The sequence below is a fragment of the Budorcas taxicolor genome, chromosome 11 (genome assembly GCF_023091745.1).
Source record: "Budorcas taxicolor isolate Tak-1 chromosome 11, Takin1.1, whole genome shotgun sequence".
NCBI classification, from domain to species: Eukaryota; Metazoa; Chordata; class Mammalia; order Artiodactyla; family Bovidae; genus Budorcas; species Budorcas taxicolor.
The window spans coordinates 153124700-153196788 of NC_068920.1; the positions used below are offsets into that span (position 1 = coordinate 153124700).

At 43.0% G+C, this 72089-nt stretch overlaps 6 protein-coding genes across 6 annotated transcripts; all 6 read left to right on the plus strand.

Moving 5' to 3' along the window:
* The first annotated feature begins 11782 nt into the window (after positions 1–11782).
* LOC128056346 (olfactory receptor 1L6-like) lies at positions 11783–12712 on the plus strand. The gene has a single exon (XM_052649103.1). It carries the CDS (start codon positions 11783–11785, stop codon positions 12710–12712), a length of 930 nt encoding a protein of 309 aa, XP_052505063.1.
* A 3806-nt stretch (positions 12713–16518) lies between these two features.
* On the plus strand, positions 16519–19367 carry LOC128055745 (olfactory receptor 1361-like). The gene is made up of 2 exons (XM_052648280.1): positions 16519–16577; positions 18431–19367. The coding sequence occupies exons 1-2, from the start codon at positions 16519–16521 to the stop codon at positions 19365–19367; spliced, it is 996 nt and encodes a 331-aa protein (XP_052504240.1).
* An 8476-nt stretch (positions 19368–27843) lies between these two features.
* Positions 27844–28785, plus strand: LOC128056410 (olfactory receptor 1361-like). The gene has a single exon (XM_052649173.1). It carries the CDS (start codon positions 27844–27846, stop codon positions 28783–28785), a length of 942 nt encoding a protein of 313 aa, XP_052505133.1.
* Positions 28786–35631: 6846 nt separating this feature from the next.
* On the plus strand, positions 35632–54299 carry LOC128055746 (olfactory receptor 1G1-like). The gene is made up of 4 exons (XM_052648281.1): positions 35632–35691; positions 37351–38283; positions 52570–52620; positions 54273–54299. Exons 1-4 carry the CDS (start codon positions 35632–35634, stop codon positions 54297–54299), a joined length of 1071 nt encoding a protein of 356 aa, XP_052504241.1.
* Positions 54300–56567: 2268 nt separating this feature from the next.
* On the plus strand, positions 56568–57530 carry LOC128056771 (olfactory receptor 5C1). The gene has a single exon (XM_052649578.1). The coding sequence runs from the start codon at positions 56568–56570 to the stop codon at positions 57528–57530; it is 963 nt and encodes a 320-aa protein (XP_052505538.1).
* A 6876-nt stretch (positions 57531–64406) lies between these two features.
* On the plus strand, positions 64407–65357 carry LOC128056608 (olfactory receptor 1K1). Its single transcript, XM_052649402.1, has one exon. It carries the CDS (start codon positions 64407–64409, stop codon positions 65355–65357), a length of 951 nt encoding a protein of 316 aa, XP_052505362.1.
* Positions 65358–72089: the final 6732 nt, after the last annotated feature.

The window sequence follows — 72089 nt, forward strand, 5'->3', positions numbered from 1 at the left end:
TGCTTTCTAAGGCCCACTTGACTTCACTTTCCAAGATGTCTGGCTCTAGATTAGTGATCACATCATCATGATTATCTTGGTCGTGAAGATCTTTTTTGTACAGTTCTTCTGTGTATTCTTGCCACCTATTCTTAATATCTTCTGCTTCTGTTAGGTCCAGACCATTTCTGTCCTTTTTGAGCCCATCTTTGCATGAAATGTTCCCTTGGTATCTCTAATTTTCTTGAAGAGATCTCTAGTCTTTGCCATTCTGTTCTTTTCCTCTATTTCTTTGCATTGATCACTGAGGAAGGCTTTCTTATCTCTTCTTGCTATTCTTTGGAACTCTGCATTCAGACGCTTATGTCTATCCTTTTCTCCTTTGCTTTTTGCCTCTCTCCTTTTCACAGCTATTTGTAAGGCCTCCCCAGACAACCATTTTGCTTTTTTGCATTTCTTTTCCATGGGGATGGTCTTGATCCCTGTCTCCTGTACAATGTCATGAACTTCATTCCATAGTTCATCAGGCACTCTATCTATCAGATGTAGGCCCTTAAATCTATTTCTCACTTCCACTGTATAATCATAAGGGATTTTATTTAGGTCATACCTGAATGGTCTAGCGATTTTCCCTACTTTCTTCAATTTAAGTCTGAATTTGGTAATAAGGAGCTCATGATCTGAGTCACAGTCAGCTCCTGGTCTTGTTTCTGTTGACTTTATAGAGCTTCTCCATCTTTGGCTGCAAAGAATATAATCAGTCTGATTTCGGTGTTGACCATCTGGTGATGTCCATTTGTAGAGTCTTCTCTGGTGTTGTTGGAAGAGGGTGTTTGCTATGACCAGTGCATTTTCTTGGCAAAACTCTCTTAGTCTTTGCCCTGCTTCTTTCTGCATTCCAAGGCCAAATTTGCCTGTTACTCCAGGTGTTTCTTGACTTCCTACTTTTGCATTCCAGTCCCCTATAATGAAAAGGACATCTTTTTTGGGTGTTAGTTCTAAAAGGTCTTGTAGGTCTTCATAGAACCATTCAACTTTAGCTTCTTCAGCGTTACTGGTTGGGGCATAGAGTTGGATAACTGTGATATTGAATGGTTTGCCTTGGAGACAAACAGAGATCATTCTGTTGTTTTTGAGATTGCATCCAAGTACTGCATTTTGGACTCTTGTTGACCATGATGGCTACTCCATTTCTTCTGAGGGATTCCTGCCCCCAGTAGTAGATATACTACTGTTCTGCCTGAACAGTATGAAAAGGCAGAAAGTGAAGAGGAACTAAAAAGCCTTTTGATGAAATGAAAGAGGAGAGCAAAAAAGTTGGCTTTAAGCTCAAGATTCAGAAAACGAAGATCATGGCATCTGGTCCCATCACTTCATGGCAAATAGATGGGGAACAGTAGAAACAGTGTCAGACTTTATTTTGGGGGCTCCAAAATCACTGCAGATGGTGACTGCAGCCATAAAATTAAAAGACGCTTACTCCTTGGAAGAAAAGTTATGACCAACCTAGATAGCATATTCAAAAGCAGAGACATTACTTTGCCAACAAAGGTCCATCTATTCAAGGCTATGGTTTTTCCTGTAGTCATGTATGGATGTGAGAGTTGGACCGTGAAGAATGCTGAGCGCCGAAGAACTGATGGTTTTGAACTGTGGTGTTGGAGAAGACTCCTGAGAGTCCCTTGGACTGCAAGGAGATCCAACCAGTCCATTCTGAAGGAGATCAGCCCTGGGATTTCTTTGGAAGGAATGATGCTAAAGCTGAAACTCCAGTACTTTGGCCACCTCATGTGAAGAGTTGACTCATTGGAAAAGACTCTGATGCTGGGAGAGATTGGGGGCAGGAGGAGAAGGGGACGACAGATGGTGAGATGGCTGGATGGCCTCACTGACTCAATAGATGTGAATCCGAGTGAACTCCAGGAGTTGGTGATGGACAGGGAGGCCTGGCATGCTGTGATTCATGTGGTCGCACAGAGTCGGACACGACTGAGCGACTGAACTGAACTGAAGATATAATCATTAGGTAGAAAGGTGTTAAGGAAAAAAAATGGATAGTCACAGTTTCAAATACCCACCATTGCTGCTGCTGCTGCTAAGTTGCTTCAGTCGTGTCCGACCCTGTGTGACCCCATAGACAGCAGCCCACCAGGTTCCCCCATCCCTGGGATTCTCCAGGCAAGAACACTGGAGTGGGTTGCCATTTCCTTCTCCAATGCACGAATGTGAAAAGCGAAAGTGAAGTCACTCAGTCATGTCCGACTCTTAGCAACCCCATGGACTGCAGCCTACCAGGCTCCTCTGTCCATGGGATTTTCCAGGCAAGAGTACTGGGGTGGGTTGCCATTGCCTTCTCCGATATCCACCACTGACTTCTTACTAATTATAAAAGAGAAACTTTGCATCTACATTGAAATATCTGCTGGTCTACCTTAACAAAGTAATCAAACTTGCTTGAACAATAGTGGACCTGACCCTCTATCCCTATGGATACAATGGAACCAGAGGTACACAATATCTCCCTTGTCGTATTCTGATCAAATGTTAAATATAAATCTAATCGTGCAAACAATTAGATAATGTTAAACATTCAGCAAAGCAACTGACCTGGACTCTGCAATGTCAGGAAAAGTGAACAAACCAAAAATAGAAAATGTAGGAGGGGGCATGTTTTCCCATTATTAAAAGAGACAAAAGAAATAAAACCATCAAATGCAACACATTTACCTTGATTGGGGACTAGACTGAAAAAATTGGACCTCAGGTTGGATATCATGTAGGATCTGTGTTTATTTTCTCTTATACAATTATTATTATGGGGTTTTGTGGAAGATGCCTGCTGAAGTGTTTAAAGGCGAAGGGCATGTTTTCTTCAACTTACTTTCAGATAGTTCACCAAAAAATAAATAGTAGAAATTTATAGAAAGGGATAAAACAAGTGTGGGCAAAATGTTAACAATCTGTGGACCTACGTGAAGGATAGATCAGAGTTCATTGCTATCTTCTCTCCATTTTTATGTGAATTTGAAATTTTTCAACCTAAAACTTTGGAAGGAAAAGTATAAGTTAGATCATGCTCTTCCACTGCTAAAACCTGTGCAATGACCCAAGGCTTCCTACTGCACTCAGAGAAATAGCCAAAGCCTTGTCACAGCCACCAGATCCTATGTGATCTGGCCCCTAGCTTTCTGCCTTCACATATTGTTGTTTGCTCTCTAATGTACTCCTGCATGGAAACACTGATCTCTGGTGTTCATTAAATAAACATGGATTGCTCCTACCTCAGGATCTTTGAATTGACCATTTTCACTGTCTGAAATGCTTTCCCTCAGACACTTGGACATAGCTACAGTTCTGTTTCTCTCCATGTTCAGGCTTTAATGAAATGACACTCAAAATCCATGACCTTTTCATCTTGAGTACACAAATAGCCCACATTTCCCAGCTTTTCTTATAGTTAAGTGTGGTCATGTAACTGAGCTCTAGTCAAAAGAATGTGGGTGGAAAGGATACACACCACTTTTCAGCCTGATCCATTCAAGTCTCCTCACCTGCAACCCTCTCTCTTAACCCAACTACTAGCTGAAGAGATGCCCCTGAGGAAATAGAGGGGGTAGAGCTGCAAGAAAGAGGAATCCTGGGACCCTGAAGGACTGCATGGAAGTCACATTCACATTGGACTTTGTATCAACAAGAAGTAAACTTTTATTGTGGAAATAAAAAATAAATAGGTGTAATTCCCTGATGGCTCAGTAGTAAAGAATTTGCCTGCCAATGCAGGAGACCCAGGTTCAATCCCTGGGTCAGGTAGATCCCCTGGAGAAGGAAATGGAAACCCACTGCACTATTCTTGCCTGGGAAATCTCATGGACAGAGAAGCCTGGTGGGCTACAATCCGTGGGGTTGCAAAAGGGCCGCACATGACTTAAACACAAAAATAAATAAATAAATAATAGTACATCCCTCAGTGTGCTATTGTAGAGACTGAAAGCAATGATGACTAGAGAGCAATCAGCACAAAACCTCAGAATGTACTCAATGCATATTATGTGTGGTAGTGAAAGATAAGTGTATGAAATTATGAGAAAATAATATCTGATAACCATTAAAAGTCCCTCAATTGGTAATGTCTTAATTGTTAAGAATTATGCAAAGTTGGCCAAAGAGTACTAAGTTTCAGTTAACAAAGTGAACTCACTCAGTCGTGTCTGATTCTTTGCGATCCTGTGGACTATAGCCTACCAGTCTCCTCCATCCATGGGATTCTCCAGGCAAGAATACTGGAGTGGGTTATTTCCTTCTACAGGGGATCTTCCTGACCCGGGGATCGAGCCTGGGTCTCCTGCATTGCAGGCAGATGCTTTACCCTCTGAGTCACCAGGGAAGCCCAAGTTTCAGTTATGTCAACAAATAAATTACTGACATCTAATGTAGAGCATGGTGACTAAAGTTAATGATACTGTCTTGCATACTTGAAATCTGCTAAGAAGGTAAATCTTAAGTGTTCTCACCACACACACATACACATAAACACACACAGACAAAAAAAGTAATAATATGAGGTGATGAATGTTAATTAGCTTGATTGTGGTGATCATTTCACAACATACACATATATCACAACATCAAATAGTACAACTTAAATATACAGTTTGTATTTGTCAAGTATAACTCAATAAAGCTAAAAAAAAAAAATGTGCATCTTAGATCAGTCTCCTAAGGCAATAGAAATAAAAGCAAGAATAAACAAATGAGACCTAATCAAACTTAAAGCCTTCTCACAGAATGTGCTGTGTGCTAAGTCAGCTTCAGTCGTGTCTATGTGACCCTATGGACCGTAGCCCACCAGGCTCCTCTGTCCATGGAAGTCTCCAGGCAAGAATACTGGAGTGGGCTGCCATTTCCTTCTCCAGGGGATCTTCCTGACCCAGGGATCAAACCAGCATCTCTTATGTCTCCTGCTTTGGCAGGCATATTCTTTACCACTAGCACCACCCGGGAGGCCCTCTCACAGAAATTAAGTCCTTGTCAGTCACATCTTTGGCATTTTCTCCCAGCTGCCATAAACAAAACGAAAGACAACCTATGGACTGGGAGAAAATGCCAATGATGTGATTGACAAGGGCTTAATTTCCAAAATGTACAAACATTTCATACAACTCAACAATAGCTACAACAACAAAAAACAACTCAATAAAAAAATGGGCAGAATTCCTAAACAGACCTTTCTTCAATGAAGACATATAGACACATATAGACACATGAAAAGATGCTCAATGTCGCTAATTACTAGAGAAATGCAAATTAAAACTATAATGAGATACCACTTCACAACAGTGAGATGGAGTCATCACAGATATTCACAGGTGTAGTTTCTGCATAACAAAGTAGAGGAAGTGTGGAATTTAGGAGCAAGACACGCTTGAATTTGAACTTAGCTGCAGTACTTCCAAACTATATGACTTTGGGCAAGTTATCTGGTGAGATTGAGTCTCATTTCCCTCATTTGTTAAAACAAGGGTACTCACCCGTGGTGGATTCATGTCAATGTACGGCAAAACCAATACAGTATTATAAAGTAAAATAAAGTAAAAATAAAAAGTTTAATAAATAAATAAATAACTTTTTTCCCCCAGTGTAAAAAAATAAATAAATAAAAAATAAAACAAGGGTACTGCACTTGAAGAGCTGTATATAAAATGCCACATAATTGTTTAATACGTGGTTATTACTATGTGAACAGATTCTCATTCTTGCACTTATGTAATTCTCCAGTCAACACTCTCTGGTACACAAGTACTAAAACACCCACGTTATAAATAACAAACCTAAAATTCAGAGAGGCTAAGAGTTTGCCCCAAATCACAACTAATTGGCTAACTAGAGCCCAGGAATCTGCACTCTCAAGATCCTTTCCACGGGACCACACATCATTTCTCCATCCCAGGGACGGCCCCAGGTCCAAGCCTTCTCTAGTTATCTGCCTCCACACCCTTCAAAATCATCATAATAATAAGCCATTAATTATCAAAGATTCGAAGAAACTTGTCACCCCAGAATCCTGAGTTTCCATAGTCTTTACTCTTCTCCCAAGCCTTCCTTCTTAATGAGCTCCCTGGGGGTGGTAGATTGGTAGATGGAATGACTGTGTGTCTCCTTGGGGTGAAGTTATGTAGAGGACAATCACCTCCTTTTGGGTCCCCACTCTTACTCATCATTGGAGTATATCTTCAGAGGCCAGTGATGGTAGCTAAGGAGGGGAGACAGCCTTGGGTCCCAGATGTCTGGGGCTACACTGAAAGATTACTTCTCTAAAGGGAGACAGAGAGGTGTCTGAGATGACAACCACACTCACAACAACTCTCAGGGTCTAGTGAGTCCCATCAGCTCCTGCATAAAGCCTGGAAATTTTATTTCCTCACTTGATATGGGAGCTCTACTGACCTCCCCACCTCCGTCTTCCTCCCCTAATCACCAAGGCCAATGAGACTGAAGAGAAAATGCCTGGACTCATTAACGGCCACCCCGAAGATCATCATCCCTTTTCTGAGTAAGTAGCCATTATATTCAACCTCGTCACTATACCTAAATTCTACCAATTCTCATGTATTAGAAACTGAGAGATCATCTTGCAAAATACCCTCTTTTCACAAGGACATAATATGAGGCTCAGCATGGCTGAGACTACAAACCAGTTCCAATGGTCTCCACACTTCTCTATTTCTCCTTCCCCATTTATATAAACACAAAAAGGATTTGTTCTTGGTGGGTAAGACCCCAAGGAAAGAAGCTCTGTACTTAAGGTGGGTTAGATGTAACTGCCCTGATGCTGTCAGGTAGAACCCAGCTACTGTTGGCCCAGCCTAGCCCCTGGTTGTCCCCAAAACCAGGGCTGCCGAGTTCAAGACTGCAGATGCTATGGCCTCTGAGCATCTTCAGAATAGCATGGGCCATAAGTTGACCCATGAGACTAGTAAGGGGATATTGAGCAGTGTAGTGTAGCAGTGTTAGTCGCTCAGTCGTGTCCGACTTTGCGACCCCACGAACTGTAGCCCACCAGGCTCCTCTGTCCATGGGATTCTCCAGGCAAGAATACTGGAGTGGATTGCCATTCCCTTCTCCAGAGGATCTTCCTGACCCAAGGCTTGAACCCAGGATTGAGGTATTGGGTGAATCACTCCTTTCTGAGCCTCAAGTTCTCCTTACATAAAGCGAGTATGTTGTTTTCAAATATGTCTTCCTAATATTTCTTGAAGTAATGCAGTGAATAAAACACTAGATAAAAGAATTTCTCCAATAAAAGAGGAAGACACCTAGAGTCTCTCCCATTCAGAATTCTGTTCAGCTTCTCAGCCCCTCCTGGCGTGGCCTCTGAGTCCCCCAAGAAAGCACAGTTCAGAAACCTATGAATTGCATAACTTCTTAAGATCATTTTCATCAGCAGCAACCTAAAATTTTACAAATATCCCTCGGAAATTTACAGTCTAAAAGGAAATACTTGGCCATCAGATGGAGAGCTTCAGCCATGCCAACCACTAGTTCAAAAAGGTGACTATAGATGGTGGAATGATGCCAAGTCCTACTGGGTAAGGTTTGGAAGAGACTGGGGAGAATTTCACCCAGAGAATAAGCCTGGGGACATGTTGCTATTTTCAAACATCAGAATGGCTATAGTGGTTCTTCGGAGCCCCTTGGTTGACATGAAGTGAAAATGTGCCGAGTGAATTATGAATCGGTGAAGCAAACTAGGAAGGAAAAGCATAGTTAACATCACTAGCAAAGAGTAAAGTCAGCTAACAGAGGATGCTGGTACTGCCAGGCTTAGTAGAATCCTTGGCTCTGGTATTTCAATCCAAGACATAGGTGTAATCCAGTTTTGTTTACAAAGGATCAAGGGACACAGTTTAGGAGGCGGTGGGCACTGTTTACTGGCAATGCTGCAGTTGGATAACCTGGCGTCTGTGTTCCTGATGGGTTCATGCTCCAAGAAGTAGAAGGAAGAGAAGTCCCCTGAGTTCAAGTTAAGACTTGATGCAGTATTCTTTTCCTATGATACAGTATTCATAGAGTTCAGATGCAAAAGCGTAAATTAACCACACACCTCAGTTCATATTGCCAACACTGGGCCCCTTTCTTATTTTATTTGCTTCCTCAATCACACATGAATTTACATACCAATGCCCCACTCCTCCTGCCCTCATCCATGGTGACATGCTTAATGTTTTGTTTTGTTTTGTTTTTTTGACATGCTTAATGTTTAACTTTGTGTATAAACAGACTTCCTGATTTGTTGCATTTTTAAATATTTTAAGCTATATCATGTGATATTTTGATATACATTATGAAATGACTATCAGTGTTGCATTTTTAATGTCTATAAACCATTGTGTGTTATAGATCTCATTTATTGTCTTACTTTTTCACTCAGATTATGTTTTCAAAGTATACCAGTGTTGCTATCAATACTTCTCATCAGTTGCTTCTCAACAGCTGCATTGGGGACTTCCTTAGTGGTACAGTGGTTAAGACTTCACCTTTCAATGCAGGGGACACAGGTTCGACCCCTGATGGAGGAACTAAGATCCCACATGCCCCGTGGCCTGGCCAATAAATAAAATTAAATAAACAGGTGCATTGTACCCCTCAGTACTCTTCTGTCACATTTGCCATCCCAGTGATGGACACCCAGATTGCCATGAGCTCCCCATGACCGTTAATGAGTGTACAAGAATATCTTCATCCATAAGCTTTTATCTGCCTGGATGGAAATTTCTCTGGGATATCCATGTAGGAGCAGGATTACTGTATCATGAAATGTTCTTGAAACTTTGGTATAATTTACCTTAAAACCATTTGGGGCTGAGGTTTTTTGAGAGGAAAATGGTTTTGATTACCATTTCTACTTTTTCAATGAATTAATACCCTGTTTCCCTGGAAAGACCAATTTAGTCCTAGGTATGCACCCTGTTGTTCTTTCCTCACCTTCTTAGCACTTACCTGCCTTCCAATGACCACTTCAATCTCCTCCCCCTAAACACACTAGCCCCCTTACCTTCTGCCTGGCTCCCTCTAGACTGCATCCACTATTTTTTAGCTGTACCCACTTTGGTACAGAATACTAAAAAGAAATATTAATAGTAGTATAAATAACATTTGCATAGAACCTTGTAGATTTCACTCAGTCATGTCTGACTCTTTGCAACCCCATGGACTATAGTCCACTGGGCTCCTCTGCCCATGGGACTTGAGTGTAGATCTCAAACACTTTTCAAATATGCCATCTTTTTTTTATAACAATATATTCCTTTTTATTATGGTAAGATATATGTAGCATAAAATGGCCATTTTAACCATTCTTAAGTGTGCAATTTAGTGGTATTCAGTACATTCATAATGTTGTACAACCTCACCACTATCAAATATGCCATTTTATTTGAACTGAATAATAAACTTCAAGAAATGATATTTATTTTTCCCATTTTTCGGGTGAGAAGATAGATGGAAACATCTAAATATTCCCAGGGGAAGTATAAAGTATCTGAACCAGAAGTGAAGTGAAGTGAAGTCACTCAGTCATGTCCGACTCTTTGCGACCCCATGGACTGTAGCCTGCCAGGCTCCTCCCTCCATGGGATTCTCCAGGCAAGAGTACTGGAGTGGGTTGCCATTTCCTTCTCCAGGGGATCTTCCCAACCCCGGGATCGAAGCCGGGTCCCCCGTATTCCAGGCAGATGCTTTAACCTCTGACCCACCAGCCTAGACATCTGAACCAGAACCAATTCCCAAATTACCAAATTTTCCCATCGACTCTCCTGATCCCTGGAGACTAGTCTCCAAGTTGCTAGTGTAAAACCCACAATCTTGCAAGGGGTGATCAGAGGTGATGTATCTGGTTCAACCTGTCAGGATTCATTATGCAGCTACGATTAGCCAAGTCCTATGCAAGTCACTTAAAACAATGGGGAGTGAAACAGACTTGGTAGTGAGTGAACCCTGCCTTGGTAGTGCTTTCATCATAAAACTCTCCAGGTGGTATCCATGTCCTAGTGGTCCCTTTCAATTTGAACCAAGCACTAAGCATCTCAGAGAGAAATGAAATGCTTCAGAAAACAATGCTACTCTATGCACCTACATGTTGGGGTATTAAAGGAGAAATTAAAAGTCTGAGTTCTCCTAAGCAGGGCAGTGACTTTTATTCAATATCACTAAGCATCAAAAATGTATCATTACTTTACAATATCGTATTGGTTTTGCCATACATCAACATGAATCCGCCACAGGTGTACACGTGTTCCCCATCCTGAACCCCCCTCCCTCCTCCCTCCCCGTACCATCCCTCTGGGTCGTCTCAGTGCACCAGCCCCAAGCATCCAGTATCATGCATCGAACCTGGACTGGTGAAATTAAAATAAATAAATTCATTTTTTTTAAACGTATCATTAGTACTTCTGTTTGCTTTTGACCCTTCAAAAGGATCAGAAAGATTCTGAGGACACAAGGCACACAGGACGTGCCATGCATGCACACTAAATCACCTCAGTCGTGTCCGACCCTTGGTGGCCCCACGGACTGTAGTCGGTCAGGCTCCTCTGGCTATGGGGATTCTCCAGGCAAGAATACTGGAGTGGGTTGCCACGCCCTCCTCCAGGGGATTTTCCCAATCCAAAGATCAAACCAACTCCTCTTACATCTCCTGCATTGACGGGCAGGTTCCTTACCGCTAGCACCACCTGGGAAGCCAACCGGATGTGGACTTCCTCTAATTCAAAATCTGCATCTCTAACTCTACCCCCCCACCTTTTTCTGGGAGTATTTGAGCACCACTTGTAGGCTTTCCGTTCTGCTGTTTTCTCTGAAGATAATCCTGTCCCTGGGAAGGGTGGACACAGGGAGTGCATGCTCTGTAACTCAGTGGTCCCAGTATCGATCCAGATGGCTGCTGGCTGCTTCAAACTCTATGTCCCAATCAGTTCTGGTCTTGCTCCCTTTTAACTGAGTTCCAACCTGGTAGATAGACAACTAGGGCATCGATTCCTGCCAGACTGGAGCCTTGGCACAGTGTCCCCTGTTCTTGCCTTTGGGGGACAGAAACGACCTATTCCTGAGGCTCAGCACCTTCCTAATCAGGTCACTGTTTTTTGCCAGAATGCTGCATCTCCTCACATTTCCGTGGCCCACACTACCACCCTTCGGATGCTTCTTGCCTATAAGAGCACTTGCCTCTTAGTTCCTCTATTTCTTCTTTGATGTCCATCCACCTGCCTAAATCACCAAATTCAATGTTGGTTAAATAGGCTCCCTCTGCCAGAAACATTCCTCCAATTTGCCATTCACCCTCAACAGACCCCCATGCTGATGAAACTGGGTGTCCATCACCAGAATCATCTGGCCAAGAGGCAGCTGAAGATTAGCATACTGATTAATAACTGAGGCCAGACACAGCAAAATGATATCTTAGATACAGCTTTGGAAATCAAGCAAACTGATCCTCCTGAACACTTTTTTTAGGCCTTTACCATTTACCCAAAGAAGATGGATATTACAAGTTTTATCTTTTGGACAAGGAACAGGAATTGAAGCATCCTGTTCAAGACGAGTCAGACACAAAGTTGGAATTGAAATCAAGGTGTGTCAAGACCACCATATAAAGTTATATCATATATGGTGGTCTACATGAACGACTCCCTTCATGGGGTGCACAAGCTGGGATAAATTATGCAACATCTCCTCTACCAGACTGAAGACCCCAAGCCACACAACACACACCTAATATTCTTTTATATTTTTTATTTGCAGGAGATCAATGATGAGGGAAAACCAGAGCCACATCACTGAATTCCTCCTTCTGGGACTGACCAGTGACCCCAAACAGCAGGTGTGGCTCTTTGCCAGCTTCCTGGCCATGTACCTGGTCAATATGGGAGGCAACTCGGTCATCATGGCAGCCATCCAGGGGGATGCCCACCTCCACACCGCCATGTACTTCTTCCTCTCCAACTTGTCCCTGGTGGACATCTGCTTTACAACTGTCATTGCACCACAAATGTTAGTGAACATGCTGACTCAGAGAAAGGCCATCCTCTTCGCCCAGTGTCTGGCCCAGATGTATTTCTTTGTGGCCTTTGGGACCACTGACAGCTTCCTTCTGGGTGCCATGGCCTTGGACCGCTACGTGGCCATCTGCCACCCACTACATTACACCACCACCATGAACCCCAGACGCTGCTTCCAGCTCGTGACAGCATCCTGGCTGGTGTCCCACCTCCACTCCCTCACCCACACCATCCTTATGGCCCGCCTCTCCTTCTGTGGGCCCAACACCATCCACCACTTCTTCTGTGACGTCCAGCCTCTGCTGACACTCTCCTGCTCTGACACCTCTGTCAATGAGCTCTTGGCCTTCACAGAGGGCTCCTTGGTGATCATGAGTCCCTTCATCTTCATTACTGTCTCTTATGTCTATATCACCCATGCTGTTCTGAGAGTCCCTTCTGGGAGAGGCAGGTACAAGGTCTTCTCCACCTGTGGGTCCCACCTCACAGTTGTGGCACTATTCTATGGAACTGTAATATCTGTGTACATCCGCCCCTCATCCACCTACTCAGTGACGAAGGACCGTGTGATCACTGTCATCTATACAGTAGTTATCCCCATGCTGAACCCTTTTATCTATAGCCTTAGGAACAAGGACATGAAACAGGCTATGAAAAAACTGATGAGGAAGACCGATTAGCATAACTTCTAGAGGTACACCTCAGCATTCATTCATTCAATATGAACTTATGAAACAGGGGCTTCCCTGGTGGTCAACAGTGGCCAAGACTCTGAACTCCCAAAGCAGGGGACCCAGGTTCGATCCCTGGTCAGAGAACTAGATCCCACATGCCATAACTAAGACCTTGTGCAGCCAAATATAAATAAATAAATACTTTTAAAAAAGAATTTATGAAACACCTGCTCTGTGCTAGGAATTGTATTCAGTTGCAAAATGGCAAAATATGAAAATATTGCAAGGATAAATCAATGGTAGCTGCTGTCTTCAAAATTAAGCACAGCTCAGTAAGGGAAAGGAGACACCGGCAATACAAGATTATTATACTTTTGGTAAAAACAAGTAAGGCATGAGTATTGGTGACCCACTCTACTACACACACAGTTTCCTTCTTTTTCTTTCATGGTCTCAAGCTCTTGTGTGACAGGACATGACCAGGACTGGGCAATACGTGTCCTGATGGAAAGCAAGGAGAAACTTCCTGAGTCAGGTGTTTTAAATGTTAGTTACACAGGCCAACTCACAGATCTTCTCTTATCTCTTTGAAACAGTCCCTCAGAGCTACCTAAGAGGATGCCTCCCAGGCTTAAGTTCTCAGTACCCTAGCTAGTGGTGAAGAATCCATCTGCCAATACAGGAGATGCAAGAGATGTGGGTTCAACCCCTAGGTCAGGAAAATCTCCTGGAGAAGGAAATGGCAACCCACTCCAGTATTTTGTCCAGAAAATTCCACAGACGGAGGAGCCTGGTGGGTTACAGTCCACAGGGTCGCAAAGAATAGGACACAGCTGAGCAACTGAGCACACACATACACATTTCTGCCCAATAAGCATAATTCTCAACTTTTGGGTTGTGCTTCTTCCTTTTTTCAGTAAACAGCACAAGCCATGCTTATACAGGCTTCTCCTAGCCAATGATTAAGCATGCCAGGGGTACGAAGGCAGGCTTATCTCCAAGAATTACAGGGCTCTTCTGGTGGATAATTTTGATTCTAGGACACCCTCCCCACCACTCAACCCTGCACTGGCCTAGTCAAAACCGTCTTGGCGCTTTGCTGCAGTCTGAGACTCTTCCTATCCCATCCTTTTTTATCCTCTCTTTTCTTCCACAGGTCTCAAGGCTTGAAAGCTCTCTCTGATTTCTCCTGCCACCTCCTCAACAAACATTTCACACACCAAATCCCACCTTGGCATCTGCTTCTCAGAAGACCCAAACCAAGGCATTAACCAATACCTTGCAAACAATTCTGCTTGTATCTACAAGTAGGTACCCTATGGAGAGTTGAACAGGCACACCAGGAGATTGTACAAGAATTCATGAGTGCAGACATTCCAAATGGAATAAATTGATGTTCTGACCTCATTTATTGTGCTTTTCCTGTCTCACCTATGAAACAATCTAACAACTTAATATGAAAGAAACAAGGAGGAAAATTCCAGTTCTCTAGCCTTTTCTGCTAAAATAATAAAGGTTAGGCTGTCACTAAAATATCAGTAGTAGAACAAAGGAATGATAAATGATTGTTTTTGTGGAGTTGTTCTCTTTAGAGGATGATAGTCTTAACGTTTCTCCAATTTCCCTGCAGAAAAGTTTTTTAAGAAAAAGTGAACAGAAAATGTCATTTTTTTTCCTCATTTTTTAATGATAAAAAGAGGAGTTCTATTTGAGATGAAGAACCTTTTGGGGATAAATGCCAAAAACCTGGCAACAAACTCCAATGTCCATTAAGACTGGAGTGGAGGGACTTCCCTGGTGTCCAGTGGTTAAGGGTCCGTGCTTCCACTGCAGGAGGCACATGTTTGATCCCTGGTCTGGTAACTAAGATTCCACATGTCACATGGCTTGGCCAAAAAAAGAAAAAAAGATCAAAATGGATAATATAGTACAATCACACAATAGAATTAGAGTCCACACTCCCTCAGCTGCAGTTCTAAAATTCAACTGAATCACTGTGCCGTACAGCAGAAATTAACACAACATTATAAATCAACTTTACTTCAATTTAAAAAAAAAGAATGAACTGTAGCTACAAGCACTAATATAAATGAGAAAGTACTAATATAAACAGTTCAGAAAGAAAGAAGTGAAAGAAGCAAAGTGATTCCAGTCATGCGAAAGACAAAAATAGGGAAACAATACACAATTTATGCATATGCGCAGAGTTGCTGCTATGTGTGTGTGTGTGTGTGTTTGTGTGTCTACGTTCAGTACTGTCTGACTCTTTGCCATCCCATGGACTGTAGCCCACCAAGCTCCTCTGTCCATGGAATTTTCCAGTCAAGGACACTGGAGCAGGTTGCCATTTTCTACTCTAGCATAGCAAAACTATAAGAAAACTATTCCTATATAGTTTATAAACTCTTTTTCATATATGATGTATTTCACAATTTTAAAAATATAAAGAAAATCCTGTATACAGAAGTGTCTCTATTACTTAGCAGATTTTTACAAATGAGCTTTATCTCTACCCTTTGGAGTCACAGGGAACAACCTGTTCTATGTATTGAACTGTAGAAATTTGAAGACAATGATTGTGTGGCCCACACTTCATCAGATCTCTTCAGTTTCATTTGTTATTGTTTATTTTCTGGGACATGATAGGTGTTCTTTATAGGATTTGGGTTAGAGCATGTGAACTCCACACTAGGTTAGGGTTTGGGGCAATGCAGTCCTCTCCCTTCTGTGTCCAGGGGAAGGGCATCAAGTAGAGTGCTATCAGTATCCCCAGGCCTGGTCAGTCTGACACTGCCAAGACTCAGGACTCCAGGGCCGCAAGGGGACAGCTGAGAGGCTGGACTTTTGCCCCATCTTGTCTCTAACTAAGAGATCAGGGAGTGAGTCCCAGGAGATACTCCATATGAAAAGCCCACAGCTCTGCCTAGCCCCTGTGCCTGAGGACAGACTGCTCCAGCCCTGGGTCTTTAGTCTGTGCTGCTGTTACAGGGAATGGAGAAAACTGAGGTCCTATCCAGTCCTCTGTAGGAGAAGACAGGTAGGCAAACCAAACAAGTAAAGCAGACCCAACACCTGGTGATGGTGACGAGATCTGAGGATGGTCAGAATTTCCAGGTAAGACCTGAGTGGTAGAGGTGGGAGACATTGGTCAACACACACACACACACACACACACACACACACACACACACCTCCCCCCCTATTCCTTATTGCCCCTTCCTTACTCTTAGCCAAATACTTCCCTGGTGGCTCGGATAATAAAATATCTGCCTGCAATGTGAGAGACCTGGGTTCAATACCTGGGTTGGGAAGATCCCCTGGAGAAGAGAACAGCTACCCACTCCAGTATTCTGGCCTGGAGAATTCCATGGACAGAGGAACTGCCAGGAGATAGTCCATAGGGTTGCAAAGAGTTGGACCCGACTGAGCAACTTTCACTCAAATACAATCTGGCTCTCTTACCCCTCATGAGGAGGACTTAATATTCATGACCCTCTAGAGAGTCTAGCCTGAAGTCAGTAGATTAGTGGTCCCCAAGCCCCTGGCAGAGGCCAAGACATTGTAGCTGTAATAACAGTGCTCAGGACCCCTACATGATGCCTGGACAATCCACTCACAGCTCACTCTACCCTGAGTGACTTTCAGAATCATTCTATGCCACCACCCAAAGACAGTAACAATCCCCACACCCACTGATAGTTCAAGAAGCCTTAGTCCATCTTCTTAACTTCAGTCCCGGAATGATGTGAAGTAGGCTTATTTAGGCTCACTTCACAACTGAGGTTCTTATAAGTTAAATGTTTTCCACCAAGATGGTACAGCTGGGACTCAAACCTGGGTCTGCCCATGTCACAGTGGATGCTTTGTTACGGTACTCCTAAGTCAGACCATTGCCACCCAAGGTGATGATAACACTGTTGACAGTAGCATGTACAATTCCATATATGAAACTTTACAGGTTTCAAAGCCCAGCTTCTCACAAACCATGACCAAGTTCAATTTGCCCAGGACTGAAGGAGTTCCCTGAAAGTGGGATGTTTCATTTTGAAAGCAGGAAAGTCCTGGACAAACATAGAGGACTAGTTGGTTGCCCCAGAAAGCATCCTCCTTTTGTTAACTCCATCAAGAAAAAAACAATATCAGAGGAAGCTGTATTTGAGGATCATTTGACACAAACCATTGTTCTAGCCCAGGGCAATCCTTATCTAATTCAGTCCTGACCACAGTGTTATTAATTATCCTCCTCGCGCAGATACAGAGATTGAGGCCAGAAAGACTGAGAAAACTTGTTCAAGATTACAGCTCACAGTGGGGATGGTGGAAAATAAAGGTTTGTCAGACCCAGAAGGGATAACCACATCAAAGAGCATGACAGTGGCCTGGCTGCCATTGCCTGTTTGTGTGCTCATCTTCCCACACCATCCAAATGCAGAAACTCTCATTGTATATTTTATATCACAGGTCCTGAGAAAACCTTTAAGTGATCCTAGGGTTTTGATATTCTCAACTGTCCTGTATGGTAGGTTGATGTCCATATCTTATAGATGAAGAAAATGAAACTCACAGATAGTAAATAATTCCCAAAAATATAAGATTCAGTGAGGGTTTACAGTGGGGAGGCATGTCCTCTAATATTTTCTGGTGTATCAGGACACCAGGCTCCATTTTATCTACTACTGATTCTACAATATTAGTAACTATTATCACAGTTTATTGAAGACCTATTCTGTGCTATTGCTTTGAATATGTCATCTCATTGATGAGCTACAGTAAGTATACAAAGTATGCACATAATTTACAGATGAGGAAACTGAAGCAAAAAGAAAATAGGATGTGGAGTTTGCAAAGGATTACACAGCCAGAAAAGAAGTCCATCCAGTCTATAGGACATCAAAGCCAACATTCCCAAGGACTGAAGATGTTGACAGTGTTGATGATGATAACTCTTGTTTGTCAAATACCTTTGAGCTTATAAAGTAATTTCATCCACATTAGCTTATGTGATGAATCTTCAAAAGAAAAAGGATATTCCCATCATATGAAGAATATCTGAGTGACAGTTATGATCTTTCTATATAATTAGTATCCCTTATCTACTCCTCAACAAAACACACATACAGGAGACAGAGAGAGAAAGAGAGAGGACTATCCTTAAGAATTTTCTAGTGGCTCAGAGGTTAAAGCATCTGCCTCCAATGCCAGAGACCTGGGTTCGATCCCTGGGTCGGGAAGATCCCCTGGAGAAGGAAATGGCAACCCACTCCAGTATTCTTGCCTGGAAAATCCCATGGACAGAGGAGACAGAGGAGCCTGGTGGGCTACAGTCCACAGGGTTACAAACCGTCGGACACGACTGAGTGACTTCACTTTCACTTTCATATCTTTCTCAAATTTCACAAGCCTGTGAAACTGATAGCTTTCCTATTTGAAAAAATAGGCACGGACTAAGACTTGGGAATTTTCTTCCCAGCTAATCTCCAGTTCAACCCTCAACCAGAAAGTCTACAGGACAACCTAGAATACAACTAAAATGCAGAATCTCCCAAGAAGTCTCCCAATCACTGTGCTTAGTTCTCACATCTGGACATGTTTACATGCCCACCAGCAACAGAAACCTATACATCTGTGTGACCTTTGAAAAAAACTCAGAAAATAGACAAAGGCGTTGAATGATATAAGTTTTTTGAAGCTATATTTTCCTTGCATTTTTCTCCTTTAAATAAGCATTACAAATGAAACCAGCATCTCTGACTTCCTGCTCCTGGGCTTCTCTCAGCACCCAGAGCAGCAGCCTCTCCTGTTCGGGCTCTTCCTGGCCGTGTACCTGGTCACCGTGCTGGGGAACCTGCTCATCATCCTGGCCATCAGCTCTCACCCCCGCCTCCACACCCCCATGTACTTCTTCCTGGCCAACCTGTCCTTCACCGACACCTGCTTCTCCTGCACCATCGTCCCCAAGGTGCTGCTCAACATCCACACACAGCACTACACCATCTCCCACACTGGGTGCCTCGTGCAGATGTTTTTCTTCATGGAATTGGCCCTGCTGGATGACTTCCTGCTGGCTGTGATGGCCTATGACCGCTACATGGCCATCTGCCTTCCTCTGCACTACACCACCATCATGGGGCCCCAGCGCTGCCTTTTGCTGGTCGCCGCATCCTGGCTCAGCTCCCACCTCCTGGCCTTCTCCCTCTGTCTCCGCATGTCTCAGTTCTCCTTCTGCGCCTCCCATGCCATCCCACACTTCTTCTGTGACCTTCTCCCACTCCTCAAACTTGCCTGCTCAGACACTCACATCTTTCAGCTCATGATGTTTGCAGAAGCAGCCCTCTCAGGGGTGGTCCCTCTCACCTGTGTCCTGGTCTCTTATGTCCACATCATCCACACCATCCTCAGGATCCCCTCTGCTGGGGGGAAGCACAAAGTCTTCTCTACCTGTGGCTCTCACCTGACAGTGGTCACTCTCTTCTATGGGACACTCTTTCTGGTATATTTCCAGCCCTCATCCTCCTACTCAGCAGACACTGGGATGGCAACATCTGTGGTGTACACGATGGTCACCCCCATGCTGAACCCTTTTATCTACAGCCTGAGGAACAGCGACATGAAGGGAGCTTTGTGCAGATTCTTCAGCTGGGGAAAATGCTCTACTCTGTAAAATGTCCTGAACCAGATTAGGAGCTCAGGTTCTGTGACATCCCTTCTTTGTGGATGTCTTTGTTGTCATTTTGAAAAACTCAGATTCAATTAGGCTGACGCTCAGCATCACAAGCAGGTTTTAAAGATGGAGAATGCCTGACCTGCAGGACTGGAATACGATCAACTGGCCAAGGACAGAGATAAAGCCTGGAAGAGGAGTGACCAGAAATCCCTGCAAGGTGACTTGATTACTGGATATAGGTGACCAAGTAGATTCAAACCAGAGAGTGGGAATCATCAAAAGATGGTATCAGGCAAAATACAGGTTCTTGGAGGAAGCCCAAGTACCAGTTCAGTCTATAGCTAACCTGTGCATTCAGCTACAAAAAATGCTGACAATATCTGGAAGGGTCAAGTGCCTGAGCTTCAGAGACCACTACCAAGCCCATATTGGAAAACAAAGGGATTCAACCACACAGTGAGAAAACTGAACCAGAAGACATACTCTTTGCTGGGAATAAGTGAGGAAGACTAATTCTAGGAGAGGAAATCTGGAACACGTAGATGGTGACTGGTCCAAAATCAAATACTTGGGATTAGAACTAAGTCTGTGACAGTGAGTAACTATGAGTTATTGGACAGATTCATGATTTACCTCTGAAACTCTGACTTATTTTGCTTTTCTGTACATCAGAAAAAAATATTACAGCAAATTTGTAAGACACAAAAATAGAAAAAGAAACATTCACTATCCTTTTGTCTTTTACTTTGATGAGAAAATATTAGACATACAATTATGTAACTTTTTGCTTAACTTTACAACACAAGTTGTTTCCACATTATTGTTACTGTTGTTCAGTCACTAAGTCATGTCCTGCTCTTTGTGGCCCCATGGACTACAGCACATCAGGCTTCTCTGTCCATCGTTTATCTCTCTGAGTTCGCTGAAACTCACATTCATTGAGTCGGTGATGCCATCCAACCATCTCATCCTCTGTTGTCCCCTTCTTCTCCTGCCTTCAATCTTTCCCAGCATCAGGGTCTTTTCTAATGGGTCAGTTTCTTCGCATCAGGTGGCCAAAGTATTGGAGTTTCAGCTTCAACATCAGTCCTTCCAATGAATATTCAGGGCTGATTTCCTTTAGGATGGACTGGTTGGATCTCCTTGCTGTCCAAGTGACTTTCAAGACTCTTCTCCAACATCACAGTTCAAAAGCATCAGTTCCTCAGTGCTCAGCTTTCTTTATGGTCCAACTCTCACATCCATACATGATTACTGGAAAAACCATAGCTTTGACTAGATGGACCTTTGTTGGCAAAGTAATGTTTCTGCTTTTTAATATGCTCTCTAGGTTAGTCATAGCTTTTCTTCCAAGGAGCAAGCATCTTTTAATTTCATGGCTGCAGTCACCATCTGCAGTGATTTTGGAGACCAAGAAAAAAAAGTCTCTCACTGTTTCCATTGTTTCCCCATCTATTTGCCATGAAGTGATGGGACCGGATGCCATGATCTTTGTTTTCTGAATGTTGAGCTTTAAGCCAACTTTTCCCTCTCCTCTTTCACTTTCATCAAGATGCTGTTTAGTTTCTCTTCACTTTCTGCCATAAGGGTGGTGTCATCTGCATATCTGAGGTTATTGAGTTTTCTCCCAGCAATCTTGATTCCAGCTTTTGTTTCATCCAGCCCAGCATTTCACATGATATACTCTGCACAGAAGTTAAATAAGCAAGGTGACAATATACATCATTTTTCTCTATCCTCTCCATATTTTATTGTTCACATTTTCATAAATGTAACTAATATGATAGCCAAAGTGGTATATCATTGATTTTGTTTCAATTTATGTGATTATTGATGAGGGAACTATTTTTTCTTGAGTTTCTTAACCAATTTTTAAAATTCTTTTATCATTTATTTGTGTCATCTGCCTATTACTTTCTTAGAATTTTTTATTGGCTTTTCTGGACCTGTTTGTGTTAAAGATATTATACCTTTGACTTCTTCTTGGTAATGTTCTTAGTTAATTCTTTATCTCTCGACTATGAGACTTATTTACTACAAGCAAGTTTTTTTTTTAATCTCCTCAAGACATCTTAATTGTAACTCCTTTTACTAGAGTTTTAATTTAAAATATTTTCCTTTACAGAATACATGCAAATATTCAACTTTTTCATTTTCTTGTAGAATAAAGTATTTTTAATATCAGACATATAGTAGTTTAGAGTGAAATCATATTGTTAAAGTGGTTCTCTCTAACACAGAATGGCATTACCTCTGATGTTAAAATGAAGATATTATGAACAATGTTATAGAACACATTTTAAGTTTAGATTAAATAGACAAATTTCTGCAAAATGTATAACTCATCGAAACAAATCTAGTAAGAAATAGAAAACCTAAATATAAGTTAGACCTACAGCATTATTTTAGACCTATAGGCATTAGGGAAATTGAATCAATAGCCAAAAACTTTTCCTGAAAGAAGAATTCAGGCCCAGGTGGTTGGAATAGTTTTATAGACAATTCAAGGAAAAAATAATGCCTGATTTGCTAAATTCTTTCAGATAACAGAAAATAAGGGAATAATTCCCTTTTGGAGATTTCCTGATACCTAAAGTTAATGCTGCTGCTGCTGCTAAGTCGCTTCAGTCATGTCCAACTCTGTGCGACCCCATTAGTTAATAAGAACACTGCAAAAAAGTACAATAACAGGCTGATCTCATTCATGAAGTAAATATACCAATTCAAAGCAAATTATTAGTAAGCAAATAATTAAAAAATGCAGAGAAACTGTGAGGTTATCATTATCAAGGAGTTTTCCCAGGAATACATAGTTGATTTAACATTAAAACATCAATCAATGCCATTCTCCCAAATCATCCCACCCTCTCCCTCTCCCACAGAGTCCAAAAGCCTGTTCTATACATCTGTGTCTCTTTTGCTGTCTCGCATACAGGGTTATTGTTACTATCTTTCTAAATTCCATAAATATGCATTAGTATATTGTATTGGTGTTTTTCTTTCTGGCTTACTTCAGTCTGTATAATAGGCTCCAGTTTCATCCACCTCATTAGAACTGATTCAAATGAATTCTTTTTAATGGCTGAGTAATACTCCATTGTGTATATGTACCACAGCTTTCTTATCCATTCCTCTGCTGATGGACATCTAGGTTGCTTCCATGTCCATGTTGGGAGAATGGCATTGAAACATGTATAATATCATATAAGAAACGAATCGCCAGTCCAGGTTCGATGCATGACACTGGATGCTTGGGGCTGGTGCACTGGGACGACCCAGAGGGATGGTATGGGGAGGGAAGAGGGAGGGGTGTTCAGGATGGGGAACACGTGTATACTCGTGGCGGATTCATGTTGATGTATGGCAAAACCAATACAATATTGTAAAGTAATTAACCTCCAATTAAAATAAATAAATTTATATTAAAAAACATCAATCAAAGTCACTCTTTTATAAAAGAACAAAAGTCATATGAGGCAACAATGCCATCTCAATAGACGCAAGGAAAATAATTTTGTATAACTCAACATGTTGATTAAAGTGCGCTGTTAAAATAGACATAGAAACAAAATTTCCTAATCTGAAAAATGAGTTCTTTTTCAAATTACAACATATGTAATGTTACATTTCTATAAAATATGTAATATATAATAATAATTATACATTTGATTCCTTCTCATAAATAAGCAACAAGACAAAATACCAGCTCTCACCACAACTATCCCATGTTGCGCATGATGTCACATCCAGGGCAGTAGGATAAAAAAATAAATAAAAGATATAAATTCTCTAAGGAAAGAAACAAAAGTGCATTTTACTCACATGTGACAGTTTCATATTATTACAATTCAAAGGTGTCTATATAGGAACCGTTCAAATTATTAGTTACATGTTTTGAAGCAAAAACAAACTAAAAATAGAACCTCCACTCTCACTTCACAACATACACAAAAATCACTTCTACAGTAACTCAAGTACTAATTGTGAAAAGCAAAATTATAAAAGTTTTAGAAGAAAATGCTGAAATATACCTTCCTGAGCAAAGGGAAGAATGGACTTCATACACCAGACACAGGTGAAGAATTAAGATGAAAGGAAAGTATTAATGAATTCAATTCATTAAAATTTAAAATATTTACTTAGCATACAAGATTGTAACAAGAGTGAAAGGACACACCCATAAAGACAGAGAAAATATTTGTAATACATATAATGTACTACATTATAGGGATTGGTATCTAGAATATTTAAATAGTTCTATAAATCAATTAGAATAAAACAGACAAATAAGTGGAAAAATGAACAAAAGTGTACTTTTGTACAAGCAAGCACTTTCAAAATTAGAAATAAAAATGCTAAGAAGTATTTTAAAGGTACCCAGCCTCATTATTTTTTTAAATTCATGCCTGCGCTGGTTCTTTGTTGCTTCATGGGCTCTCCTTTAGTTGTGGCGAGCGGGGGCTACTCTCTAGCTGTGGTGCACAGGCTTCGCATTGCGGTGGCTGCTCTTCTTGAGGAGCACAGGCTCTAAGGTGCTCAGGCTTCAGTAGCTGCAGCACATGGGCCAACAGCTGTGGCTCCCAGGCTCTAGAGCACAGGCTCAGGAGTTGTGGCACGCGGGCTTTGTTGCTCCACAGCATGTGGGATCTTCCTTGACCTGGGATCGAACATACGTCTCTGGCATTGGCAAAAGGATTCTTTACCACTGAGCCACCAGGGAAGCTTCCTAACTTCATTATTAATCACTGAAATATAAAATCAAACCATCGGGAGATGCCCCACAATACACAAACACCAAATGACTAAGGTGGAAAAGGCTAACACCATGAAGTGTTACCAAGTATGAGGTGCCACCGCAATCTCACCTGTTGCCTGATGGAAGTGCAACTCTGTACAATCTCTTCGGAATTCAACTTGCTAGTGTATATTAAAATTGAAGATGCAGATATCCTAAAATCATGAAAGTCCACTCCTCGGTATGTATGAAAGAGAAAGAAATGCATGCATGCAGAAAGAAACATATACAGGAATAGTCATCGCAGTATTTTTCCAAATAACAGGAAACAACTTTCAAGAATAGCTTGCACGATGAATGTGTGGTACCATCATATAACGTAGCAATGGAAGTGAAGGAACAGCTCGTACCTAAAGCTGTCCAGATGATCTCACAGAAGGAAACAACTGAACCAAAGAGCCAGAAAATAGAATATATAATCCATGAGGGCATTTATATAAAGTTCTAAACTAGGCAAAACTAAAGTAAAACATTAGAAAGTCAGTAGGCATCATTTTACTTTGAGAAGGGAAGAGAAATGATGAACAGGATACACAAAAGAAGTTTCCACCATGCTGGCAGCATTCTACGTCTGAATTTAAGAAGTGATAAGTAGGTGATTGGGTTCTAATAATGTCTTAGGTAGTATGTGGAGAGAAATAAGACAGACAGAGAAAGACAAATCCTATAGGATATCACTTACACGTGGAATCCAAAAATTACAACAAACTAGTGAATAATACAAAAATGAAGTAGGATCACACAAACTAGTGGTTACCAGTGGGGAGGGGAGAGATGCGGAGTATAGAGGAGGGGGAATGGGAGGCAGGCAAAAAGTATTGGGTGTAAGATGGGCTCAAGGATGTACTGAACAACACAGAATATAACCAGTATTTTATAACTGTAAATGGAAAGAAACCTTTAAAACTGTATAAAAAATTTTAATTAAAGATCAACAATACAATATTGTAAAGTAAAATAAATAAATAAATAAAATGTTTAAAAAAATCAAAATAATTTTTTCAAAAAAAAGCCTATCTTGGAACAACCACCCATCAATCAATTAATAAAGGACTGACTCATATACTATTTAAGCTAAGTGATGAGCGAATAGAAATAATTTTAGTAACATTCTTAAGAGAACATATGTGTTTTATACATTCTTTTATATGGAAGATACATTTACATGAAAACAAATAAATATACACAGATATTGATTTCTGTTTAGAAATAAATGATTAGGCACCCTGGGCCCAGTAGAAAATCTAAGTATTATTCATATCTTTGCTCTCTGAGATCATTAAGTAAGGATGTTTCTTCTTCTACATGACTTTAAAAGCAAAGATGATGACCCCTAATCTCTTTCTGCCTTTATTTTTTCTTATTTTCTGGGACATACTGTATTATATCCATGGGGACAGGGTTCTAATTAGAAAGTGTGGACTCCAGGACAGAGAAGCACAAGTTCAGGGTTAAGGTAGGAGGATGGATCCATGCTATACCTCACCCAAGGGAGAAACCAAGGGTGCTGCCATGGACCACAGCCTGGTCCATTTGAATGAAATTATCACTGATACTGCTGAGACACTGGGGGGCCACCATCCAGAGGGGAGAGCTGACAGGTTGGACAGCTGCCCCATCATATCTTTAACTAGGAGGTCTGGGATCAGATCCCAGAAGACACTGCCTGTGAAAAGGCGGCTGCTCCTCCTGGCTCCTGTGCCTGAGAATCACTAATGACCTGAGTCTTCAGTCTGTGCTGTTCCTACTCAGAAGAAAGGGCTCTGTGTCTCCAGCCATATCTTCTTGGAGAGACAACTGGGTAGCAAACCCAACCTCCTTCGTGAAATGGTTACAGATGGAGGCTGGTCAGCACCTCCAGGTGAAAACAGAGGCTTAGGGATCAGGGAAGGGAAGAGAGTCTACTGAAGGCCAACTGTGTGCACATACATTCACAAACACACTCAAACTCATATTCACACATATACTCACACAACACTTAAAGCCTCTCTTATTTCCTCTTTGCCACTTTTTTCTACATAACTATCTGCCAATCATTTTCTGGATCTTTGATGACCATGAGGGGCACCCAGTTCTGGGGCTCATCACATCTCTGAAGGTGCAGACTGAAGGCACTGTGGAGAATGGGTCTCAGAGCACCCTTCCCCCAGCCCCATCAGTGAGAGGCACACAGCACCCGTGCAAGAACAGAGCGTAATTCACCCTGGTGCAGTGGAACAGCCTGGCTCCCAGAATCACTCTCAGCCACTGCTCAAGTCAGTACCAGTAACTCACTCTCTATGTCCATTTACAGTTACCCAACTCAGTCTCAGGCTTCTTTCTATTAAAGGTGAGCAGACTAAATCATTTAGGATAGAACTGTTTATTCTCATGAAATTAATAATTAATACTTAGAATAATAATCAATAATTAGATCATAATCTTATGATTATTTGACCCAGTTTTCACTTGGTTTCCAGATGCCAAAAGAAAAGGAAATCAGTTTCCCCTTGTTTTCCAAATGCCGTTGACAGTTCTGAGAAGAGTCAGAGAAGGTACTGCTATGCTAATAATATTGGTGATAATGATGACGACTTTTTATATTGACATCTCACAACCTACAAGCCCAAGAGGCAGGCAGTAACCAGAACTCAACAATGACCATGCACCCTATTTTATTAAAAACAGCAAAAACAATAACAGATCATATTTATTGAGCATTTATCGTGTGTCAGCCTTGATCTAACTATATAACTATCTTCTATCATTTTTCTGTTTAAGCCAATGAAGAAACTGAAGCTGAAAAAGTTTGTGACTTTCTCAAGTCTCATCAAGAATAAAGACAGGGAAAATTCTGTCAGACTCCAGAGGTATGTTTTTATCCACGACCCTAAATAAGCATGACATTTTATTTAGGGTCACAGAGCACCTGCTGCCACTTGACTGTGGCATTCTTCCTCCATACCAGCACAACTCATTTGAATTTCACATCTTGATTGCACATCTTGAATCCTGAAGAAACTGCAATTAATCTCATCGTTTGGCTTCTTCAACAATCCTATCCGTGGGGTTGTTATCAATAATACATATAAAAACAGCCAAGCTCAATGGTAATAAAAATTTCCCAAAATTTAAAGGCATGTGAGGAGCAGAGAGGTAGAGCTTTTTAACCACATCCTGTGTCTCAGATTCACATTTCATCACCTGCTACTAATGATGGCAGTACCATCACTGCCCTTAGGAGCAGCCTGCTCCCCACATGTTATCTCAGCAATAATTGCAATGAACTTATGAGGTACTTACACATGGCGCAAAACAGGAAATGGAGATCCAGTGTTACATAATAACTGGAGTCAATTACGTAAAGTCACACTGAGTAAAAGAAATAGTGAAATCCTATCTTTATTTAAATAAGATTCTGCTAAAATTTCTCGGCTTTAGAAAGAAATTAGAAACCAAACCACCATCTCTGACTTTCTAGAAGATAGCTAAAATGCACAGTTCACCCCCAAAAGCTTCCCAATCACTGTGCTTAGTTCTCACCTCTGTATATGTTTACATGCCCACCAGCAAGAGACACCTATACATCTCTGTGACCTTTGAAAAAAAACTCAGAAAATAGACAAAAGGTTTTGAATGATCTAAGATTTTGGAGTCTACAAATTTGAGCAATATTTTCCTTGAATTTTTCTACGTTAAATGGGAGTTGCAAACCAAACCAGTATCTCTGACTTCCTGCTCCTGGGCTTCTCTCAGCACCCAGAGCAGCAGCCTCTCCTGTTCGGGCTCTTCCTGGCCGTGTACCTGGTCACCGTGCTGGGGAACCTGCTCATCATCCTGGCCATCAGCTCTCACCCCCGCCTCCACACCCCCATGTACTTCTTCCTGGCCAACCTGTCCTTCACCGACACCTGCTTCTCCTGCACCATCGTCCCCAAGGTGCTGCTCAACATCCACACACAGCACTACACCATCTCCCACACTGGGTGCCTCGTGCAGATGTTCTTCTTCATGGAATTGACTCTGCTGGATGACTTCCTGCTGGCTGTGATGGCCTATGACCGCTACATGGCCATCTGCCTTCCTCTGCACTACACCACCATCATGGGGCCCCAGCGCTGCCTTTTGCTGGTCGCCGCATCCTGGCTCAGCTCCCACCTCCTGGCCTTCTCCCTCTGTCTCCTCATGTCTCAGTTCTCCTTCTGCGCCTCCCATGCCATCCCACACTTCTTCTGTGATATAGCCCCACTCCTCAAACTTGCCTGCTCAGACACACATATCTTTCAGGTCACCATGTTAACTGAAGCTGTTCCTTCGGGTCTGATTCCTCTCACCTGTGTCTTAGTGTCATATGCCCACATCATCCACACCATCCTCAGGATCCCCTCTCCTGGAGGGAAGCACAAAGTCTTCTCTACCTGTGGCTCTCACCTGACAGTGGTCACTCTCTTCTATGGGACACCCTTTCTGGTATATTTCCAGCCCTCATCCTCCTACTCAGCAGACACTGGGATGGCAGCATCTGTGGTGTACACGATGGTCACCCCCATGCTGAACCCCTTTATCTACAGCCTGAGGAACAGACACATGAAGGGAGCTTTGTGCAGATTCTTCAGCTGGGGAAAATGCTCTACTCTGTAAAATGCCCTGTCCCAGATTAGAAGCTCAGGCTCTGCGACGTGTTTTATTCCCAGAGTCTTCATTTGAAAAAGTTTGACAAAATCAGATTCAACGCAGGATGGTGCTCGGCATCACAAGCAGATTTTAAAGATAGAGAATGCCTGACTTGGCAGGACTGGAATACCATCAACTAACCAAGGACAGAGCTAAAGCCTGCAAGAGAAGTAACTAGCAATCCCCGCAAGGTGACTTGATTCCTGGATATAGGTGACCAAGCAGATTCAAATCACAGATTCAAATCATAAGAAGATGACATCAGACAGAATACAGGTTCTTGGAGGAAGCTAACCTGCCCATTCAACTACAAGAAATGTTGGCAATATCTAGAAGTGTCAAGTGTCTGAGTTTCAGGGATCATTTCCAAACCCATCTTTAGAAACAACTCTTAGGGATTCAGCTACACAGGCAGAAAGCTGAACCAAAAGACATACTATTTGCTGGGAATAAGCAAGTGAAACTAATTCTAGAAGAAACCTGGCACTGGTAGGTGGGGCTGGTCCAAAATCATACACCTGGGATTAGAACTAGGCCTGTGACCACGAGTGATTATGAGTTATTGGAGTAGACTCATGATTGTTTTACTTTTTAAGCTGTGGCTTAGTTCATTTTTCTGTAAAAAACACTCAGAGCAAATGTGTAAAACATGCAAATAGGAAAAAGAAGAAAAAGAAACACTCACTATTCATACATTTAAAGACAACCACTAATAATATTTCACATCATTTCCCTCTTGTCTCCTAAAATTGCTTTTTGTTTTTTACTGTGTTGAGAAAGCACTGGACATACAATTATATAGCTTCTTTTTTGCCTAACTTCATAACATAAGTTGTCTCCACATTAATGCCTCCTGAACATTTGGCTCTCTGAGATGACAGAAGAAAGGATAATGTTTCCCCATTGTTGGATGATTAGGAGATTTCTATGTGTTCACTATTACAAATAACAGTGCAATGAAAGTCTCTGAGAAGAAATGATTCTTATGTTCATAGTCTGTAATTTTAATATTTTCAAAAGTAGAACATCAAAGAGTAACATTTTGGGGGCTCTTTTATCCATGCTGCCAAAGCGTCAAATAAGAATGTCCTTTTGTCTCTGTCCACTCCATATGCTGATGTTCACATTTTCCCCTAAATGTAACAAATATGGTAGTGAAATGGTATCTTCTTGCCCCGGTTTTAATTTCTTTGTTTATTAATAAGGGGACTATTTTCCAGCATCCATTAACCAATTTTTTTAAATTCTCTTATTAATTGTTTATTCATGTCATCTACCTATTACCTTCTGGGATTTTTTTAGTTGACTTGTATGGGCCTTTTTATATTCAAGATATTACATCCCTGTCTTCTTCACCTTGTTCCTAGTTCATTCTTTATCTCTTAACTTTGTGTGCGTGTGTGTGTGTGTGTGTGTGTGTGTGTGTGTGTGTGTGTGTGTTTTGGCCATTCTGCATAGCATGTGGGATCTTAGTCTTGTGACTAGGGATAAATCCTGTGCCATCTGCACTGGAAGCATGTAATCTTAAATACTGGGCCGCCAGGGAAGTCCCTTAACTTGGTGATTCTTTTAAATATAAGGAAGTTTTTATTTTATTATCAAATCAAGAAATATTCTTTGTAACTCCTTTTACTACAGTTAAATTTGAAATCCTGCCTTCTGCAGAATTCATGCAAATATTCAACTTTTTTCACTTTCTTGTGTAATACAGTATTTTTTGTATAGCCATACATTAGTTTAGGATGAAATCATATTTTTAAAGTGGGAATAACACACAATGAGTTTGAGTTTGAGTAAACTCCAGGAGTTGGTGATGAACAAGGAGGCCTGGAGTGCTGCAGTCCATGGGGTCATAAAGAGTCAGATACAACTTAGCGAACTGAACACACAATTATATTGTTGATATTAAAGAAAAATATCATAAATAACTCATCAAAAAAAATTTAGTAAGAAATATACAACCTCAATAGACCTATTCCTTCAGAGAATAAAAATAAAGGAACATTCACCTATTCCCTTTTAGACATTAGCACAACTTTGATACCTAAAGCTAATGAGAATATTGCAAAAAAAAAAAGTACAATAAGCTGAAGAAAATATGTTATCATTACCAAGCTGAGTTTTCCCAGAATGCAAAGTTGGTTTAACATTCAAAAGTCAACCAAAGTAAGTCACTGTTTTACAAAACAAAGGAAAAAAATCATATGATTCAGGAAAGCGATACTTGTGACATGCAAGAAAAATTTGGATATAATCCAACATATGCTTATTAAAAAGTCACATTAGCAAATGGACATAGAAGCAAATTTTCTTAATATGAAAAGAGTTCTTTTTTCAGACATATAGCATATAATGTGTCATAATCATACATTAAATCCTTCCTGTCCACATGAGGAACAAGACAAAATATCAACTCTCACTGCAACTATCCCACATTGTACTTGAAACAGCCAGTGCAATGGGATAAGAAAAACAAATAAAAGATATATATTTTCTTTTTTCAATATAAATTTATTTATTTTAATTGGAGGTTAATTACTTTACAATATTGTAATGGTTTTGCCATACATCAACATGAATCCACCACAGGTATACACATGTTCCCCATCCTGAATCCTCCTCCCACCTCCCTCCCCATACCATCCCTCTGGGTCATCCCAGTGCACCAGCCCCAAGCATCCTGTATCCTGCATCGAACCTAGACTGGTGATTCGTTTCTTATCTGATATTATACATGTTTCAATGCCATTCTTCCAAATCATCCCACAGAGTCCAAAAGACTGTTCTATACATCTGTGTCTCTTTTGCTGTCTCGCATACAGGGTTATCGTTACCATCTTTCTAAAAAGATATATATTTTCTAATGAAGGAAACAAAATTGAATTTTATTTACACCTGATAGATTTGATAATATTGAAATTCAAAGGAGTCTAACATTCAAATTATTAATTAGGTGTCTTGAGGCAAAAACAAGTAAAACATAGACACCTTAGTACTCAGTTCACAAAATACACAAAAATCTATTTCAGAGAGACTAAAGCAGTAACTGTTAAAAGCAAAATTCTAAGGATTTTAGAAGAAAATACTGAAATATACTTTCCTGAACTAAGGGAACAATGGACAGCATAAACCAGACACTAGTAAAGCATTAAGAAAAAAGGAAAGAACTGATGAATTCAATAAATTAAAATTTAAAATATTTACTTGGCAAACAGACTGCAACAAGAGTGAAAAGACAAACCATAAAGACAGAAAATATTTGTAATACATATAATGCACAAAGGGATGGTATCTAGAATATTTAAATAGTTCTATAAATAAATTAGAATTTTAACTAAAAAGAAAAATGAACAAAAATTTAGATAAACAGTTTCAAAATTAAGCAATACCAACACTAATAAGTATTTCAGGTACCCAATCTCATTACTAATTACCAAAATATAAAGTCAAGCCATCAGGAGATGCTCCCCAACACACACACACACACACACACACCAAGTGACTACAATGAAAAAAACCAACACCACCAAGTGTTACCAAGAATGAGCTGCCACCGCGCAACCTCACTTATTGCTGCTGATGGAAGTGCAAATTGGTACAATCTATTTGGAAGAGAATTTGATATTGCATAGTAAAATTAAAGATGGAGATTTCCTAAAACCATGAAATTCCTCTCCTGGGTATGTATGAAAGAGAAGGAAATGCATGTGTATACGAAGAAACATATACAGGAATGATGAAAACAGTACTGTTCCAAATAACCAAAGAAAATTATTCTTTCAAATATAGTTTGCATGACTAATGTGTGGTATCATACAACCACAGCAACTCACAGCAATGGAAGTGAACAAACACCCACCACCTAGAGCTGTCTAGATGATCTCACAGAGAAACAACTGAACAAAAGGGCCAGAAAAGAGAATGCATAGTGCATGAGGGGATTTATATAAAGTTCAAAAAGAAGCAAGACTAAAATCAAGCGTTAGAAAGATTTTTTCCTTCGAGAAGGAGGGAAAAGTGATGACGAACCTAATAACACAAAAGGAATTTTAGACAAGCTGGCAATGTTCTACTGCTGAATCTGGGAAGTGATACATAGGGGATTGCTGCTAAGTCACTTCAGTCGTGTCCGACTCTGTGCGACCCCATAGAAGGCAGCCCACCAGGCTCCCCTGTCCCTGGGATTCGCCAGGCAAGAACACTGGAGTGGGTTGCCATTTCCTTCTCCAATGCATGAAAGTGAAAAGTGAAAGTGAAGTTGCTCAGTCGTGTCCGACTCTTAGAGACCCCACAGACTGCAGCCCACCAGGCTCCTCCATCCACGGGATTTTCCAGGCAAGAGGGTTCCCAGTAATTTCTTGGGCAGTATGCTAAGAGAATGTCAGACAGAGAAAGACAAAGACTGTATGACATCACTTATAAGCAGAATCTTAAAAAGCACAACAATCCAGTGTGTAAAACAAAAACGAAGCAGAATCACAGACACAGAGAACAAGCTAGTGGTTACCCTTGGAAAGGGGAGAGAGAGGCAGTGTGGAGGATGGGGAATAAGAGGTAGAAACTCTTGGGTGTAAGATGGGCTCAAGGATGATTGGTACAGAACTGAAAATATAGCCGATATTTTATAGTAACGGTAAATGGAGAGTAACCTTTAAAATTGTATTAAATTTTTTTAATTCAAAATAAGCATAAGTTTTAAAAAACTATCCTGGAACAATAAATAAATAAAGTATTGACTTGTATACTATTTAAGCTTAAGTGATGGGGGAATAGGCATTAATTTTATTAACATTCTTAAGAGAATATACATGTTTTATACATTCTTTTTATGGAAGATATATTAAAATAAAAGCAAACATATCCATAAATTATTTTTAGAAAGAAAGTATTAGGTACCCTGTGTCCAACAGAGAATCTAAATATTCTTCATATCTCTGTTCTCTGAGATCATTAAATAAGAATGTGTCCTCATCTACATGACTTCTAAAAGCAAAGGTTATGACCTCTGATCTATTCTATCTTTAATTTTACTTATTTACTGGGACATACTGTATTATATCCATAGGGCCGGGGCTCTAATTAGAAAGTAGGGACTCTGGGACTGAGATGGACCAGTTCAGGGTAAAGGCTGGGAGGAGGGATCCACACTGCACCTCACCCAGGGGAGAAACCAGCGGTGCCGCCCATGGAGCCTGGTCCATCTGAATGGAACCATCACTGCTGGTGCAGCGACACAGAAGGCCACCGTCCAGAGGGGACAGCTGGCAGATTGGACAGTTGCCCGCTCGTGTCTCTAACTAGGAGGTCTGGGAACAGATCCCAGGAGACACTGCTGTGAAAAAGCAGTGGCTCCTCCTGGCTCCAGTGGCTGGGAATCTCTAATGACCTGAGTCTTCAGTCTGTGCTCTTCCTACTCAGAGGGAAGGGCTCTGCGCCTCCAGCCCTTGCGACAGCAGAGTAGCGAACCCAGCCTCCTAAGGAAGCATCACAGGTGGAGGCTGGTCAGCACCTCCAGGTGAGAACAGACGCTTAGGGATGGGGAGAGAGTCTCCCTAAGGGCACACGCTGACACATATACACAAGCAGCCTGCAGAACCTCTTCCTTTTCCTTTTGCCACTTTCTTCTACATCCCTACTTGCCAATCATTTTCTGAATCTTTTGATCACTATGAGGGGCTGGGGTTCATCACATCCCTGAAGGTGCAGACTTGAAGGCATTGTGGAGAGTGGGTGTCGGAGCACCCTTCCACAACCCCATCAGTGACCAGGACACAGCACCTGTGCAAGAACAGATCATAATTGACCCTTGTCCAGTGGAAGAGCCTGGTTCCCATAGTCACTCTCCGCCACCTCGCCGTGTCAGTACCCATAATTTACCCTCTATGTCCATTTAGTTACCAACCTCGGTCACACCCTTCATTTTTTACTAAACTTTGTGCTAAATCATTTAGGACAAAATTACTTATTCCTATAATAATATGATAATCAGGGAGCTTTTATGATTAAGTTATTTGACCCAGTTTCTACTTGGTTTCCACCTGGCAAAACAAAAGTTTTGCCACTGACAGTTGTGAGTAGAGTCAGAGGTGGTGCTGCTGTGCTGATATTGGTGATAATGATGATGACTTTTTATATCAACACCTCACAGCCTACAAGCCCAAGATGCAGGCAGTGACTGGATTCACAAAAACAATACCCTTTTAATTTTTAAAAAAAGTAGTGATAATAGGTCATATTTTTTGAGCACTTACATTTATGTCATTCTTGATCTAAAACAGTGTATTTTTTTGTTTGTGCTGTGGTTAGTCACTTAGTCATTTCCAACTCTTTGCGAGCCTATGGACTGTAACACACCAAGCTCCTCTGTCCATGGGATTCTCCAGGCAAGAATACTGGAGAGGGTTGCCATGCCCTCCTCCAGGGAATCTTCCTAGCCTGGGGATCAAACCCAGGCCTCCGACATTGCAGGTGGATTCTTTACCACCCAAGCCACCAGGGAAGCCCTGGTGTCTATAATTATTATCAGTCTATAATTATTATCAAACTTAATCCTCATAACAGCTCTGTATAGGAAACTCTATCATTATTCCATTTAAGCCAATGAAGAAACTGAAGCTGATGAAATTGGTGACTTTCTCAAGATCTCATCAAGAGTAAAGAGTGGAAAGATTCTGTCAGACTCCAGAAGTATATAATGTTTTTATTCATGACCCTAAACAAACATGACGTTGGCCCCTGCTGCCACTGACTGACCTGGCATTCTTCCTCCAAACCATCATAGCTCCTTCGAATTTCACATCTTGGCAGCATATCATGAATTCTGAAGAAACTGCAGCCAATCCCAGCATTTGGCCTCTTCAACAATCCTATCAGGTAGGTTATTATCTGCATCTTGCAGAAGAAAAGCAAAGTTCAATGGGAGTAAAATTATCCCAAAGTTTAAAGGCACATGAGGAGCTCAGCAGTAAAGCACATCCCCCAGTACTTCTGCACCACATCCTGGGCCCCAGGTTCACATTGCATCACCTACTACTAACAATGACAGTAACATCATTGCCCTCAGAAGCAGCCTGCCCGCCACATATGTTATCTCAGTTACAACTTCAGTGAGTCTACGAAGTAGTTGTACATGGTACAAAGCAGGACACAGAGATTCAGGGGACAGCAATTAATCAAAGGTGGACTGAGCATAAGGAACAGAGAAAAAATTCTTATCCCATGTCCAGATTCCAAAGCTCAGCTGTTAAAACATAAGATATTGATGGGCAGGTTGATGATGAGAATGAAAATGATGTGCCCTTAATGAAAAGGTGCTTTTCGGTTCACAGGGTTCTCATAGCCCCACAAATGCATGGAGGGCCAGAACAAAGCAAAGAGGACCAGAACACTCCCATCAGAGATCCCTAAATCTCAGTGGGCTCCTCTCTGAAGTAACTAACCCTCCTTCTATCATCCTCAACATGTGCTCAACACTCATACACTTACACACAGAGCTCCTTGTTTTGCCCCCTAAATCCTAGTATATGCATGACCCCAAAATGAGCTCCACAGTAAGACAGTGAAATTTGAATGGTTGTTCTAAATTAGGAGTTTGGAATTAACACATACATACTACCGTATATACCTGGAGGAGGGCATGGCAACCCACTCCAGTATTCTTGCCTGGAGAATCCCCATGGACAGAGGACTCTGGTGGGCTATCGTCCATGGGGTCACAAAGAGTTGGACATGACTTAGCAACTAAGCGCGCACACACACACACACACACACACACACACACACACTACTGTATATAAAATAAATAATCAATGAAGACCTACTGTATAGCACAAGGAACACTGCTCAATGTTATGTGACAGCCTGGATTGTCGGGAAATTTGGTGGATAATGTATACAGGTATATATATGGCTGAGTCCCTTTGCTGTCCACCTGAAACTATCACAACACTCTTAATTGGCTATACTCCAATATAAAAATAAAAAGTTTAAAAAAACAAGGACCTACTGTATAGCACAGAAAATTCTACTCAATATTATGTAATCAACTATATGAGAAAAAAATCTGAAAAAGAATAGATAGATATATATATACACACACATATACGCATAACTCAATCACTTTGCTGTAAAGCTGAAACAAGCACAACAATGTAAATCAGCTATACTTCAATAGAAAATAAAAATTAAATCACAAACAAAAAATGATTGTTATATAGTTTTTTTAAAAGGAAATTAAATTTGAAGAGATTTTTCCAGCTGAATTCCAGTTCAGACTCATTCAGAACACCTATGGGGAAAGCATGCCACATTACAGGATTCTAGAACCCAAACTACATCTTTACCCTGATGCCGTCTCATCAGAGTTCACAGTCCTATTTGTACATATTTGCAAATCAGCATTTACAACTACTAATGGAACTCAGTGACCTCTTCAAGGAATAGAGAAAAACAAACCAAAGTCCATGGACTCTGTAACATTGAGAGTCTATCTTTGTTTAAATAAGATCTGCTCTAATTTCTCTGCTTTTGAAGGAAATTAGAAACCAAACCAGCATCTCTGACTTCCTGCTCCTGGGCTTCTCTCAGCACCCAGAGCAGCAGCCTCTCCTGTTCGGGCTCTTCCTGGCCGTGTACCTGGTCACCGTGCTGGGGAACCTGCTCATCATCCTGGCCATCAGCTCTCACCCCCGCCTCCACACCCCCATGTACTTCTTCCTGGCCAACCTGTCCTTCACCGACACCTGCTTCTCCTGCACCATCGTCCCCAAGGTGCTGCTCAACATCCACACACAGCACTACACCATCTCCCACACTGGGTGCCTCGTGCAGATGTTTTTCTTCATGGAATTGGCCCTGCTGGATGACTTCCTGCTGGCTGTGATGGCCTATGACCGCTACGTGGCCATCTGCCTTCCTCTGCACTACACCACCATCATGGGGCCCCAGCGCTGCCTGCTGCTGGTCACCACATCCTGGCTTAGCTCCCACCTCCTGGCCTTCTCCCTCTGTCTCTGCATGTCTCAGTTCTCCTTCTGCGCCTCCCATGCCATCCCACACTTCTTCTGTGACCTTCTCCCACTCCTCAAACTTGCCTGCTCAGACACTCACATCTTTCAGCTCATGATGTTTGCAGAAGCAGCCCTCTCAGGGGTGGTCCCTCTCACCTGTGTCCTGGTCTCTTATGTCCACATCATCCACACCATCCTCAGGATCCCCTCTGCTGGGGGGAAGCACAAAGTCTTCTCTACCTGTGGCTCTCACCTGACAGTGGTCACTCTCTTCTATGGAACTGTCTTTCTGGTGTATTTCCAGCCCTCATCCTCCTACTCAGCAGACACTGGAGTGGTGGCATCTGTGGTGTACACGATGGTCACCCCCATGTTGAACCCTTTTATCTACAGCCTGAGGAACAGCGACATGAAGAGGGCTTTGTGGAGACTCCTTGGCTGGGGAAGATGGAGTAGTGTAGTCTTAGTCACTTCAGTCGTGTCTGACTCTTTGCGATCCCACAGACTGTAGCCCGCCAGGCTCCAATGTCCATGGGATTCTCCAGGCAAGAATACTGGAGGGGATTGCCATTCCCTTCTCCAGAGGATCTTTCCAACCCAGGGATGGAACCCTGGTCTCCTGCATTGCAGGAAGATTCTTTACTGTTTGAGCTACAGGGAAGATGTCCCACCCCATAAAAAGTCCTTCCCCAGAGTAGAGCTCCAGACTTTTCAATGTCCCTCCTTCTCTAGATTTGTCCATTATAAATTTGAAAGACTCACATTCAAAACATAATATGCTGAGTTTTCAGAGCAGATGGATGAGAATAAAGACTCAGATTTGCAGAACAGCAATAAGGGCATTTGGAGAGAGAAAGGGGGACCAGCATTCCCCACAGGATGACTTGATGTGTGGGTATATGTATCTAGGCAGAGTCAATCCAGAGTTGGGAACATCAAAAATGCCAGCGAACACTTCACTTCTAGGAGTAAGGCCAATAGGAGCAGTGTAGGTTACAAATTCTTCCCCAACAACAAAAAATTCTGGCAAGACTAGACAGGTCAGGACGTCAGTCAAGTCACTGGGCTGCAGGGACCAAATCTGACCCTACCTTGGAAGAAACTCACTCATGGGGACTGGACTCGACATGGAGAATGTCATATCAAGTAGGGAGAATCTGTATGTTGCCTGAGTGTGTATGCTTATGTTCAGTCGTTCAATCATGTCCAACTCTTTGTGACCCTTTGGACTGTAGCCTGCCATGATCCATGTCCATGGAATTTACCCAGCAAGAATACGGGAGTGGATTGCCATTTGGGTTCAAACCCGTGTCTCCTGCATTGCAGGCAGATTAGTTTACTGCTGAGCCGCCGAGGAGCTCTATGTGATTGCAAGGACAAGAATATTCTAGAAAAGGGAGCTAGGCAAAAAAGAGTTAGAATTTGTCCAGTTTCGTACATCTGGACTTAGATCTTTGTCTCTGGTAGGTGATTTGGTTTTTTGTTATTGTTCAGTTCAGTTCAGTTCAGTCCCTCAGTCATGTCCAACTCTTTGTGACCTCATTGACTGCAGCACACCAGGGCTCCCTGTCCATCACCAACTTCCAGAGTTTATTCAAACTCATGTCCATTGAGTAGGTGATGCCACCCAACCATCTCATCCTCTGTTAGCCCCTTCTCCTCCCATCTTCAATCTTTCCAAGCATCAGGGTCTTTTCAAATGAGTCAGCTCTTCGCATCAGTATTTGAGTTTCAGCTTCAGCATCAGTCCTTCCAATGAATATTCAGGACTGACTTCCTTTAGGATGGACTGGTTGGATCTCCTTGCTGTCCAAGGGACTCTCAAGAGTCTTCTCCAACATCACAGTTCAAAAGCATCAATTCTTTGGCACTCAGCTTTCTTTATGGTCCAACTCTCACATCCATACATGACTACTGAAAAAACATAGCTTTGACTAGAAGGACCTTTGTTGGCAAGAGTAATGTTTCTGCTTTTTAATAAGCTGTCTAGGTTGGTCATAACCTGTCTGCCAAGGAGCAAGCATCTTTTAATTTCATGGCTGTAGTCACCATCTGCAGTGATTTTGGAGCCCCAAAAATTGAAGTCTCTCACTGTTTCCACTGTTTCCCCATCTATCTGCCTTGAAGTGATGGGACAAGATGCTATGATCTTAGTTTTCTGAATGTTGACCTTTAAGCCAACTTTTTCACTCTCCTCTTTCACTTTCATCAAGAGGCTCTTTACTTCTTCTTCACTTTCTGCCATAAGGGTGGTATCATCTGCGTATCTGAGGTTACTGATATTTCTCCCAGCAATCTTGATTCCAGCTTGTGCTTCATCCAGTCCAGCATTTCTCATGATGTACTATGTACATAAGTTAAATAAGCAGGGTGACAATATATAACCTTGACATACTCCTTTCCCAATTTGGAACCAGTCTGTTGTTCCATGTCCAGTTAAAACTGTTGCTTCTTGACCTGCATACAGATCTCTCAGGAGGCAGGTCAGGTGGTCTGGTATTCCCATCTCTTGAAGAATTTTCCCAGTTTGTTGTGATCCACACAGTCAAAGGCTTTGGTATAGTCAGTAAAGCAGAAGTAGATGTTTTTCTGGAACTCTCTTGCTTTTTCAATGATACAATGGATGTTGGCAATTTGATCTCTGGTTCCTCTGCCTTGTCTAAATTCACCTTGAACATCTGGAAGTTCACAGTTCACGTATTGCTGAAGCCTGGCTTGGAGAATTCTGAGCATTACTTTACTAGCATGTGAGATGAGTGCAATTGTGCAGTAGTTTGAGCATTCTTTGGCATTGCATTTCTTTGGGATTGGAATGAAAACTGACCTTTTCCAGTCCTGTGGCCACTGCTGAGTTTTCCAAATTTGCTGGCATATTGAGTGCAGCACTTTCACAGCATCATCTTTTAGGATATGAAAGAGCTCCACTGGAATTCTGTCATCTCCACTAGCTTTGTTCATACTGATGCTTCCTAAGGCCCACCTGACTTCACATTCCAAGATGTCTGGCTCCAGGTGAGTGATCACACCATTGTGATTATCTGGGTCATGAAGATCTTTTTAATATAGTTCTTCTGTGTATTCTTACCACCTCTTCTTAATATTGTCTGCTTCTGTTAGGTCCATACTATTTCTGTCCTTTATTGCACCCATCTTTGCATGAAATTTTCCCTTGGTATCTCTAATTTTCTTAAAGAGATCTCTAGTCTTTCTCATTCTGCTGTTTTCCTCTATTTCTTTGCACTGATCACTGAGAAAGGCTTTCTTATTTCTCCTTGCTATTGTTTGGAACTCTGTATTCAAATGGGTATATCTTTCCTTTTCTCCTTTGCCTTTCACTTCTCTTTTTTTCATAACTGTTTGTAGGGCCTTCTCAGACAACCGTTTTGCCTTTTTGCATTTCTTTTCTTGGAGGTGGTCTTGATCACTGCCTCCTGTACAACGAACTTCCATCCATAGTTCTTCAGGCACTCTATCAGATCTAATCCCTTGAATCTATTTGTCACTTCCACTGTATAGTCATAAAGGATTTTATTTAGGTCATACCTGAATGGTCTAGTGATTTTCCCTACTTTCTTCAGTTTAAGTCTGAATTTGGCAATAAGGAGATCATGATGGCTGGATGGCATCACTGACTCAATGGACATGAGTCGGAGTGAACTCCAGGTGTTGGTGATGACAGGGAGGCCTGGCGTGCTGCAATTCATGGGGTCACAAAGAGTCGGACATGACTGAGCGACTGAACTGAACTGATCTGAGCCACAGTCAGCTCCTGGTCTTGTTTTTGCTGAGTGTATAGAGTTTCTCCATCTTCAGCTGCAAGGAATATAATCAATCTGATTCGGTATTGACCGTCTGGTGATGTCTATGTGTAGAGTCTTCTCTTGTGTTGTTGGAAAAGGGTGTTTTCTTTGACCAGTGCATTTTCTTGGCAAAACTGTTAGTCTTTGGCCTGCTTCATTCTGTACTCCAAGGCCAAATTTGCCTGTTACTCCAGGTATTTCTTGACTTCTTACTTTTGCATTTCAATCCCCTATAATTAAAAGAACATCTTTTTTGGGTGTTACTTCTAAGAGTGTATTGTAGGTTTTCATAGAGCCGTTCAACTTCAGCTTCTTCAGTGTTACTGGTTGGGGCACAGACTTGGATTACTGTGATACTGGTTTGCCTTGGAAACGAACAGAGATCATTCTGTCATTTTTGAGATTGCATCCAAGTACTGCATTTCAGACTCTTTGTTGACTATGATGGCTACTCCATCTCTTCTAAGGGATTCTTGCCCACAGTAGTAGATATAATGGTCATCTGAGTTAAATTATTGTTGTTAGCTGTGAGCTATTTTCATTTTTTAAACTGTTTAGTTTTTCTCCAATTGAAAAATTATTTGTGTCATTATAGTAAATGTCTAAAATATAAGGAAAAATTTTCAAATCCTTTCCTGAAAGAATGTTATGCAAATTCTTCCAATCCTTTTCTCTATACATTTATTCTACATTGTTAAGATGATGGTTTTTCATGTAATTTTTAAACATGAATGCTTTCCACACTGTTGTTAAATTTGTATAAGCATTCTCATAATTAATATTATAGCAGAAGCACCTTCCATGTTGTCATTGTTCAGTCGCTCAGTAGAGGCTGACTCTTTGTGGCCCCATGGACTGCAGCACACCAGGCCTCCCTGTCCCTCACCAACTCCCGAAGTTTGCCCAAGTTCATGTCCATTGTATCGGTGATGCCAGGCAGCCATCTCATCCTCTGATGCCCTCTTCTCCTTCTGCCCTCAATCTTTCCCAGCATCAGGGACTTTTTCAATGAACCAGCTGTTTGCATCAGGTGGTCAAAATACTGGGCTTCAGTATTCAGCTTCAGCATCAATCCTTCCAATGAGTATTCAGGGCTGATTTCCCTTAAGATTGATTTGTTTGGTCTGCTCGCAGTCCAAGGGACTCTCGGGGGTCTCTCTCCAGCACCACAGCTGGAAGGCATCAATTCTTCGGTGCTCTGCCTTCATTACTGTCGAGCTCTCACAACCGTACGTGACCACTTGGAAGACCATAGCCTTGACTGGCAGAGTAGTGTCTCTGATTTTCAACACACTGTCTGTAATCTTCCGTTTGGGGGTAATTAGTTCTATTAATTATTTTTAACTTTATAAATAATAATGCAATGAAAATCAGTGTGAATAAACCATATATGCATATATTTTCCCATGCCCTTCCAACAAATTTTAAGAAGTGGAATTGCTGTGTGGAAATTTTTTCAGGCTCATGAAAGATGTTGCAAAAATAGTTTACAAGGACTTCCCTGGAGATCCAGTGGTTAAGACTCCATGTTTCCACTGCAAGGATCATGGGTTAGAACTAAGATCCCACATGCCACATGGCATGGCCAAATAAATAGATGGATTTTTTAATAAAGAAACTATCTATAATAAAAATAAAAATTAACCAAACTGTTAATGATTTACATCCCAACTGATGCTTCTGTGAGAATGTTCCTTTTTCTGCATTCTTTGTGTTCCAATTTTTTACTCAATTGTCACAAATATAGTAAGTGAAAAATGGTACTTCTCTTCTTTGAATGTTTTGGATTACTGATTGTTTACATAAATCCATAAATGCATTTTATTTATTCTTCTGTCAATTATTTCTTCATGTCATTTGACTATTTTAAAAACTTGCATAAGTCTTTTTTATATTAAATATTTAAACTTTACACTCTCCTACTCATATTGCAGCCTTTTCCCAATCACCATTTCATCCTTTGGTTTTCTTTTTGATTTTTTGACATAAATAAGTTTTCAATTTACATACATGAAACTAATAAAAAATAATCTTCTTTGTGACTCTTCAGGCTGTGTTATCATTGGAAAATCCTTCCCTATGTAGTTCATGTGAATAATAAATTGTTTTTTATATTTCAGTACGATGCTATTTTTAATAACAGTTTTATTGAGATATAATTCATATACTATAAAATTCCTTTTTATAGTTTGTAATTTAGTGGCTTTTAGTAGGCAGCATGGTTTTTTTTAGTGAAACAGTATATGACTTTCAGTTCAGTTCAGTTCAGTCGCTCAGTTGTGTCCGACTCTTTGTGACCCCATGAATTGCAGCACGCCAGGCCTCCCTGTCCATCACCAACTCCCGGAGTTCACTCAGACTCGCGTCCATCGAGTCGGTGATCCCATCCAGCCATCTCATCCTTGGTCGTCCCCAAGAATGATACTAAATGTAGAAGTGGCTCTCTCCCTTACATCTCTCACTCTTTACAAGAGTTTCCTCTCCATTTCCTGTTCCATAATTATTAAAAACAGGATGCTATGTCTGAGCCCTCACTCACTCATATATATCATACACATTTCCCCTCAGGGCCTTTCTTTCTAGCATTATTTTCCCCTCTGTGGCTTCTTCCTTTACTCCGTGCCCTGGAACATAGGGTAAGTTTCATGTCATGTGCAAAAAGTACCTTCTCACACTAGCCCACTCTAATCCCTGGATATGATCTGTTTTTCTTGTGAGCATCATTATCCATTTATCTAATCTTTCTATTTCTGCCCTTCGAAGGTCAAGAAAGACACAAAGATGGACACTCCTCCCATTTCCACTCAGTATTGTACTAGAGGTTCCACTCAGCATAGTTAAGTAAGAAAAAGAACTAGAAGACAATTGGACTAAAGAGGGCTTCCCTGGTGGCTCAGTGGTAAAGAATCTGCTTGCCAATGCAGAAGATGCAAGTTGGATCCCTGGGTCAGGAAGGCATGGCAATCCACTCCAGTATTCTTGAAAATCCCATGGGCAGAGGAGCCAAGCAGGTTATAGTCCACAGAGTCACAAAAGAGTTGGACACAACTGAGTGGCTAAAACAACAGCAGCAGCAGACTGTAAAGAAGTAAAACTATTTCTACTTGCAAATGACAGTTGCTGTAAACGTCAACCAAAAAAACTATTAGAACTAACAAACAATTTGAATTCAATGCAATCTCTATCAAAATCTGGATAGGGAAGCCTGACATGCTGCAGTCCATGGGGTCACAAAGAGTCAGACGTGACTTAGCAACTGAACACCAACACCTTTTTTGCAGAAAATGACAACCTGATCCAAAAGCTCACATAGAAATGCAAGGGAACCAGAATAATCAATACACTCTTGAAAAAGAAGAGCAAGGTCAAAAGACTCACACTTCATGATTCCTAAACTTACTACAAAGCTTCAGTAAATAAGGCAATTAAGTAATTAAGGCTGTATTTTGTAGGAAAAGATGTTCAACATCGCTAATCACCAGGGAAGGCAAATCAAAACTACAATGAGATACCACCTCTCACTTGTCAGAATGGCTATTATCAAAAAGAACACAGATAACAACTGTTGGCTAGGATGTGGAGGAAAGGCAACACTTCTACACCTTTGGTGGGAATATAAATTGGTACAGCCATTATAGAGAATAGTATGAAGGTTCCTCAAAATACTGAAAATAGAACTACCATGTGATCCAACAATGTCTCTTCTGGGTATAACACACTAATTAAAAAAAAAAAAGATCCATGTACCTCAGTATTCATAGCAACATTATTTACAGTTGCCAATATATGGAAGTGACCTCAATGTCTATCAACAGATTAATAGATAAAGATGTGGTATACACATACAATGGAATATTATTCAGTTATTTTTTAAAAATGAAATTCTGCCATTTGCGGCAACATGGATGGACATTGAAGGCATTATGCGAAGTGAAATGTCAGATAAAGAAAGACAAATATCATATGATATCACCTGGATGTTGAATCTAAAAAATACAAGAAACTATTAAATATAAAAAATGCAGACTCAGATATAGAAAACAATCCAGTAGTTTTCAGTGGGAGAAGAAAAGGAGAATCAAGAGGCACACACTGTTAGGTACAAAATAAGCTATAAGGATATGTTGCACAACACAAGAAATATAATCAATGTTTTATAATAGCTGTAAATGAAGTAAAACCTTTAAAAATTGTGAATCACTATATTGTACATCTGTAACATAATATTATATAGCAACTATACTTCAATTTTTAAAAGTACAATGCCATACAGCATAAGGCCAGACACATATATAGATCAAAGGAATAGTCCACAAGTAAACCTTCACATTTATGGGCAATTTATTTTTAATAAGGCAGCAATTCAGAACAATTCAGTGGAGGAAAAATATTGTTTTCAACAAGCAGTGCAGGGTCAACTAGCAGGGTCAGCTGGACAACCAAATGCAAAAGAATGAACCTGAACCTTTACCTCACATACATATAAAAATGAACTCAAAGTCAAAGCTAAAACTATAAAATGTTTAGAAGACAGTGTGAGAATGAATCTTTGTGATCTTAGATTAGTCAATGGTTTCTTAGGTATGACACCAAAAGCATAATCAGTCATATAAAAAAAGGGATAAATGGGACTTCATCAAAATCACCAAGTTTTGCACTTCAAAAGATACCATCGGGAGACTGAATAGACAACCCACTGAAAGGTAGAGCATCTATACAAGTCACATATCTGATAAGATATTTGTATAAGAATATATAAAGAACTTACACCTCAACAATAAGACTAATAACCAAATTTTAAAATCACAAAGGATTTAAATAAATGCTTCCCCAAAGAAAAAGATACAAACAACCAATTAGCACATGAAAGCTCTTTAACATCATTAATCATCAGAGAAGTGCAAATCAAAAACACACTGAGGGACTTCCCTGGTGGTCCAGTGGTTAAGACCCTTCATGTCCGCCATATGCTTGGGCCCCAGGTTCAATCCTTCACGCCACATGCCACAACTAAGACCTGGCTCAGCCAAATTAAATACACACACACACACACACACACACACACACACACACAATGAGATACCACTTCACTTCCCCTAGGATGGTTAAAAAAATGGACAATATTAAAATGTTACCAAGGCATGAGAGAACGGTGAACACTTCTAAATTGGTGAAAGTGAAAGTTGCTCAGTAGTGTCCAACTTTTTGTGACCCCATGGACTGCCAGGCTCCTCTGGTCCATGGAATTCTCTAAGCAAGAATACTGGAGTGGGTAGCCATCCCCTTCTCCAGGGGATCTTCCCTACCCAGGGATCAAACTCAGGCCTTCTGCATTTAGTGAGATTTTAAAATAATGTAGCCACTTTGGAAACCATCAGCAGTTTCTCAAAAACTTAAACATAGTGTTTCCATATGATTCAACAATTCTGTTCCTCGGCATATAACTAAGAAAATGTATGTTCAGACAAAAGCCTGTACATGAATGTTCATAATAGCATTATTCATAATAATGAAAGAATAGAAACAACCCCAAAATACACAACTGTTTCAAATTTTTTGTTAAGCATAGTGTCGGTTCAAGGCCTATGATAAACAAATGCCAAAATATAATTAGTGGAAAAAATATATTAGGGAAGACGCTTGTGAAAGATAAAGGGGAATAGGAAAGTCCCACAAGCCTCCCCCGCACTTACAGAAAGCATAGTTCAACTGCCGCAGAGAAGGACAGGAATTCCCTGAATAAGCAGGGGAACTTGCTTACAAGGCTTGTCTTAGTAGCCACAAGTAGATATCCACCCACACTGGCCAGGATCTTAGAAGTTTAAACAGTGGGTTCAGACATGCACACTGTTCAGATGCTCTGAACAACACATTGTTCACTCGTTTAGTTGCTAAGTCGTGTCCAACTCTTTGTGACCCCATGGACTGCAGCACGCCAGGCTTCCCTGTCCTTCACTATCTCCCAGAGTTTGCTCAAATTCATGTCCATTGAGTCGGTGATACCATCTAATCATCTCATCCTCTGTCACCCCCTTCTCCTCCTGGCCTCAATCTTTCCCAGCATCAGGGTCTTTTCCAATGATTTGGCACTTGACATCAGGTGGCCAAAGTATTGGAGCTTCAGCTTCAGTATCAGTGGATACTGCATATCCAATGGATATTAAGGGTTGATTTACTCTAAGGATTGACTTATTTAATCTCCTTGCAGATGAAAGAACCCACAAGAGTCCTCCAGCACCACAATCAAAAGCATCAGTTCTTCAGTGCTCAGAACTCTCTCATTGCTCTCTTGAAAATGGCACCCACTTGAGCAGAGTGTATATTTCAAGCACAGAGGAGATGAAGGGCTTCCCATCAGTCAGGTCCGATTCACAGGTCAATCAGAAGTCACGCCCTCTCTGACCTCCCCCCAGTGGACCTGAACAGGCCCTCCAGGGACAAACTCCTGCCCAGCCACATCCTCCTCCACAAGCCTGCTTCTTGTTGTAGAAAATCTTTAGACTCCTAGGCCTTCCTCAAGATCCAAAAATAAATTGAACCAGAGAAGTGAGAAAATGCAGAAATAAAACAATCAAGCCAGACAAAATGATAATAATTCAAGCATTCATCAAAGTCAAGGATCTTTAGTTCCTCCTCAAGGGCTATAGATAATATTCTGAGCCATATCCTTTAAGTTGTTTTGCAGACACTGAAACCCCCACCAGGTGTAAAGAGTTAACTGTATGCCAATCATAAGCACAGAGACTCCAGACAGGTTGGAACCAGAAGGTTGATGATGTTGACTGCTCATTACCTCACCACCAACCAATCAGAAGAATATCCACAAGCTGATCACATACACAGCAACCCTCTGCCTCACCCTGTCTTTAATATTTATTTTTATTTATTATTTATTTGGCTGTGGTGGGTCTCAGTTGTGGTGTGTGGATTCTTTAGTTGTGGCATGTGGGATTTAGTTTCCTGACCAGTGAACGAACCCAGGCCCCCTGCATTGTGAGCACAGAGTCTTAGCCACTGGACCACCAGAGAAGTCCCCTCACCCCGTCTTTAAAAGTCTTTCCCTGAAAGCCATCACAGAGTTCAGATTTTATGAGCATTGGGTACCTTGAACACTTTGCAAGTGTCCAGCAAGGGGCTTCACTGCATGGAGGTGGTTCCTATCTGGCTGTTTTGGAGGAGATGCCACCGAAATAGTATAGGCACATGCAAGAGAAAACACGCATTAGGAAAACGATTCCCAAAATAAGGAACAGATTTTTCCACCAAAAGCCCCATGATCTGAACTACTGATTTATTAAGTCCCCTAAGCTTGACCTCAGCTCACTAGGGCCACTCGCTTGTGTCCTCCCGTGATTTAATAAAATGATACACTAGTAGACTCATCAGGTACAAACACACAACACTCTGGGTAACGTCACAGGTGTTTCCTTGCAAGGCAGTAATAATGTCCAGGCCATCCTATTTTAGATGATTGCTTTTCTCATTAGATTCAGTGTCCAGAAAAGACAGATTTTGCCAGCTACCACTTAACACTTGTAGGGAGAATTTAGTAAGGGCTTCTATGTGTGTTATAATGACCTCCAGGCCAATGGAGGGGAGAAAGATGGTGGCCAAATAATTGTACCAATGGAAAACAGAATGTGTCCACGTGGCCTTGAGAAGAGGGAGATTGGCAACTTTTTTTAACCCTCTGCCCAGGTAAAACCCAGGGTACAGCAGCCCAATGACCCAGGTAGAAGCCACAGCTGAAGATTTGTGCCACACAACCACTGAGTCCCACTGGGGGTCACCCAGTAAACACCTGAGTGGTACAGTCAGTGCCAAGCAAGTCACTATCCTTTAACGTGACAGAATGACTACATGGTTCTGATGATACCCATCCCATAGCCCTGATGCAATTTTGTTAGTTCTAACTCCTTTCAAGCTCCAGGGAAAAGGGGACTGTGGCTCTTTGGTTCATCATTAAGACCTTAAACTTAAGCCCAGAACACAGTAAAATGCAATAGATATTAATTATGTGAACTATGAACACTTTGCTAACATGAATGACAGATTAGCTGTAAGACACACCATAAAACTAGGGTGATTCCAGATTGCTCTCACCCCATCGCCATCAACTCTCCATAGACTGAGTTACTCAGCCCTACCTTCAGGCTCAGCCCCCTTCTCACCCATTAGGGAATGGTTCTCAATCCTATATGAACACTGAAAGCGGTTTTCAATCCTGAGGGTTTTAAAAATCACCAGTGCCTGGGTCGACTCCCAAGAGTTCTGATATATTTCCAGAGCGCTTACTTCATGTCCAGTCCTGGCCTCAGGTTGCTTCCAGTCTGGCACAGAATCAGCCACATTTGATAGCTTATGGTGAACGATGTCGGATTCCTGATCTCCAAAGAAGATTTAGCTTTGGGAGCAGGGACCAGGCTTGATAACTCAAGAACTCTTGTGTAGCAGAGTTTTATTAAAGTATAAAAAGGGACAGAGAAAGCTTCTGACATAGACAAGAAGGGGGACAAAGAGTGCTCCCCTCGCTAGTCTTAGCAAGGCTTTATATACTTTTATCAGACCCACTCCCACAACATACATCTTAAGATAACAGGATTTGAACTAACAATAGAAAGATCTTACCAGACCCACTCTCATAGTATACAAGTTTTAAGATAACAAGATTAGTCAGGAGGTTCTTGTTAAGGAAAAACAAATCCTTGAGCAAGATATATTGTTATATTAAGACAAAGCAATGTAGAAAAAAATGTTTGTCCTTTTCTCCTCCTTGAGAGACTCGGACCCGTTTCTCCTTCTCAAGGGCCCTGGACCCCTTTATCCTCCTCGGGGACCCTGGACTTCTTATCAACCGTCCTAGGAATTGACTCTCTCACAATCATCTGTTTCCCTGTCTGTTTTGGATTAGTGCTCTTAAATGCGCATCTCAGAGAAGGCGATGGCACCCCACTCCAGAACTCTTGCCTGGAAAATCCCATGGACAGAGGAGCCTGGTAGGCTGCAGTCCATGGGGTCGCGAAGAGTCAGACATGACTGAGCGACTTCACTTTCACTTTTCACTTTCATGCATTGGAGAAGGAAATGGCAACCCACTCCAGTGTTCTTGCCTGGAGAATCCCAGGGACAGGGAAGCCGGGTGGGCTGCCATCTATGGGGTCACACAGAGTCGGACACGACTGAAGCGACTTAGCAGCATGCGCATCTCAGCTGCATGGAGGGAAAGAATGGTTCCATCACAGGGGCAGGAAGGCTTCCTGCAAAAGGTGATGGGGTATGTGAGCTGATTCTGTAACTAAAAGGACGAGTTTTTCAGGTAGACAACAAAGAGGGTGGACAATCCAGACAAGAGGAAAATGTAACATGTCGGGAGCCCCACAAGAAGAATTTGTGTTGGTGTAGGAGACCATAAAGCATCATAAAAATACTGAGCCTCAAAGAATGAAGGGGGAAAACTCCCCTAAACAAGCAGCATGAGTGTCTTCCCCACACAGAGCCTGGGGACCCACTCAGTCAAACTTTTCCAACTTCCCCAGGCTCTAAAGAGTGAGTCATCCCTGGTATTCCCCTGCCATCAGCTCTCATGGAGTCCCCAAAGGATGTGGAGAGGGAGTCCCCATGGAGACCAGGACAGCAGAGGGGGAAAGAGGAGTCAGCAGAGGGGGAACGAGGCAATTCCCCCAGGGTCCAAGAAGAGTACAAGTCCCCCTGTTCCTATGTCTGGGGTGGGGCATGTCCCTGCTACCTCCCCTGCCATCATCACCCAAAGGCTGGACTGAATTCACTCCATCAGAACTACTCATCCATCTCCACCTTCCAGGTATGTCCTACCAACCCAATAACCACTCACCAACACAGTGACAGCAGCTGGTGTCTGGACCAAAGCAAATCAAATGTCTGTGTGCTGAGAAGGAACGATCTAAGAACTGGGGCTTGTTAGAAAATGGGGAAACCCCAGCTTGAAAAATACCAGGACTCTGGCCTTGCCAAACGTAAATGTGTTCATGCGTACAGTGGGGCCTGGAAAGAGAAAATGAGTCAAAAACAAAGTGTTCAGCAGAGAGAAAGGGGCAAACAGGAGGAGGCAAAAAGTACCCTCCAGAAAGCTAGAATCTTAAGATGTCAGGGCCTGGAATGCTGTCCAGTAGGACACAAAGCATGGTGCCCAAATCAGCAGCATCAGCGTCACCTGGGTGTTTGTTAGAAATGCAGATTCTCAGGCCCCTCCCCAGCCCTTCTGAGGCAGAACCTGCATTTAACAAGATCCCTACATGATTCGTATGTGCATTCAAGACGGAGAGGCTCTGATGCTCAGGGTTCCAAATAGACCTGCATATCAGAATCAGCTGAACATTTTTTACACTACAGGTTTCTGAGCTCTGCTCTAGATAAATTAAATCAGAATTTCTGGGCACTGTGTATAGCCATAATTTTTTTTTTTTTTTCACAAAGCTCCTTTGGTAATTCTAATGACAGAGGTCCACAGAGCAAACTGGGAACCCCTGATCTGGTTCAATCTGCTTAATCTAAAGCTGAGAAAACTAAGGCAAGACAGTGACAACTAGCTTGGTAACCTATTAAGAGACTCAATTAATATTCCTGCCTAGAGACCAAAAAAAAAAAAAAGGATGGAGTTAGATCCAAACTCTAACTCAGTACCTTAATAGCTGAATATCCTGTCTCCTCCCATCTTTGGAGCTCCATTTTCTTACCCTCAAGGAAAAAAAATGAATGTCCCTGAATGTCAGGATTACTCCTCATGGGCAGTAGGCAACAGAGAGAAATTAATGGAGAATTCACTCTATGTCTTGTGCACACACACACACACACACACACACACTCACACTCCATAGTAATTGCTTAACTGAGGTTTGGGGATCCTTGCATCCCAGAATTTCAAAGCAATTTAAAAACCCTGAAGTCTCATTGTGCCCATTTTACAGATGAAGAAATGGAGAGGCACTCGAAGCAGCTGTGCTCCACACTTTGTAAAGGTGAGTAGTGTCTGCTTTTCACCTGGACAGAGAGTAATTCGGAAGGGGTTTGCCACCAACTGGGTTCTGGATGCAGAACTTCAGCCAGTGAACCTACTTCACTCATGGGGAACATGTAGTTGGGTGGGGCTGGAACCCCACAGTTCTCTATCCCTGGAGGCTGTCTGATTTCTCCCAGTGACCCCACCAAGAAGGAGGGGAAGATCCCTAAAATTCTGTATCCCTAAGGATAAAGGGGAGAACTAGGCATGGTCCCAGATGCTCGTCTAGGTGAGGGAGAAGATCATTTAGGTAATCATCAAATAATAGAGTAGGGTTATAATACAGAGAGCTCAGTGAACAGGGTTCCAGATTGAGAGACTGGGTGGTTGGATGTCAGATAAAGCTTCCTGGGGAAAAATTGATGATCCCCGAACGGAGTCTTAACAGATAAGAAGGATCAGCTCTGGTTGTATAGATGAGCCAAAGGAGATAAAAACCTTCTGAGATGTCCCAGGATCCTTTAGCTGGGACCTGATCTCTTGTTGAAGGAACCAGCATTAAATTAAAACATATATTACTGTTTTGTTTTTCTTTAATCTGTACAGTTTTCCACAAATTATGATTTTAATCTCAATATGGCTTTAAGATTTCTCTACATTGATATATATAAGTTAAATCTATTCCTTTTTAACCTCCATGAGCCTGTTAACATCTAGGTTTGGCTACTGTTAGTCCAATGCAAATAGTCCAGGAGAACATACACCCTTGGGCATGTCTCCTTGTGTACATATGTGAGAGTTTTCAAAACACTAAGAAGTGGAATTACTACTAGCTGTCATGGACTGAATGCTTGTGTCTCTTCAAAACTTATAAATTGAAGTCCTAATCCCAAATGTAATGGTATTTGGAAGTGGGGTCTTTGTTCAGATCAAGTCCTAAGGGTAGGGTTCTCATGATGGAATTAATGCCCTTATAAGAAGAGATTAGATAACCTGTTCTCTCTCTCACTCCACTATATAAGGATAAAAGAAGAACACAGTTCAGTTCAGTCGCTTAGTCACGTCCGACTCTGTGACCCCATTGACTGTAGCATGCCAGGCCTTCCTGTCCATCACCAGTTTCTGGAGTTTACTCAAACTCATGCCCATTAAGTTGGTGATGCCATCCAACCATCTCTTCCTCTGCCGCCCCCTTCTCCTCCCACCTTCAATCTTTCCCAGCCTCAGGGTCTTTTCCAGTGAGTCAGTTCTTCGCATCAGGTGGCCAGAATATTGGAGTTTCAGCTTCAGCATCAGTCCTTCCAAGGAATATTCAGGACTGATTTTCTTTAGGATGGACTGGTTGGATCTCCTTGCAGTCCAAGGGCCTCTCAAGAGTCTTCTCCAACACCACATGTCAAAGAACACAGCCATCAGCGATTCTAAAAGTGGGCCTTCACCAGAATCCAACCATGCTGGCACCCTGATCTTGGACTTCTCAGCCTCCAGAATTATTAGAAATAAGTATCTGTTGCTTAAGCTACCCAGTCTATGGCACTTTGTTACAGCAGCCCAAGCAGACTAAGATACTAAAGTATGCATATTTGTGGGTCCTCCGATTTTCTCAGGTTACATTTACACCAGCACAACCTCACCAACGTATGATATAATCAATTATTTTTTTCATCCAAGTGGTGCATCCTCACCAGCGACAGGTAGGTCACAAATATCTAAACTTCTCTTAAAGGAAGAAGAAAAAGCATTTACTCAGTTCCAAGTGCTACATGTTTATTGCCTCTCAGATCCCTCCAACAGAGGTATTACATGTACTTTATGAGAAAACAGTCTGAGAGAGGTGAAGTAACTTGCCCAAAGTTGCACACCAGAAAGTGTGGAAGCCAGACTTAAAACCAAGTCTGTATGCTTTAGACATTCAGCTGGTATTTACTGAACACTTATTACGTACCAGACCCTGGAGGTACAAAAATGAATCACAGAGCCATACTGAACACATAGTAGGACTTAATAAATGTTTGTTGAATGAATATTGGATCAAGGCACTCAAAGCCCACAGGAGAGACAGACACACAAAAGGAACATACAGTAGCTTTTTGGCTTTCAGATTAATTTGTGTTTTAACATCTTTGAACTTTTTTCATGTAACATTATAGCATGTGCTTTTTCCATGTCATTAAAACTTCTGTAAAAATAAAACAAAAATACATGCAATAGAATAGTGATGCTCTGTGATGGATGTAAGCCCCAGTGCAGCCAGCACAAAGTAGGGAGAAGTATAGTTTCCTCTGAGTCATGTGAGTCAGGAGGGAAGGCTTTACATACTAGATAGTTTTTGTCAAACACAAAAACTGGAAATGGGTTCTTAGCAAAGGGAACACATGAAAAGGCACAGGAGTGTAAACAGCATATTTTCTGGAAACTGCACTACTTCTGGTTGCCTTGAAGTTACTTCCTTTCAATATCAGGGTTAGGTATCAATAAACTGATCCTTCAGTAAATATCTGCCATATGCCAGGCTTTGTGTGAGATGTTTTACATGCTTTATTCCATTGAATCCCTGCAGCATTTTTTCCTCATTACACAAAGAGGAAACTGAGGCTCAGGGTGGTGAAGAGTCTAGCCCTGGAATATATTCAAGTCTTCTATTCTTTCCACTCCCTGTCGTCTCCCCCAGATGCCAGCTACTGCTGTGCTCTCCTGTCCCAGGTTTTACTCCAATGGAAGGATGTCCTCTCAGCAAACCTAGCTAGCTACCCTTTGGATCAGGAAACTGTGCCCATTTCACTGCCTCTTTTTCTCCTTGGGAAACTGGAGAGGAAAATGCATATAGAGGCATGGAGTTTTCAATCCTTGTCCAGACACTAACTATGACCCTATTCATCATCAATGCATTTAATAAATTCAGGCATACTTCATAGATATTGTGGGTTTGGTTGCAGACAAGCACAATAATAGAGTCAAGATATAGCAATAAAGCAAATCACCCCAAAGTTTTGGTTTCCCAGGGCATATAAAAGTTATGTTTACACTATACTGTAGTCTATTAAGTGTGCAATAGCATTATGTCTAACAAAGCAATGTACATACCTTAATTTTAAAACATTTTATTGCTAAAAAATGATACCCATCACCTAAGCCTTCAGTGAATCATAGTTACTACTATGATTCTAAGGTCTCTAATCACAGATCATCATAACACCTATAATAATCATGAAAAATCTGAAATATTGTAAGAATTACCAAAATGTGACACAGGGACACAAAGTGAGCAAATGCTGTTGGAAAAATTGTGCCACAAACCTTCAATTTGTTTTTAAGAAAAACAAAAAACCACCATCTGTGAAGCATGATAAAGTGCAATAAAATGAAGTGTGCCTTTATTTATTGAGCAATTATTATGTGCCCAGCAATGTTCTCAGTACTGTGGATTCAAAATTGAGTAAGCCAGGCAAGTGTCCCATTCTCATGGAGGTTAAGTAGTAGCGTACGTGTGATAAGTTGCTTCAAGTCATGTCCATCGCTTTGCGATCCTATGGACTATAGCCAGCCAGGCTCCTCTGTCCATGGGGTTCTCCAGGCAAGAACACTGGAGTGGGTTGCCATGCCCTGCTCCAGGGATCATCCCTACCCAGAGATTGAACCCTCATCACTTAAGTCTCCTGTATTGGCAGACAGGTTCTTTACAGCTGAGCTTCCTGGAAAGTGGCAAGGACTTAGCACTAAAGAAGCAATTTTAAAATTACCTCTTTATGTAATTTTTTTTTAATTTATATATTTTTAATTGAAGGATTCTTTTAAACACAGGTTTTGAGAAGTGCTATGGTTTGTCCACACACATCACACTTTTATTACACAGTTAGTACTCACCCAAATCTGTTCCCAGTACAAAGTATGTTCTGGCTGGTCATGGGCCTGACCTTTTCCTCACCTCCCTCCTGCTTTGTCTCTCCTCAGACTCTTTCCTGCAAAATGATACCTGAGAACTTCACCTGGGCCTGGGGTGCCCCTGCTGAGTTCATCCTCCTGGGTATCACGGACCGCTGGGACCTGCGCCTGACCCTCTTCCTCATCTTCCTGCCCGTCTACCTGGTGAGCTTGCTGGGAAACGCAGGCATGGTGCTGCTGATCCACGTAGATGCCCAGCTCCACACACCCATGTACTTCTTCCTGGCCAACCTCTCCCTGCTAGATGCCTGCTATTCCTCAGCCATCGGCCCCAAGATGCTTGTGGATCAACTGTTGCCTCGCGCCAGCATCCCTTACGCAGCCTGTGTCCTCCAAATGTTCCTGTTTGCAGGGCTGGCCGATGCCGAGTGTTGCCTGCTGGCAGCCATGGCCTATGACCGCTACGTGGCCATCGGAAACCCTCTTCTGTACACCACGGCCATGTCCCGGCGTCTGTGCCTGGTCTTGCTGGGAGCCTCCGGCCTGGGCGGGGCAGTGAGCGCCGTGGTCCACACGACCTTCACCTTCCGCCTGAGCTTCTGCGGCTCCCGGGAGGTGAACAGCTTCTTCTGCGATATTCCCCCCCTGCTGGCCATCTCCTGCAACGACACCAGTCTCAATGAACTCCTCCTCTTCGCCGTCTGTGGCTTCATCCAGACAGCCACCGTGTCGGCCATCGCCGTGTCCTACGGGTTCGTCGCCGGCGCTGTGATCCGCATGCGCTCGGCCGCGAGCCGGTGGCGAGCAGCCTCGACCTGTGGCTCCCACCTCACGGCTGTGGCCATGCTGTACGGGACACTCATCTTCATGTACCTGCGTCCCAGCTCCAGCTACGCCCTGGACACGGACAAGATGGCCTCCGTGTTCTACACCCTTGTCATCCCAGCTCTCAACCCACTCATCTACAGCCTGCGCAACAAAGAGGTCAAGGAGGCGCTCAGAAGGACTTGGAGCCGATGCTGCGGTCCATGGTGGAGGCACCAGTGAAAGGGCTGCAGGCTGGCCTTAGGAATGACTCTGGAGGGATGAGGTGGGCTCTTCCCGGCCCCTGGCACGGGCTGGGTGTCCCTTGTCCTTGTTTGAGGTGGAAGAAAGGGGAGAAACTGAGGTTTACAGACAGGAGACTGGAACCTGGGGTACTCTAGACCCAACCAGAACCAAGATCAAGTGAATTTGCTGTTGAGTTTGCCTTAGGCTCCTCCATGTTCAAAGCACGTTACCAGGTGCAGTAACTAGGTTTATTTGCCACTCAAATTTCCAAAAGGCTGATACCCAGAAACACCAGATAAGGGCTGTGCTGGCTGCAAGTGTTCTAGATCTTTGTTTTTCTAAGGTCCTTTGTGACCAATGAGTCACACTGCTCACTTTGAGCCCAAGAGAGCAACTTCAGAACCCACTTATGCCAAAGACTGGGATAGAATCCGGGTAGGCAAATATCTTTCCCTATGAAGCCACATATTCCATCTCTCAGGATAACAGAGAACACACATGATCTCATTGCTAAAATCCCACAGTTGTGTGAAAATTCAACCAAGATTAGGTTACTTCGGGGCTGTGAAAGAGATTAGGAAAGGGTCAGAATTATGGTTGTAGTTAGAATAGGGTTCATGTTATGGCTAACACTGAGGTTAGAGTTAGGGTAAATCCAGAGTTAGGTTCAGAATTTAAAAGCAATTGGACAAATTTAGGACTGAATTAAAATTATGTAAATTGTTCAATTTGGATTGATTTTAATGAATAGTAGATTTGGGGAAAATATAGGAGTCAGGGTTCAAATAAATTTGAGCTCTTCTTAGAAATATTAGAACATATACACACTACTGTATATAAAACAGAACACCAACAAGGAACACAGGAACTATACTTACTATTTTGTAAGAGGGACTTCCCTGCTTCCACTGCATGGGGCACGGATTTGATCCCTGATTTGGGAAAATAAAGATCCCACATGCTGTGTGGCGTAGCAAAAAAATAAGTTAAATAAAATAGAGAAGTTTAAAAATATTTTTCTTATAACCTATAAAGGGAAAGAATCTGCAAAAGTATTCTTGTCTGGAGAATTCCATGGACAGAGAAGCCTGGCAGCCTATAGTCCATGGGGTAGCAAAGAGTCAGACATGACTGAGCAACTAACAATTAATTAATGACTGAATCACTTTGCTGTACACCTGAAACTACCATAACATTGTAAATAAACTATACTTCAGTTTTTAAAAATGAAATATTAAAACTCTTTTATTGCTAGTGTTAGAGGGAAAGACTACTTAAGATTAGAATTCAGGTTTTATTCTCACTGGTAGATTAAATTTAGGTTAGAGCTTAGTTCGTGTTATAGCTCTGTTAAATTTAAATTAAGCTAGCATGTGAATAATGTTTGTGACAAGTTTAAGTCACAATCTAGTTATTATTACAGTTAGCCTAGGTTCAGAACTAGATGAGAATTAGGCATAAGAAGGAGAGTATTTTGAGTATCAAACTGACATGTTTGGGGTGACTTCAATTTGAGATATATTTAGGGTTACGGAAATGGATAATGTTCCTTAAAACATAAGAGTAGGAGCTAACTATCGGTGGATTTAAGTTTCATTGAGAGTTATGAGCTTGCTTAGATATGCACATGGTCAGGCATGGTAGACTGCTTTGTGTTAAGACTATAACATCTAGAGACAGAGTCGGGTTAGGAGAGGGAATGCCATCACCTCTTGGGCAAAGGCAACCACAGTGCTCCAAGCCTTAGGTCATTCTGGGCCCTTCAGATCCAGCACTCTTGAGATTTTTATCTACCCAGAGTTTATACTTTTGACAGATTTTCTTTATCTAATTAAGTTACACATGAGCAAGGCCCAAGGCACTGCATTCTGCTGGGAAGCCCCTCTATGCAAGAGCAGGACAGGAGTGGACCCCAGAGGTTATAGTAGGTGCTTCCAAGGAGAGATGGAGCCTGGCCAGAGTAGATGTCAGCTACTGTCTGTTCCCCTTTCCAGTCCTCCCTGATTATGGTTGAGATGAGGCCAGGGGTGGCTCAAGCAATGCTTCATTGTCGCCCCATATAGCCGCCCCATGGAGTGTGTTCTTGGGCTTCAGCCAGGGGCTGGTCTCACCACTCCAATTTCCTTTCAAGGAGAAATCAGCTGCTGGAACTTAGACTTCAGGAAGGCTGGAGGTTCATCCCAGCTCCCTGGGGAGGTGATACCCCCTGATACCAGAACCAGGTCTCTCCTTAGTAACTATAGTCTTCTTGGAGGTCCCAGACTAATGGAGAGAGAGAGAGATGTGAACTATACTGTCTCCTCAAACCATAGAGAACGTTATAGGTTTCTTGACAGGGTCACAAACTTGTCCTGATTTTCCCAGAACTGTCCTAGTTTTTAAAACTTTAAATCCCATATCCAAATAACCTCTTCTGTCCTGGACAAACCAGGATGGCTGATCACCCTACTTCCTGATGACCCCTTCTGTTGAGAGCAGAGGGCACAATAGCCTAAACTTAGCACAATTTGACAAAGGCTTAAATGAATTAAAGCCCCTTCTCCCACCACAAGGTTTTATAATCCTTTCCCAGTTCTTGCCTCCTATCACCATGACAACTCACATGCCATGACAATGGTTGGGGACATTGGCAGAAGAGTTGGCACCTGTGGGAATGAGAATAGAAGGTTTGCCCCCAGCTCAGTGATTTATACTCAGAGACATCCTCTGTGGTCTTTTCTTCTTTGTGGGGCTCTCATGACATACAGGTCCCACCACGATTAAGGGAAAGTTTCCAGAGGCATACAGCCCTTCCTTCATCTTGGCCGTACATGGTGTCCATGGGTCCTTCCACATTTTTAGCATCCTTGGAACAGCCAGATACAATAATCACATCAATCCTATACATCCACTGGAGGAAACATGAACTTTCAGGCTGCTATGCTGGGCCAACTTGATAGATAAGAAGATAATGGGTTTCCTTGATGATCCAGTGGCTAAGAATCCACCTTGCAATGCATGGGACACCAGTTTGATCCCTGATCCAGGACGATCCCACATGCCACAAAGCAGCTAAGCCCATGTGCCACAACTACTGAGCCTGAGCTCCGGAGCCTGAGAGTCACAATTGTTGAGCCCATGTGCAGCAACTACAGAAAACTGTGTGCCCTAGAGTCTGTGCTCCCCTACTAAAGAAGACACTGTGATGAGATGTCCATGTACCACCATTAGAGAAAGCCTGCACACAGCAATGAAGACCCAGCACAACCAAATCAATTAATTAGATAATTTAAAAAAAAAATAAGAGCGAATGGAAGGCATTGGAAGACAATAACAGAGCCCAACCTGGAGGATAAAGGTTGAAATACAGTCAGATCCTCATTCCTAAAGTGAGACGCCCAGGAAAATTCCCCAATTCTGATCAAATATTGATATTTCCTTTTCAATTTTCTTCAACACCATCTACTAAGACAAGCAATTAGGACAAAAGCAGGTTTGGGGTGGGGAAGACTGATTAGGGCACCTACTGCACAAAACCAGTTGGGCCCTGCAGCATGGGTGGGAATTGAGGGAAGGGACATTCAATGGGGGAAAACAGGTACACACAGGGCACAGAGGTAATGCAAGCTGGAGACTTGCACAGGAGTCTCTGGGAGGCCGGTTCAACTGACTAGAGATGGGTGTGTTGGAAAAGAGGTGGAGAGAAGTCTGAAGATGGAAGATCTGGGGATGGGAGGGATGCCCCATGGGCTGGATATCAGGCAGGGGAATTTTCACTTTATTCAATAGGCAGTAGGGAACCATGGAAGTTGCTGTGTTCAAAAGGTACAACCCTTCATGGTTGTTCCAGTGCTGAGTCATGCAAAGCCATTCCCATCTGGAAGGCTACAAACACGCACAGGAACACATGCCCCCTCCAACGCAGAGCCAGTTCCCTATCAGAAACCTTTATGCACCAAGAAACACTCTCAAGTGTCACTGCCCTCCGCAGACACACGTACAGTGGAAGTGCAGATACACACTCAAGCTCATGGACACATTTCATTTGACAGAGACTTGGTCACTCTGTCCACACACAGGCATACAATCCTACACACAAACACACACACACACGTCACAGTCACTCAGGTGTACAACTGCCGCAGTCCCCAGAGGCACAATGCTCCCACACTCCTACACTTCCTACGAGAAGCCCTGGCAACAGCTGAGGGCACAAGACATTTAGCTCTAGAAGCTGCTGCTGTAAACCCCAGGCTTGGGGCTGTGGACCCCACAGGACAAGAACCAGGGAGCAGCAGCTTCACCATGCACAGGACTCCTGGGGCCCCCCGAGTTAGAGGTGGCACCAACCACCCTTTCCCAGTCAAATTGGCCCCAGAGAGGAAGGAAAATAAGCCCCAGAGCCGAGCTGCCTCTCGCCCCAGGGATGGGGGCCAGGGGAAGGGTGTTTTCTCTGGGAGAAGCTAAGGTACTCCCAAGGCCCCAAAACCCGTAAGTGTGGCCAATAACTCCCTCCCCAGACCCTTCGGCATCGGGCTACACCTGGTCCCTGCAGCTGCTCCTCCTGCGATGTGGAGAAGCCAGAGGGTGCAACTGGGGCAAGGGGCCAGGCTGGAGAGCACGCGCCTCTGTCCTCTTGAGGTTGGCTGGGGGCATGAGCTGTTCGTGTGACTGTGAGAGCAGGTGCTGTTGGTGTGAGACTGAGACTGTGCGTTACCCTTGCTGCCCCACCATGTCATCGCTGGGGGAGGGGAAGCGGTGTGTAGGTGGATATGCCCCTCTAGGGGGGCACATCTCTGCTGTGCCCAGCAGGAGACTTGAGTGGGAAGCTGCGAAGCCCTGGGCCTCTGGGGCTGGAAGCAGAAAATGTGACTGTGTGATGGGGGGGTGACAGGAGGCGGGGACAGACAGTGGTGGAGAACTGACGCAGACCACTCGGTCAGTGAAAGCATGAAAGGGCATCGTGGGTCCCGGAGCTGTGTGTGCAGGAGCCTCCATGCACAGGAGGCTGTGAATGAGCGTCACCCTCTGGCCTCGGTGCTATTTTGTGATTGAACCAGACCCTCGGTTTATGTTTAGGATGATCTGCATCTACGGATCTCGTGGTTACGCTTGCCTCTTGGTTAGATGTCTGTGTCCACATTTCTGTACATGATCTGTCATGCCTGTGTGTTTGCAGAGCATAACTAGAGGCCGAACATGCCTGCATGCCTGCACCAGTGTGTTTGTAATTATAGATGAATGTTTCTGCCAACAGCTCAGTGTATTTGAATGTTTATTGAGGTCCATTTAAACTCAGGTTAGAGGGCTTCCCAGGTGGTGCTAGTGGTAAAGAACCCACCTGCCCATGCAGGAGTCATAAGAGGCATGGATTCTATCCCTGAGTCGGGAAGATCCCCTGGAGGAGGGCATAGCAACCCACTCCAGTATTCTTGCCTGGAGAATCCCATGGACAGAGGAGCCTGGCGGACTACAGTCCATGGGGTCGCAAAGAGTTGGAAACAACTGAAGCGACTTAGCACACACGCATGCATAGCTCAGCCTACCTTCACAGAATACCTGGGAAGAATAGACTGGGTAGCTTAAACTTGGGTCAGTTCCCAAGTTTAAGTAGTTCCAGTTCCGAAAAAGCCATTTCATAAGCAGGCTTCCCCTCTCCATCCTTACCACTCACCCTGATCCCCTTACCTTCCTGGAAAGTGGGACATAATTGAGGGGGGAAAAAAAAAAAACAACATTCTCCAGGGATCCAAAGCCAAAAGATTCTTCTTATTCAGTGGAGGAGAAAAAGGAAGACAATAGGGTAGGGAGGGTCTTTATTTTCTTTTAATAGATAAGGATGCAGAACTGGTCTCAACATAGCCTTCAGGAAACCTGTCCTAAAACCCCTCTCCTTTTAAGACCCTTCTTGGAAAATCATCCAAGATTTCTGCAGTGAGATTCAGACAGGAAAAAAATGGAAGCATTGAAATGTCTCTGTCCTTAAGAGTCAAGTCTCTGCATCTGATAGGTGTATCCACCTGTCTGCACGAGTTTCCCATAAAGGGCTGTGCATTTTCTTGATGCTGTATGTGTTTGATTTCATGGGAAGAGTTTTCCAGGAATACTGGGAATCATTTAGATTCTTTGGTTCTTTTTTTGGCAAGTCTCATATTTTCTTTATTCTTTTCTCTTTATTAAAAGTGTAGAGACTCGAGTTCAATCCCTGGGTGGGGAAGATCCTGTGGAGAAGGGAATGGCAACCCACTCCAATATTCTTGCCTGGAGAATCCCATGGACTGAGAAGACTGGCTGGCTACAGTCCACAAGGTCGCAAAGAGTCGGACACGACTGAAATGACTTAGCAGCAGCAGCAGCAGCAGCAGCAACATCATCAGATCCTTACATCCCTGCCCTTGGGAGGGATGGTTCTTGTTTTGATCCTTAGTGCTCTAAAACATCATGTTTGCACTCAGGTGCTATCGATTTATATTCATTTCAATACATATGTGCCCTTCATGTTTGGAATTTTATTTCTTAGATAAGTTCCTCACTTCCATCTTGGTTTTCTTGTCCACTCTGACTTTCCCCAAAATAAATAGCCATTGGTCAAATCTCTCCCTGATTTTGATCCTCTCTCTCATCTTTCCTTTTGTGTTTCTTCCTTCTTTGGTCCACATCCTGGGCAATATTTTTGTTCTGTTTTTGCTGCAAATCACAACGTATTCAAGTTGGAAGCAGCTTTCAAGTTCACCTGATTCAGCTCCCTTATTCTACAGATGGGGAACCTAAGACCTGGAGAGGAGGGAAATTGCCTACAGTCATATCTGTGTGTATCCACAGGGCTGTCACTGAGGAGATGACTCAGCAATGGAATGAAACCCCTGGGGTTCCTGGTGAAGAAGCAGCCTAGCCATGGACGCTGCCAATGAGTCTTCAGAAGGAAGCCCATTCATCCTACTGGGACTAACAACAAATCCCAGCCAGCAGCGACCTCTTTTCGTGCTCTTCTTGGTCCTCTATGTGGCGGGCATCCTAGGTAATGGACTCATCGTGGCTGCCATCCGAGCCAGTCCAGCCCTTCACACTCCCATGTACTTCCTGCTGGCCCACCTGTCCTTTGCTGACCTCTGCTTTACCTCCGTCACGGTACCTAAGATGCTGGCCAACCTGCTGGCCCATGACCGCTCCATCTCCCTGGCTGGCTGTCTGACCCAGATGTACTTATTCTTCGCCCTGGGTGTAACTGACAGCTGCCTCCTGGCTGCCATGGCCTATGACCGCTACGTGGCCATCCGGCACCCCCTCCACTATGCCACAAGGATGTCCCGGGCTGTGTGCACAGCCCTGGTGGGGACAGCATGGCTCGTGTCCCACGTCCACTCCCTCCTGCATATCCTACTTATGGCCCGCCTGTCCTTCTGTGCCTCCCACCAAGTGCCCCACTTCTTCTGCGACCACCAGCCTCTCTTAAGGCTCTCCTGCTCTGACACCCGGCACATCCAGCTGCTCATCTTCACCGAGGGCGCCGCAGTGGTGGTCACTCCCTTCCTGCTCATCCTCGCCTCCTACGGGTCCATTGCAGCTGCGGTGCTCCGGCTGCCGTCTGCCGGGGGGAGGCTCCGGGCTGTGTCCACCTGTGGCTCCCACCTGGCCGTGGTGGGCCTCTTCTACGGGACAGTCATCGCAGTCTGCTTCCGGCCCACGTCCCGGTATGAGGCCGAGCAGGGCCGTGTGGCCTCCGTCATGTACACCGTGGTCACGCCCATGCTGAACCCGGTCATCTATAGCCTCCGGAACCGTGATGTGCAGGGGGCACTCAGAGCCCTTTTCACTCGGCGAAGGATCTCAGGGGGTGACTCCTGAGGCCTGGACCCCACCAAGGGCGGACTGCATCGCCCATGGCGACACTCGTGACTGCCATCATCAGCTCTGTGCTTTTTCCAAAACCATAATAATGGCGATCCCTTTCTGAGTGCTACCGTAGTGCAGGTCCTTGCCTGGCCTGACATTATGCCACAATAACCAGTGAAGCAGACTTTTATGACCCAGTTTCACAGATGAAGAAACTGGGGCTCAGAGTAGGAGATATGACTTTCCCAAGTTTACACCATTTTTAGGTGTCAAAACCTAGGCCCTATCAGCAATACCATGCCCTCTTCTAACAGTCACTTCCAGGCATTTAGAGGGTGCATTCTACCGTTTTCTGTTGTATTTGGGCTTAAAGCTATATGGAAGGCTGTGCCACCCAGATCTTGCTTGGGGGTAGAGGGGGGAATTGGGACTTTGTTTTCCATCACATCATCATGTTTTCTCAAAAAACTGACTTCTTCTTATCTGTCTGGGACAGAGGCTAAAATTCACAGACCCATGTGTCAAGGGCTGACCTCACCCAGTGAACCCAGTTTGGCACAGAGGAAGTACTCTGGGCATCTGAAGATGAATAAATGAGTGTATTTTTTATGTTTATGAGCACTTAGAAGCTGTCCATGTTTCTTACCCTTTGTTCTTGTACTTGTTTGCTACGATCCTGCCTGTTCAGCTCCCCCTGGCATTCTGTAGTAGAAGGCAGTAGGCATGCAGTGAAAATAGATAAATTAACTTAAGCAAGACAGAGAAGGGACAGGGTAGGCATTGGTGCAGATGGAAGAGGTTTTTTAAAGTTTTTATCATCTGTCAGCACTACACACATCTTTTTTACAATTCTAGGGGGGTTTATTTTCTTCCCTTGCTTTGGCTGTGCTGGATCTTCGCTGTTGCGTGCCGGCTCCCTCTAGTTGTGGTGAGCAGGGGCTCTTGCTCGCTGCAGAGCTCCGGCTTCTCACTGCAGTGGCTTCTCTTGCTTAGGAGCACAGGCTCTGGAGCACGGGCTTAGTAGCTGTGTCACACAGGCTTAGTTGATCATTGACATGTGGGATCTTTCTGGACCAGGGATCGAACCAGTGTCCCCTGCATTGGCAGGATTCTTAACCAGGGAAGTCCAAGCACGCGTATTTTTATTGCCACTTTACAGATGAGGAAATGGAGGCTCAAAGACAGTGAGTTAGTCCGTAGCACAGTCAGAGCAAGCACTTCTGCTGCTCAAACCCTTCAGGTGCATTTTAACTGGGTCCCACAGAACCCAGATCCCGAGTTCGGCGGCCTCAGTGAAAGAACTTGCAGGCTACAGCAGTCCTAGGGCTGGATTATCCACGGGCCCTTCCAGTTCCCACTAATGAGTCAGCCACCACCTGATCTTAGAACTGCTATCCTATGCCATTTTATATCTAAAAGAAAACTTAAAGGTCTCTGGACCACTGGCTTTAGAAAACCAAACCTCAAACCACAACTCTTTTTTTTTTTCAATGAAATCTTACCCAGAAACATACTGTCTAAAATGAAGGGGAGAAGCAGAAGTAAGGGTCAGAGGGACCCTCTAGGGAGCCCTTCTTCTCAGCCTCCCCAGTGCATCTTCCTCACGGCCCTGAGGGGCCCCTGATCCATTCTAAACCCTTACTTTGATAAGCTGGGAAACTGAGGCCCAGAGTGTTTAAGGGACCTGCCCGGGTCACACAGAGTCAGTGGTGGCCTTCAGGCTTCCTGCTTAGCCCCCCAGCGCCCCGTCACTTGGCCCTGCAGCGACACGAAACCACCCTCATGTCCACCTGACCCACCGTCCTTCCACCCCCACCCCGAGGCCCACGTGGATGCCATATCCTTGCTCCTCTATCAATAGCCCCACAGCTGCTTCCCCCTCACTCGTCTCTGAAATTTCAGAAAAGTACTGGTGGTGATGCTCATCACCCAGGCCACACCTGTACCATCAGCCCCACCCTATGACATAAGGTATGCCATCTGCTGGCCATCAGGGGCCTCACAGAGTTCTGCCAGTGTCTCGAGAGCCTGGCACAGAGATATACACATGCTCTGCTGTCATCTCGTCTGGCCTCTCATCTCTTTCCTTCAGCATAAGGGGAGAGGGGCCCTATGGGGCTCAAGGGATCATCGATGCTTTTTCTGGGCCACCAGCCTTGACCTGGTCATCCTGCTCAGCCTCCCAAAGAGGCCCCACCCCTGGACGAGTGGTCCCCACTGCCCACGTTGTAGCACAGCCCAGCTTCTGACCTTGGTCTCTGACCAAGGCATGCCATCTCTGCCCCAGCATGATCAGCTCCTTCTCCAGGATGACCATAACCAGTGTCAAAAGTGCTTTCAGGTCTAATGAGAGCCCAGGGAGAAACCCCCACTAAGCGTGTAGGAAAACTGAGGCTCAGAGAAGAGAGGAGCCTTCTCCTGGTTGGCTCCACCAGCCTATTTTAGTCCCAGTGCTCCTAACTCCGTTTCAGGCTCTTTCAACCACACCACAAACCACCACTCAATTCAAGTTAATAAATAGTTATTGACCATCTGCTGTGACAGGTGCTGGGCTGGATGATGCCTGATCTACTTCCAGACCCCCAGTAAGACGGGCAAGAGAGGGGATGGGGGGCACGTAAGTAGCCTCAGTCAATAGGCCTATGGGTCCCTGGGCCCCATTCCCATCCCACCCCCCACCTAGATCAGGTTTCTTGTTTTACTTCAGGAAGCCCTAAAAGATGATATTGACTGGGAGATAAGAGTATGAAACTTTCCACCATCCCCAACCAAGAAAAGCCACTGAGTTCAAAAATTCACCGAAGAATTCTCCCTGAAAAAGAATTCATCTTTTTCACATGAATTACAAAGAACAGTTATTAACACCAGAAGCAAGCAAGCCTATGCAAATTGACTCACTTCCAAGCAGTTCCCTTGGAAGAGATGGTACCCAGGGAGGCTGCTTCAGCTTCACGGGTTTGCAGTCACCCCTCAGAAGGACTTTGAACTGCTTCTCCTTACCCACCGTATTCCCTGACTCTGTCCTGAAACGACTTCTGACCATTTCAGAATCAATCTAGCCCACCCTCCTAGCATGGGTTTTGCCTGATGGCTCAGATGGTAAAGAATTTGCATGCAATGCAGGAGACCCAGATTTGATTCCTGAGTCAGAAAGATTGCCTGGAGAAGGGAATGTCTACCCACTCCAGTATTCTTACCTGGAGAATTCCATAGATAGAGATACAGTCCTTGACGATTGAGCGACTTTCACCCTCCTAGCATCGATATTACTAACCCCTCATTTTATGCCAATACTAGGTAGTGCTAGGAACCACATCATCCAGAAAAAATAAACAGTTGCATTTCAAGAAAGGAATTGAGTCTGCCTCTCTTCCAGTGCAGGCTTTCTGCATCATAATGTAAGGCCGCCTTCATTTCAAAGGTAAAACAACTGGAGAGATCTTAGTTGTGAAAGAGGCTGTGGTCATAAATGGCAAATTGATTACTTCTTCTAAGGGACCAAAACAATTTCTATAAGCCAAGTCTTCTTTCATGCAAGGGCAGCCGCAGGGAAAATGCAACTATTAGACTTGAAAAATAAAAACATGAAGGCTCTTTCTAAATGTGAAAATGACTGCTTTAGAATACGAGGAACGGATGGGTATTTCAAGAAGCTGTTTATCAGCAAGCAGTTTCTCTCACTCTAAACCAGGGATGTTTCCCTCGCGCATCCTTTTCATGTCCCTTATGTGTCTGCCCCGTTCTCTCTTTTCAGTTGCTTGTGTTCCTACTTCCTTCTTCTCTTTGCTTTCTATGCTCTCTGCTTTCTCGGTTATGATCACATACTGGGCAGTAGGACAATAGACAGCACTTGGCTTCACATACTTAATACCAGGCACACAGATTATGATCAAAGCCAGGAGAGATGTAGCGGGCACTATGGAAGCATCAAAGAGGGAGCAATGAGTGGAGATAAGGGTGATGTGAGGAGTCTGATGGATCACAGTGGTGATTAACGGCCCCAGTTCACCCATCCCTGAATCCTTGGCCACGTAACTTTGCCCTTCATCTGGATTTGGGGTTCCGCCATCCAACTTGCTTTGGCCAACAAGATATTAGGAGGCATGACATAGACCTGAAAAGAAGCTCAGATATTGGGTTTTTTCTCTTGTGTTTTTCTCTTTGCCATGAGAAGGACATGCCCAGCTAGCCCACTGGCCCCCAGCAGAGAATGAAAGACCCACAGAGCAGAGTTTTTCCAGTCCTCAAGGCGATCCAGGAAGACCAGTGCAGAGCAGAGCCTCCAGCTGACCTGCAGACACAAGAACAAAAACCCAGGCTGTCTCATTGCCACCAGAGTGAAAATATTTTTAAAACTAATTTTTATTGCAGTATAGTTGCTTTACAATGTTGTGTTAGTTTCTTCTGTACAGCAAAGTGAATCAGCTCTATGTGTATATATATATCTCCTCTCTTTTTTGGATTCCTTTCTCATTTAGGTCATCACAGAGCACTGAGTAGAGTTCCTTGTGCTATACAGTAGGTTCTCATTAGTTATCTATTTTATACATAGTATCAGCGGTGTATATACATCAATCCCAATCTCCCAATTCATTCCCCCACTTCCCCTTTCCCCCTTGGTATCCATATGTTTGTTCTCTACATCTGTGTCTCTGTTTCTCTTTTTTAATTATTATTTAAATCTTATTTATTTTTTGGCTGTGCTGGATCTTTATTGCTGCGTGGGCTTTTCTCTAGTTGCAGCAAGCAGGAGCTACTCTCTAGTTGCGGCGTGTGGGCTTCTTACTACAGTGGCTTTCCTTGCTGCTGCGCATGGGCTCGAGAGTACTCAGGCTTTAGCAGTTGCGGTTCCCAGGCTCTAGAGCCCAAGCTCAATGGTTGGGTACACAGCTTAGTTGCTCCATGGTATCGCTGAATCTTCCCAGATCAGGGATTGAACCTGTGTCTCCAGAACTGGCAGGCAGATTCTTTACCACTGAGTCACCAGGGAAGTCCTGTGTCTCTAACTCTGCTTTGCAAATAAGATCATCTATACTGTTTTTCTGGACTTCCCTGGTGGCTCAGACGGTAAAGCATCTGTCTAGAATGCGGGAGACCCGGGTTCAATCCCTGGGTTGGGAAGATCCCCTGGAGAAGGAAATGGCAATCCACTCTAGTACTATTGCCTGGAAAATCCCATGGACAGAGGAGCCTGGTGCACTACAGTCCATGGGGTCGCAAAGAGTCAGACACGACTGAGCGACTTCACTTCATACCATTTTCCTAGATCACACATGCATTTATTAATATATGATAATTGTTTTCTCTTTCTGACTTACTTCACTCTGTATGATGGTCTCTAGGTCCATCCACATCTCCACAAATGACCCAATTTCATTCCTTTTTATGGCTGAGTAATATTGCATTGTGTATGTGTACCACATCTTCTTTGTCCGTTGCTCTGTGGATGGATATTTAGGTTGCTTCCAGGAATGAAAACATGAAGCCACCGAGTTTTGGGGGTGACGTGCTACACAGTAACAGCAAGTTGATGCTCCCATAACTGTTTTCTGATACTTGTCTGTGTCTCCAGCGGAGCATATCCTGACCCCTTCAATGTCCTGAGGACTGAGCTTCCAGTGAACGCTTGCTTTCTCTCTTTGCTTTGGGGGATTTACATTCTTGTTCTGAGCACGTCTCTGGCCCCCACCATCTCTGCCAATCTAACCAGGATTCTTTGAGGGAATGAGTTATGTCATTGGGGAGGAGCTCCTGGAAGTAAAAGCCATGGCCCCCACTTCTAGATCTCACAACCAGATCCATTTTCTCTTTGTAGAGAGTCAGGGTCATCTCTTGGTTGCCTTTTTCAGGGACTCCGTAATCAAGCTCAGATTCAGTCTACACTGAAACATTTTCAGCTCTCCCTTATGGGAAGGGAAATTGAAATTGGCAAAGGTTGGAAAGATGAAATGAGCAAAACTGATCAAGTCAGCCAATTTGGCAAGTAGCTGGACCCGACACATATACAGACACCACCCCTTCCTCTGACAGCTGGTGAAATCATGACCATCACCACACATATCACGAAATCAAGCAACCACAGACCTCGGAAACCACAATGACAAGCTAGGAGGTTGAGTAAACACAGGCCAGATTTGGTGCTGGTGGGTTTACACTCATCCTCATTTTTTGAGGATCACTTGATTTAACAGATGAGGAAATTGCAGCTCAGGGGAGTAACTTACCCAAGGCTCCAAACTAGAAAGTGGTGGAATCAGTATTTGAGCACAGATCTGTCTCTAGGCTGAAATGCGGACTAGCAAAACCCCTCAGCTGCTTCTTATCCAAATCTACTGACCATGCATCAGAATCACATGGCCTGCTTATTAAAATGCATATACTACTCTCCACCCTCAAACTTTCTGAAGCAGCAGGGCCTGCATTGTGAATAACCATCCTATGTGATTTTGAGGCAGATGGTCTTTGGGGCATATCAATAAGATCACTGACCTAAATCATGTAAAACTTGAGATTGCCAGGACTTCCCCTAGAGGTTCAGTGGTTAAGAATCTGCCTTCCAATGCAGCAGACAAGGGTTCGATCCCTGGTCAGGGGTCTAAGATCCCACCTTCCGCAGGGCAGCTAAGCCTTTGCGCCACAACTTCAGAGCCCACGCTCTGGAGCCCATACGTTGCAACTAGAGAGATGTCCTCGTGCTACAACAAAGAGCCAGTGCAGCCAAAAATAAATTTAAATTAAAAAAAA

Bases quoted from the DNA above. Each gene is read 5' to 3' on its own strand.
- LOC128056346 (XM_052649103.1), top strand. From the start codon at position 11,783: ATGATGAGGGAAAACCAGAGCCACATCACTGAATTCCTCCTTCTGGGA.
- LOC128055745 (XM_052648280.1), top strand. From the start codon at position 16,519: ATGGTACAGCTGGGACTCAAACCTGGGTCTGCCCATGTCACAGTGGAT. The intron at 16,578-18,430 runs GTACTCCTAAGT...CCTTTAAATAAG, and splicing joins ACAGTGGATGCTTTGTTACG to CATTACAAATGAAACCAGCA.
- LOC128056410 (XM_052649173.1), top strand. From the start codon at position 27,844: ATGGGAGTTGCAAACCAAACCAGTATCTCTGACTTCCTGCTCCTGGGC.
- LOC128055746 (XM_052648281.1), top strand. From the start codon at position 35,632: ATGAATTCTGAAGAAACTGCAGCCAATCCCAGCATTTGGCCTCTTCAA. The intron at 35,692-37,350 runs GTAGGTTATTAT...CTGCTTTTGAAG, and splicing joins CTCTTCAACAATCCTATCAG to GAAATTAGAAACCAAACCAG. The intron at 52,621-54,272 runs GTGAGTAGTGTC...TTTTCATCCAAG, and splicing joins GTGCTCCACACTTTGTAAAG to TGGTGCATCCTCACCAGCGA.
- LOC128056771 (XM_052649578.1), top strand. From the start codon at position 56,568: ATGATACCTGAGAACTTCACCTGGGCCTGGGGTGCCCCTGCTGAGTTC.
- LOC128056608 (XM_052649402.1), top strand. From the start codon at position 64,407: ATGGACGCTGCCAATGAGTCTTCAGAAGGAAGCCCATTCATCCTACTG.